The 66,443-nt window shown below is 57.9% G+C and overlaps 3 protein-coding genes across 3 annotated transcripts; 1 reads left to right on the top strand and 2 right to left on the bottom strand.

Moving 5' to 3' along the window:
• The first annotated feature begins 11,454 nt into the window (after positions 1-11,454).
• Positions 11,455-43,010, top strand: ADORA1 (adenosine A1 receptor). Its single transcript, XM_069459550.1, has 2 exons — positions 11,455-11,795; positions 42,371-43,010. Exons 1-2 carry the CDS (start codon positions 11,455-11,457, stop codon positions 43,008-43,010), a joined length of 981 nt encoding a protein of 326 aa, XP_069315651.1.
• A 25-nt stretch (positions 43,011-43,035) lies between these two features.
• MYBPH (myosin binding protein H) lies at positions 43,036-51,628 on the bottom strand. The gene is made up of 11 exons (XM_069459506.1): positions 51,409-51,628; positions 51,189-51,323; positions 50,315-50,482; positions 47,912-48,000; positions 47,286-47,481; positions 46,988-47,127; positions 46,247-46,406; positions 45,907-46,043; positions 45,579-45,765; positions 44,622-44,770; positions 43,036-43,311 (listed from the first exon to the last, which is right to left on the bottom strand). Exons 1-11 carry the CDS (start codon positions 51,626-51,628, stop codon positions 43,036-43,038), a joined length of 1,857 nt encoding a protein of 618 aa, XP_069315607.1.
• A 3,496-nt stretch (positions 51,629-55,124) lies between these two features.
• CHI3L1 (chitinase 3 like 1) lies at positions 55,125-62,561 on the bottom strand. The gene is made up of 10 exons (XM_069459310.1): positions 62,440-62,561; positions 62,165-62,194; positions 60,986-61,187; positions 60,405-60,461; positions 59,487-59,637; positions 58,580-58,701; positions 57,314-57,437; positions 56,631-56,813; positions 55,910-56,026; positions 55,125-55,712 (listed from the first exon to the last, which is right to left on the bottom strand). Exons 1-10 carry the CDS (start codon positions 62,462-62,464, stop codon positions 55,572-55,574), a joined length of 1,152 nt encoding a protein of 383 aa, XP_069315411.1. The 5' UTR covers positions 62,465-62,561; the 3' UTR covers positions 55,125-55,571.
• Positions 62,562-66,443: the final 3,882 nt, after the last annotated feature.

Raw genomic sequence — 66,443 nt, 5'->3', positions numbered from 1 at the left:
TGTAGGCGGGTGGCGTGCCCAGCTCAGGGGCAGTGACAGCTGGGCAGCCCGTGGGCGGCAGAGGGAGCAGGGGCCGGGGGAGGAAGAACTAGAGGGCAGCAGTCAAGGAAGGGAAAGGGGGGGACTTCTCCCAACCCCAGTCTGGCAGGAGCGAGGTCAGAGGTCCTAGGTTGAGCTGAAAGGCTTAGGAAGCGGCAAGGTGAGTGGACACAATGCGAGAGAAGGGTGCCCCTGTCCTGCCCCTACGTCCTTCTTCCCCCTCCCAGCTGTCCCCCACCTAGCCCTAAGCCCGAGGCATTTGGGCCATTCCAGCAGCTGTGCCAGTCTTTGGCTCGGTGGGGGCACGGGCAGAGGAGGAAGCAGCTGCCACCCCTCTCATTGAAGACAGGGGGTAGGAGCACAAGGAGGTGACCAGGTTGGAGAAGTCTCAAGCATGGGACAAGGACACTCCACAGTTTTCTGTCCAGAACTCTTACCTGCCTACCGTACCCCTCTCCGCATGTGTCTTTAGTTAAGTGTTAGGGGAGGAAAGGTAACCACGAAAATAGTAATTATTATTAACGTTTACCGAACACTCAGCATATGCAAGGCACAGCGCTACTGATCTTATAGTATGTCATTGGTTCCTCCCAACAGCCCACTAGGAAAGTATAATTTCTATTTTACAGGTGAGAAAACTAAGAAGGGACAGAAGTGAGATTTGATGCCACATTCGTTTGCCACTAGAGACCAAACTCATAACCTTTGAGGAGGATTGAATGAACGAGAGATCCAAGCTCAGCGGAGACCGCGCTCCCCCAGCCAGAGATCACGTCTGGGAACGGCGGAGGGGTCTAACCCAGCCCTCCCGTCCCCCAGGGTCAGGGGCTGCTAGACGTGGCGGGCTGGGAAGTAAAGGAGGCTGGAAAGTCCTTTTCTGTTTCTCCAGAGAGGAGGGATCTCATTTCTTTGGGCCGGTTTGGGAGATTTTGCTTGGAAACAAGAAAAGAGGCAGCGCTGTGGGAACACGGCCCTTGGGACCGGGCACCCGGGGACCGGAGTCTGTCCATTCCCGCCGGGTGGCCGGCTGCGGGGCATTGCTAGGCGCCGGCCCCCTCGGCCTCTCAGCTCTGCAGGTGTGTCCAGGTGCGTCCGGAGAGACGCGGGAAGGTGGAGAGCTGAGGCCGTCTCCCTCTGCTCCGGTCCCCTGTGCCAGGTGAAGCATGTCGCCTCAAACCTCGCGCCGTGCTCCGCCAGTCGCTCTGACCCTGAACCCAGACCCGGCTCCTCCGCGCTGCCAGGGCACCGTCACCGAGCGGCGGGGCGGGAGCTGGGGCGGCGGCAGTGGGGTCCGCGCGTCCCCGCTCCTCGCCCACGCGCGGCTTCCGGCCGGCAGGGGGACCCCGAGCCCCAGCGACGGCGCGGAGCTGGGCGGCCGCTTCGGCTCCGCGGATCCTGTTGCTAGGCGATGGCGAGCCCCGCCCCTCCGGCCCGGCCTCAGTTTCCTCCTCTGCGAACTGGGAAAGTGGTTACACGTACTCCGCCGGCAATGCTACGAGAGTTCTAAACGGTAAAGCGTTGTTAGAGCCGCTGCTTGTGCTCTCGTAGTATCTTATTCTGAACCTTCGACATTCGGTAAATGTCTCTCGAGCTCTAGGCACCAGGAGCTATTCTGAGCTCTGGATGAATTCCGTCTAACTCTTGGGCTAGGAATAGTGACCGAAATAAATAGAAAGACCAGTAGCTGCAGGGCTCCTTTGTGTCCTACCTGACCAGCCAGATGCAGTGAGTGGCTTTTAATACAGGATAGACACCTCTAGCACGCTGCCGTTTGTTCTTCTGCTCTGGAATTTAGGGCTCTGGGGCAGGCCCACAGGGGGGACAGGGAGCCCAGGCCACCGGCTGGCTCTCCGCCCTGACCTCAGGAGAAGGCACTTAGTGGCCCAGTGCTCTCTGGTGACAGGGCCCTGGGTCCGGGGAAGAGGGGAGGAGGCACATTTGAAGGGAATTACTCTGGACTAGCATTTAGAGTTCTGCTTGAGATCAGGGAATTAGGGCCAGGCTAAGACGGGGGCTGAGGGTCTGGGCCGAGCCAGGGTCTGTGGCCAAGCCTGTGACACCAGTTCGGATTCCTCAGCGTGACGGGCAAATGCCCAGCGTTGCCACGCCTGGCTTCCGGCCCTGCCCGGAGGGGCTTCAGCCAGAGAAATCACCGTGGAAATGTGTGCGTGGTGGGCTCTCCCACAGGCTCGTGGGGTCCCCCGGTACTGGATGGGGCAGGGGCCCTTCCATCCGAGTCAGCTTTCCACCCAGCCAGGTGAGCACCTACCTGTTCTTCCCAAGGAGCCTCTGGTGTCAGTCTAAGCCCTCGCACCCCGGGAGGTCCACCAAGCACCTCATTAGGGCTCCCGAGGGACGAGGTGATTGTTCATGTTGACCACGCTGGTTTTCGTTTCCTTCTGTTTCATTCCCTCGGTGGACTGCAAACTCCGGGAGAGGCTCGTTGGGGGTTCTAGAAAGGGCCCCGGCATGGGCCGGCCTGAGCTCACACTGCAGTGCCAGCACTCGGTGGTTCCAGACGGTCCTCGGAGCCTCAGTGTCTTACTCTGTTAAAGGGGATCATACCAGCTTCCCAGCCAGGCAGTGGTGACCGTGCTGGAGATAATGCACAAAAGGGCCGGGCACATGTTCCAGCTTTCTTTCTGTCTGTATCTATCCAAGAAAAATGAAAACATGTTCACACAAACACTTGTACATGAATGTCCCATAACAGCATTATTCACAATAGCCTGAAAGTGAAAACAAGCCAAATGCCCATCAACTGAAGAATGGATAAACCAAGTGTGCTACGTCGTAGGATGGAATGTTATTTAGCCATAAAAAGGAAGGCAGTGCTGACACATGCTGCCACTCGAGGGAACCTTAAAACCATCAGGCTAAGCGAAAGAAGCCAGTCACAAAGGACCATATATCATATAATTACATTTATAAGAAATGTCCTGATTAGGCGAATCCATGGAGACAGAAAGTAGATTAGTGGTTGCCCAGGGCTGGGGGAGGGAGGGTTGGGAAGTAACTGCTAATCGGTGCAAAGTTTTTTGGGGGGAGAGGTGATGAAAATGTTCTAAAATTAAATTATGGTGATGTTGCACAATTCTGTAAATAACTCTAAACCATTGAATTGTACACTTTAAAAGGGTGAACTTTACAATATGTAAATTATATCTCTATAAAGCTGTCTAAAATTTTAACTTGCTGTCCTGAATTTAATCTGGCAATTCTACTTCTGTCCTTTCTTCCTTCTTTCCCCAGTCTTGGGGAACAGTTCTTCTTACAGAAGGTATAGGGATATTTCTTTCTCAAGGGGCAAGGGTACGAACTGACGGGCGGGGAGGAATAGGGAAGGCATTGGGGAGTCCAGATACCAGCCCGCCTGGCTTCCAGCAGATGTCACACAATCTCCCTTGCCTCAGTTTCCCCTTCTGCCCAGTAAGAGGAGGAGAAGCAGAGGATCACCTGCTCTCACACCCTTGCAGGTGGTGGTGTTTGAGGAGTCCAGGAAGGTGGGGCGTCTGTGCTGGCTGGGATAGGGTGGGCAGGCAGGGTAGCGTGAGCTCTTATGAATCCATCATGGGGTGGGTCTTCCAGGTGGTGGCAGGGTGGCAGGTGGATTGCCTAGAGGCACCTCTTTGGCTGCAGGCAGGGCCAGAGAAGCCCAGACGTCCATGGCTGGCACCTCGTGGACTGGGGTCGGGGTGGGGGCTGGGCCATACCACCAGAGGAAAAGGAGCTGGTGCCAGGAGCAGTCTGATTCTTTAATTGTGCAAATGGCCGCAAACTGGTGGCACATGTGTCAGGTGGGGGAGTGCAGGAGCTTGCAGGGGATGGGTGGGACCCAGCACCTCCCCTCAGGACCCCGAGGGAGCAGGGGAGGGGCTTGGAGGTGGGGGAGAGCTAGATCCTTCCAGGTCTGTGAGCATCCAGGGCTCGGCGCCCAGCCGGCTGTCATTACCTGCCTAGGTCCTTGACAGGTGGCGTCTGTTCTCAGCCTCCTTCCCTCGGATTCATCTCTTCATTGCCACTGCGTCCCTCCCTCAGGTGTGAGCATGCTTAGATCTCCCTGTCTAAAACCAACCTCTTTTTGACCCCCTCTCCTGCAGCCAACCATCCATCCATCTTTTGTTCTCTTCCCTGCCACGCTCTTTCAAAGCCTAGTCTGCACCCACGGCCTCCACGTTCCTACCTGCTCCCGCGTTAACCCCTGAGAGGCGCTCCCACTCCCACCCCTCCCCTGAAGGTTCTCTGAGGTCTCCACTCCCTTCTTGTCACCAAATCCAGCCACTTCCCCCTCAGACCGGGCAGCCCTGAGCCACTCAGCAATCCTTCTTGAATCCCCTGCGAACCTGCCCCTCCCCTCCGCTGTTCCCCCTCCCGCTTACCGTGGGCACAGCCCAGCTTCTCCCCAACTTCTCCTCTGCACCCTCTCCCTGGGTGATCTCATCTCTCCCAGGGCCTGGACTGCCACCTCCATTGAGACCACCCAGCTCCGGCTCTGATCACTCACTGGCTGTTTCCAAGCCTGCCGCCCCTCCCGTGGGCACATCCCACCCACCCTGTCTAGGAATGGAATTCCTATCCTGCTCCTGTCCCCCGGCCAGCTCCCCCTTCACCATATCCCCCTGCTAGTCTTCAGCATTCCCCAGAACCCAGCTTGAAATCCAAGAGTCAGCTTGGCCTCTCCGGTGGCCCCCGGCTGCGGCACTCGGCTGGCCAATGAGCCCAGGAGTCCTCCTGGGCGACATCCTCTCATCTATCGCCTCTGTTCCCATGGCTTCCTCTTAGGCTTAGCTTTTTGCCGTCTCTGACCGAGACTGCTGCTGCTCTGACGTTTCCCCTGCCCTCACCCTCTCCTCCCGTCCCCTCTGCACAGTGTCACAGATGTCTTCCTAAAGCATCTTTCAGATCCTTCAGAAAATCCTCAAAACTCCTCAGAGCCTTCTCATTGCTGTAGAGCAGTCTCTGATAGCTGTTAGTGATTTACAGCCCAAGAGCACTTTCAAATAAGTAAAGGAGGTAACAGTATTCCTCTCTCACGGGTAATAACTGGGCTCGGGGGGATGCGGTGAGTGCTAAGGGTGCAGCCGGGACGGGACTGAGTCCTGCTGGCTTTACTTGGGTGCATTGCCCACTACAGTCCTCTCAAGCCCCCCTGGGGGGCCCCTAGCTGTCACCCTGCTGCCCAGCCGGAGGCCAGTGCTCAGCCGGGCCCTAGTCTTGCCCAGAACATGCTGAGCAGTTTCCCACGTCCTTGCTCAGGCCATGTGTTCTTTCATCTGCCCACAAAGTCCTCCTCCACGCCACCCGCCCTCTCCACAGGAACAGAGCATCCCACGCCTCCTCCAAGGACCAGGCTATGTGTTGCTTCCTCCAGGAACCTTCCCAGCCTGGGTCGGGCTGTGCGCCCTTCCCCCTTGTCTATGACGCCAGGAACACACCACCTGGAGCTCTAGCTAACTCCTAACTCCGAGTGGGCTTGACCCCAGCCATGCCTCCAGCCCCGTGTCTGGAGCTCTTAGAGGGCATCGCCAGAGTAGGTCTTCAGTAAACACCAAATAAACAAATGCACGGACGAGGCTGCTCCATTCTCCTCCTCCAGGAAGCCCTCTCAGACCACATGGCTCAGCAATTCCAGTCACCACCCAGGCCTCCCACGCTCTGTCATGAGTAACACACGTCACAGTGAGGTCAGGCCTGGGATGACCCGGGTTCCCGTCTCGGCTCTGCCATGTGGCTTCTTCATCTGTGATGAGGAGCTGTTACAACAACACCTGCTTTGCTACCTCCCAGGTGAGCAGTAAGTGGGATGCCGGCGGTGGGACTTTATTCCCGAACACGAAACTGCTGTGCACCTGATAGGGGCCTTTATTATTATGTAGACACGTGTCTGCCTGGAGCTGGTTCCCTCTAGGTGCGTGTGCAGCCTGCCTTCCTCCCCCGGGAGATGGGGAGTGTGCAAGCCCACAACCCTGGCTTCATCAATTCTGAGTGTGAAGGGCTGCTGCTCGAGGGATTCCCCGAGGGCCAGGCAGGACCAGGGCTCCGAGCCTCACTTGTTTCTGGGACCCTTCTCAGGCACCAGGCTTTGCCCCTGATTCCTGGGTGCGTTTGGACAAGTTTCTTCCCTCTCTGGGTCTCCGTTTCCTTACCTGGAGGAGTTGGGTTGAAGCTCAGATTTTCACTCTTTGTTTTAAAGCCACACAGCTAATAAAATCTTATGTTCAAAGAAAATCTTATGCCAGAGCTTTATATATGAAATAAATATATAAAATCAGGTTGGCTCCCTGAGTCCCAGGCCCTGACCTTTCTTCCCAGACTCAGAAGCCCTGAGGTTCATGTGCAGATCCCTAAGGGGTCCTCAGTGTGCTGAGACCCCCCAGGTTAGAGGCTGCCAGCTGTCCTTCCAGGTCTGGCACTAGGTCTTTGCCAGCCCTGCAGAAGTTCAGTTAGAAGGAGCACACGCTGGCGGAGGTAGGAAGGGCTGAGGTTAGACGTCGGAGGCATGTCCTGGTCCTTGCAGGAGGGGCCATGTATTGGGGTCATTTTGCCTATGTCCCTCCCTGACTGTGAAGGCTTTCTGGAGACTGCAGGGGAGACCACGGCTGCCTGACGTCTCTGTGCCCAGTGCTCAGCCCACTGTCTGGTACACAAAAGGGGCTGCGTGAGTGTTTGCGGGATGGAATAAATAAATGAATAATGAATGATGACGAAGCTAAGCAAGAATGGAAAGCAACAGCCTTGCTTTGGTTGAGGAGCAGCTCTGTGCTGACTGGAGGAACATGGGCTAAATGGCCTTGACCTCTCCCAGGCCTCCCACTCTCCTCACAGACACACAGGGGAACTCACAGCCTGTGCTCTTCCTACAGGGCCAGTATTTCCCCCGTAGGAGGCCCAACCTGAGAGAAGGAGCCAGAAGGAGGCGAGAGACCTAGATTGCAAATCTGAGGAGGAGGAGGGTGGCAGAAAAGGAGAGGGAGGGAACTTCCAGGAAGTCACTGCAGGGCCAGACAGCGCATGGTGATGGGCCCCTTGGGGGAAGGGCCAGGGGCTTCCCTGCCATCCAGAAATCTTTTGGTTCCAGTTGCCTGCTCTTACCCCACAATTCTCCTCTGTGTACACCCACTGCCCAGAGTAATGCTGAAAGAATGAGACAGGGACCAAAATATCCTCCTGCCTGCTGGAAAGGGACAGAGGAACATTCTAAAACCTTATCCACTCCCCCTACCCCCACTCCAGGGGCTGAGCCAAACCTTGACAGCCCCAGGCCTTGCCTTCCTTGCTGGGCTCCCGAGGGGTGTCCGGGGATGATGACTTTAGCCTCCCTGGGCAGCCCTTCCTGACCTGGGGGGTCTAGTGCAGTTTGGAGAGCTCCAGGAAGGAGCAGGCGCAGGGCTGCCGTGCAGGGTCACGCCCCAGGCATGCTTCCACTTCAGCCCTCCCTCTTCCCCATTCACCCCTGCCCACAGGGGAGAGGCTAGTGCAGAAACCCAGGACAGGGGCTTTGAAGGGACAGAAGTAGGACCAACAGGTAAAGGGGGAGTGGGAGTGGGGGTCTTTATACCTACTGTGGCATCATCTTGATTCCAGAGTCACATGCAGAATAAGAGCTTTGCATTGGGCATTGTTAAGGGCGCCTAAACCTGGTCCTGTGCTACCTTTAGTGTCACTGGCTACATAGAGCAGATTTCATAAGTTTGCAATCTCCTTCCCTCCCCCAAACCCCCAGGCCTAGGGCTGCCTACTTGCCTTTATTTTGTAGATACAGGGTCTTCCTATGTTGCCCAGGCTGGTCTTGAACTCCTGGCCTCACCTACTTGCCTAAAATGTCCGTGCTAGACACTCTCTATAAGTCAGCTCATTATGTTCTTATGACTATCATATGAGGTGGTAGGTATTCCTATGCCCATTTTGCAGATGAGGAAACCAAGGCTCACCTTTGGAGGCAGGGCAAAGCTTGGAGGGTCGCCTGGCTGCAGTGTATGAGGGGACTCTGGTGTGGGAAGGGTCATCTAGTTAGGGCGTTCTGGACACACTGTGAAAGCCAAAGAGTTTTTAGTTTAGGATAAATTCCAGACACCTTGGCTCTACCTGTTCTGCCTACACGCTCCCACATTGTCCTCTCCCCACCATAGACCTCTGACCTCCCCCCTTCCCCTACTTCCCTCCCCCACAAACCTCCCCTCCTCTCAGCCCTGGGATCTGCCCTGCATGGCGGAGCTGGGACTGAGAAGGTTTCCAGATGGGAGGACCGAGCTCCGTGGTCTCCGTCTCAGTCTGTCTCTCACACCACGGAAAGGACTTACCGGCTGCTGGAGCAGGAAAGGACAATAGACATCAGTTGACAGATGGGTAAACTGAGGCTGGGAGAGGAGAAGTGACTTGCCTGAGACCACACAGCCCGTGAGTGGCAGAGTAGGGCCTAGAAGGCAGCTTCCAGCGCTTCTGACACTCAGGCAGGTGCTCTTCTCACCACACCAAACGGCGCTGCAGCCCAGGAGACGGTGGCACGGACCCCGTCCCCGACTCCTGCCCCTGCAGAAGAGGACTCTGAAAAGCAGCTCTCTGGGCTGGACTTGCCTTGGCCAGTTTTGTTCTCAGATAGACCCGTCTAATCCCTCAGGAGGCCTGGCCTGGGAACAGGCAGGGGTGGAAGGAGGGAGGAGAGAAGGGAAGGTTTTGGTTCCTTTTGCCCAGAACTGAGGAAGAAATTACCTGTAGATATTATGCAAATGCATGTAGTAACACGTGAGCAACCCATGGCAAGAATGGGGGTGGCAGTGTGTGTGTGTGTGTGTGTCCCCACAGATGCTGCTGAGGTCAGGGAGCGTGACCCCAGGCTCCCACCCCTGCCCCAAGCTGGGCACGACTGGTCTTTGCAGGTTGCCCTGGCAGCTAGAAGAGTGACAGTTGGGAAGCCGAGTGCAAACTAAGAGAGAAAGGCCTGAGCCGAAACGGCTTACGTCAAGGGCAGGGGTGAGGGGCAGGGGTGGCACGGGGAGTGGGGGGGAGTGGGCGTGTTGACAAGACAGCGGGGGCAGTGGCATGAAACAGGAGGAAGGAGAGTTTACACTTCCCGGTTTCTCCACCTGGCCTCCAGGGAAGAATCGAAATTTTGTTTGAGGCACAGATTCCTTGCTGCCCCTGAAGGCAGAAATGGAAGTTCTGTTTCCCCACGTTGGGCTTCCTCCTCTTCTGCGGGGACTCGATGGCCCTTACCTCCCCCCTCCCGGCTACTCAGGGTCTGGCCCTCCCCACAGCCCCACTCCCCCCCGCACTGTGACTCAGCGCAGACCCCAGCAGACGCAGTGTGCTCACCCTCCTCTCCCAGAGCCCCTCTTTTGAGCGCCAAAGTGGGAGCAGTGCCCCCCAGAGGCCGGATCGTGGCTACATGGCACTGGGGGTCCCCCAGTCTGACTCTCTTTGCTCTCCCAGGGCCCTTTCCCAATACCCATGAACAAGAATTCTCAGTTTGGGGTCTCTGCGAGGCACCCATTTTTTCTGAGGGTCTGCCCGGGGGTCCTTAGCCAACACCAATGGGCTGGCTAACCTGAAACTGCCGGGAGGAGGCCGAGAGAGGGGTCAGGCACAGTGGAGAGAGTCGGGGGCCGGGTTTCTTACTCTGGTCCTGTTAGGATTTGCCCTGTGACCTCTTGAAAGTCCCTTCTTTCCCTGAGTCTGCTTACGTATGTGACATGAGGGGCTTGGACTGGACACCTCAGGGCATAGGACGTCCTGTGAAGAGGGAGAGGGAAGGAAGAAAAGGAGCGCAGAGCGAAGACACTGACAGAGACCTTGGGACGCTGGTCACGTCCCCCAGCCTCAGCATCCTCATCTGCAAAATGGAAATTGCTAATAGACTAAAAGGCAGCTCTTAAAGACGGATGAGAAGGGAATGTAATGACTCAGGCTGGAGCCTGCAGAGTGATGTGCGGGGACTGTGCGGGGATGGGTTTCACCGACAGCGCAGGGCTTCGCGTGGGGGGAGGTGCCAGGGCTACCACCTCACGCTGCGGGAGGCCTGAGGGTGGGCATTCTGGACCCCTGCAGGGGAGTCCCTGTGCTGTGACAGGTGAGGGTCCCCTGGAGGCCAGACCGGGGCTTCTGGGCACTCCGCATTTTGAAGGGAGAGAGTGGACACAGGGAGGTGGCGCCCCTGTCCAGCCCTGAGGCTGGGTACACACACCAGACCCTTCGAAAAAGCTCACATTTTTTCTAGCTTTTCTCACCCAGTATCACTTCCTTTGTTTAGAGGAGGGGGTGGGGGAGGAGACGGAGGATGAGGAGGGAGGGGCCCGCGGGTGCTGCCGCCGCCCCCGCCCCCTCCCGGTGTGCGGAGCCGGATTGTCACTCTGCTCCCTCGCCGCGCCGGGGGCGACGGAGGCGCCGGCGCCCGAGTCGAGTCCCAGCCAGCTACCGTCCCCCTGGACCTAACAGGCGGACCTTGGGTTGTCCAGGCTTCCCCGGAGCCAGCGGCTGCCGCAGGCGTCGAGGTGTGGGGGCACTGGGACAGAGCAGCTCAGGTGGCTGGGAGCTCTGCCAGCTCTGGTGACCTTGGGTAAGTCTGAGCCTCGGTTTGCCCTTAAGGCTTCCCGGTGGGGGTGCAGGAGAGATCTGAAAGAAGCGACTGTAATGCCCCCTTGGGGCAGGCGACCGGCAAGGGTCCCTGACAGAGCTGGAGCGGGACCAGGGGACGGCAGAGAGCCAGGCACCAGCGACATCTCCAGTGGGTGGGCGCAGGGCAGGTGTGCGCGCACGCTGGGGAATCAGGAGCCCGCGCCCCGGCCTGATCCTGAGCTCAGTCCCCCAGACCCACATCTGCCGCCCCAGTCCCAGGTGTGGAACAGGGGCGCTACCTCTTTAAAAGCGGCCGGGGCCGAGCCTCTGCCGCACCATGTGATTGCTTGAAAGGCCGGGCTGGGCGCGCTGCGGCGGGAGCCTGGGGGACTATGAGCCGCTGCTCGGCGCCCAGAGCCCAGCCCAGCCCGGCGACGCGGCCCGGAGCTCTGGGCGGCACCGGGTCCCGGGAAGTTTGGGCACTGGCTCTAGGACCGCCTGCCGGCCAGCGGGCAGGATGGTGAGCGCCCTGCACCCTGTTCTCAGGGCAGGGTGGGCGGAGGTGGGCATGGGAGACCCGTGCTGTGTGTGTGTGTGTGTGTGTGTGTGTGTGTGTGTGTGCTGGGAGCTGCCTCATACCTGATAAAAGAGCCAGTGGAAGACTGCTGCTATTTTAAGTTGCTGAATGGTACCTCTGGGGATGATAAGGGGAGGGACAAAGATTAGGCCAGGAAAGGGCTGGGGACCCCTGCCAGGGAGTTCCACCTCCCACGCAGGCCTCCCCATCCCAGTCTTCCCTGACCACAGGTGCCCGCCGCGTGCCCCTGGGCACCTGTCTGCTGATGTGCCCAGCCTGTGCCCGCCATGCCGCCCTCCATCTCGGCCTTCCAGGCCGCCTACATCAGCATCGAGGTGCTCATTGCCCTGGTCTCCGTGCCGGGGAACGTGCTGGTGATCTGGGCGGTGAAGGTGAACCAGGCACTGCGGGATGCCACCTTCTGCTTCATCGTGTCACTGGCGGTGGCTGATGTGGCAGTGGGTGCCCTGGTCATCCCACTTGCCATCCTCATCAACATTGGGCCGCAGACCTACTTCCACACCTGCCTCATGGTCGCCTGCCCGGTCCTCATCCTCACCCAGAGCTCCATCCTGGCCCTGCTGGCCATTGCCGTGGACCGCTACCTCCGTGTCAAGATCCCTCTCCGGTGAGTCCACAGCAGCCGAAGGTACTCGCAGCAGCCCAAGTGGGCTGGCTTGAGGGCCATTTAGAAAGGATAAAAGTAGAGCATAAGACCCCAGGTAAGCCGGGGCTTCTCTGGGCCATTGCGCCCCAGGCCTCACTCTGCCTTCCTGTCCTCTGCTCTGCAGTGGCAGAGAAGCAGGAGGGGGCTGGGTGGCTGGAGGAACGTGAACCTGGCAGTGCCCAGGACCCCAGAGCTGAAGCTGCTGCAGACAGGGAACCCCAGGCTTTCTGTCGGGCCTAGGGTGGAGGTGGGGAGTTTGGAGAGGCCACCAGGATGGGGTCACAGTGAGCTCTGGATGGGAATGAGCTGAGCTCCACTAGTCCCCGGGAAGAAGAAGGGTCAGAGCAGAGAGCTAGGGCCGGGCTGAGGACGTAGTGAGGGTGGCACACCAGGGCCAGGTGTGCTGCTTCTCCAACCAGCCCCACGCAGCTTCCCGAAGGCACTCTTTAGCTCGCCTGTGCTCCAGGTATCTCTGTGCCAGCCAGCTGCAGCCTCTGGGGTTGTCCTGCTGAACCCAATGGTCTGATTACCTCTGCCCAGCTCCCACTCAGGGGCTTCTGTTGCAGGCAGGAGGAGGGAAAAACGCTGGCACCTGCTCTTAATGTTCCTGTTCTGTTGCAAAACTGTGTGCGTCCCTGCTGTTCACAGTAGAGGTGCTTGTGCGGCTTCCAGGCAGCACTGGGGGGGATGGCCTGGTGGTGCAGTCCTCAGTGTGGGTGTCCAGTCCATGTTGGGGCTCCCTGCCCGGACCTGCCAGACCATAATATCATCACCAGGCAGTGCCTGGGCCACCAAGTGCCAATGAGTGCCTGGGCACACTGCCAGGGACTGGCCCTGCTGGGACACTTTTGTGAGGCGTGCTTGCTCCCTCTTTAAATTCTTGTCACCAGTAGAGTCCTTTCCTACTGGGGAACTCTGGGACATCTCCGGCACCTGCCATCCCTGCCTGGGTTGCAGGGCCTCTGGCTTCACTTGGCCCCTTGCCCGGGCAGGCCTAGGCACCCACGTTTCTCCCTTCGTGTTACATTTGTGCATATTTAACTTTCCAATGTCTTTTCTTTGATGCACAAGTTTTTCCTGTTGTTATTGTGCCCCTGTAAGGGAGGTGGAGCAGGAGCCATAAGGGGGAAACAGGTTCGGAGGGTCTCCCGAAGCTGGTCAGGGGCAAAGCCTTGATCCAATTGTCTGCCCTCCTTCTGAACTCCCCATTCCCAGCGCCCTGACGCTGGGCCCTCTGCCCTGTCCACCTCCTTCAGAGCCTGCAGATTTTCCAGCGAAGGGGGCCGGGAGGGGATGCGGCCAGAAGCCCCGCAGGCTCAGCCGCTGAGGGGCCTGCATGCGGCCCTCTGTCCAGGTTGCTGCTGGGCCATGCAGGTAACGCTGCTCTCAACCCAGGAGAAGGGCTGGGCCTCCCAGCCGGACCATTACAACCCAGTGCGGCCACACTGGAAACTCACACAGATGTGTATGTATAGGAGGCTGCTCCGGTTCTGTCTGCTGACTGGGTGCCAAGGCGAGCCAAAGGCCCCATCCCACTGTGACAGAGGTCCTGGCCGCAGAACGTGCCCCGCTTGCCCTGGGGCACTGTGGGAACTGCCAGCTTATTCCTTTAGGAGGCAGCTGCCGTTGCCTTGGAGCTGGGGTCTTGAGGAGCTGTCCTCTGAGGACCGGGGCAGGGGCCTGCACGGAGGCTCCCACAGGCCTAGGTTCAAATCCTTGCTTTGAATGTCTAGCTGTGTGACCTGGGGAAAGTCACTTATTTAATCTCTTTGAGCTTTAATTTCCTCATCTATAAAAGGGGACATTAATGGTAGTATCTACTTCCTACTGGAAGAACGTAAGGAACTTACACACGCAAAGTGCTTAGTATCATGCCTAACGTATCATATGCAAGCCGTAAGTGGTGGGTCTCTGTAGTTTTATCATCATTGCTAACATACTGCTCCAAGTGGGCCTGGGTGGGCAAGCCCTTCCCCCCTCCCCACGCTGGTGCTCCTATATGGCAACACACACACACACACACACACACACACACACACACACGTTTTCAAGGAGGTGTCAAAGCACTGTTAAGTTATATCTACATGCTTCTTCTCCTCGGGTGGATTGTCAGTGCCCCAAGGGCAGTGACCTGGGCAGTGACATCTTGTCTGTTTCTGCAGATTCTCCAGAATGCCCAGCTCAGTGTCTGGCACGTTGCAGATACGCAGTAAATGCTGATTGAATTGGCCAAGTTTCCAGAGCACACCCAGTTGAGCCTCAGGCAGGCCTCCCAGATGTCTAACCTCTAACTTTCTTGCTGCAGACTAGACCTGCCCACCTTCTACCTCAGGGTGCTGGCCACAGCTGCCCCCACCCGCTCAGCACGGCTCCTTCACAGCTACCACCAGCAGTGCCTGGGAGCGGAGCCCAGGAGAGGAGCCTTTGTCCTGAGTTAGGGAAGGGCTGCTGGGCCCAGGTCCTCAAGCACGGATCCTGGTCGAGGTATTGGGCCCCTCTGGGCCCTGTCACTGCCCAGGCCCCTGCAGGAAGAACAGCCCGCTCTGCTCCTCTCTGGGCAGCTGGGGTCAGCAGGCTGCTGGGGCTGTCGGAGGTCTCAGCCAGAGGTCCCCAGGTGCAGCTCGCTGCCCTGACACACCAGTCTAAGGTAGACGCAGCCCTGGGTACCTGGGAGTCGTGCTGAGCGAGCCTCGGTGAGGCGTGTCTGGGGCATCGGATGCAGGAGTCAGCCGGCCCCTCGCTGAGCGAGGCATGGCTTGGTCAGTCAAGCACGAACGTTATGTCTTCCCACTTGGCCGGAAGCCAAGAGAGAAAAGAGAGTCACACCATATAGTGTGATCCAGTTACCCATTTTTTTAAAAAAAAACTCAAATTGTTGATTCATCAATAACCTGTGGTCATTTACATGTAGTTTGCATGTTATTTGCATAGCACCTCCATATGCTTGGTAATTGATACCCTATTGCCCTCAGCTCCTAGTTCTAGGGAATCTCACCACCCCGTCACCCAAGGCTTTCTCGGTGGCACTCTGTGGTAATCCGGTGCCTATTCCAGGGGACTAGTTGCAGGAAGGAGGGCTAACGGGGGCTCCCTCACCAAAGCCCTCTGGGGGAAGGAGATCCTAGCGAGGGGCTGTCTGTGGCCAGACGGGTTAGAGTAGAACGAAAGGGTCATGGGTGTTTGTGAGTCAGATAGACCTGAGTTTGAACCTTGCTCTGCTACTAAATAGCTCTGCAACCTTAGCAAGTTTTCCAACCTCTCTGAGCCTTTGCTCCCTGGCATCTGTTAAATGCAGGGGTTGGATTTCAGGTCTCTGAGGTTCCTGTTGGCTCTGACTCTCTGTGGTTCTTCCTTATCCTGACTTCTGCCAGGGCTGCGTCCAGATCCTGGGCAGCTCTTACTGTGTTGTGTTTTTCAGCTCCTGGCGAGTGTGTGCTATGTGCAATGCTATGTTTTATACACACACACACATCTTATTTCATGTTCAGGGGCTCTCACTAGTGGAGATTATTGTTCTCCCCATTCTAGAGACAGTTCTTTAGATAAACTTTGGTCTGAGGCTTAGGGAGGTTCAGTAACTTGCCCAAGCAGCTTGTGTGGAGCAAAGGCAGGACTTGAACCCAGGCCTAACAGATGCAGTAAGCCCATGTGCATCTTGCGTCAGCCCGACGCTGTAGGGTTTATGGAGGAGTTTCCTCAGAGCTGTCAGTGGGGTGATTTTTCTCCTCTGATCTTTGCCAATGGCCCCTGCACTCAGCTCGGCCCACACTCGCCATCCCGCCCTCCCTCCCACCTTCACTCCAATGGGCAGCTGAGCCCCTGGCAGCCCTGCCTCTGTCCACAGCTGGAAGGTTGCCCAGCTGGGCTGCTGACCCAGGGTGGCACAGCAGGGAGGGCGAGGGGGCTGGGCTGGCTGGCATGCTAGGCTAGAGCTTGGGCAGCAAAGAAAATCTGGTAGACTAGGGCGTGTTAGCTTTGGGGCATCCACTTAGCCTTCCCACTCTGGCTGGCCTGGGCCCTTCATGACAACTGAAGTGCGTCGTGTGCTGTCGCCCCAGCAGGTGACCGTCTGTGGCCTCTGGGTCCCAGAACAGTTGCTCTCAGGCCGTGCCATCTGCTTTCGGGACAGGTAGGCCATCTCCAGACCCTCTGTCTGAGGACGGATGAGTCACAGGCCTGGAGTGTCTGAGAGGGAAGAGGAGTCCAAGGAAGCCCGGAGGCCCAGCCTCTCACACTTGTGGACTGGCGAGGAAACCGAGGCCCAGGGAGTAGGCAAGCTGGGTTTTTTCCTCCTCCCACTCTTGCTCCCCTGCCTCTGATGTGAACTGCTAGAGCAGAAGAGCTCTTAGCAGTCATCTGCTCCTCAAGGAACAGAAAGGAAAAACGCAGCCTCAAGGAGTGAAGTCAGCAAGTCCGTGGCAGGCTTGGGGGGGGGGGGTGATGTGCAGTGCAATCGCTTTGTGATTGAAAAGCTCATTTCCCTGAAGGGGGGTAGCCTTCAGGTGGGTCGTGCCAAGGACTGTGCCGTGCCAGGGGGACAGGGACTTTAGTTGAAGAGGCATCTGGATTCGTTTCGAGTGGGAAAGCTTCCCCCAGCTGGCGTTGGGATAGCCTCCCGGAAGTCGCCGAAAGCTTCCCCCAGCTGGCGTTGGGATGGCCTCCCGGAAGTCGCCGAGTGCTTGGGGGGGCAGCCTGCTGGGGTGTCCGAGCTGCTTGGGAGCAGGGGATGCCCGGTGCCTTCTGGAGACCCTGCAGCCCAGGGGTCCCGGGGTGCCGCTGTCGGGGCTGCACCCGGACATTCGGTATTTATTTCTGAGCATAAACGCAATCCATGTTGATTGTGATAAACATAAGAAAGAATAACGATGATAAAATCACCAGTAATTCTACCACCCACAGAGAACTACAGCTAACATTTTGGTGTTCCAGAAAATTTTTCCACTCGTACACACACATATATAGATATATTATTTTTACATATTGAGAACATCTATATATAATGGTTTTATATCCCATTTTATTCACTTAACGTTACATTGTGAGCATTTCCCTGCGTCAGCTGAAATTATTTTGTCAGGGTTTTTATGATGGTGTAATGTCATATTGTATCATGACTCATCTTTTAGGTCGCAGCTAAAACAGCCCCTCCCTAGGGGGGCCTTCCCGGAGCAGGTTATTTTCCTCTGTTGGGGGCTCAGGTGGGATCTACTTCTCCTTCCGCGTCCGTCACTCACGGCCCGGGTGGTTCCCTGTGCGATGTCCCTCTTTCTGGGCGTGGGAAGCGCCCACAGGGCAGGCCCACGCCTGGTGCAGGGCAGACGTGCAGAGCAGACAAGGTGTAAACATGTTTGAATAAATGAATATTTAGATATCATTTAATTATTCATTCTTACATGGTTGGCTATTTAGATTGTTACTGATTTTTTATTACTACAAAAAACCCTTTAATGATTCACATCGTAGGGTTGGAGCCAAGTCCGGAACCCTGGGTTGTGCCTCCTGGTAAACAGCACAGTGCCTACCTGTAAGGATTTTCTTGTGAGGTTAAATATTTCCCAGCTTCCTTTACTCGAACTCTCCCCTGCCCCTGCCCAGTTTCACCCGCCCTGCGAATCTCCAGCGGGTGTTTGGCCCATCCGCCCTTCTGGGCTAGGCAGGGCGGGGCTGTGTGGCCCCGGGTCTAGTTCTTACTGCCTGGTCTCCATTCCCTGAGGCTCGGGCATCCTGTTGCTTTGCCTCTTGGTGAGGAGAGCAGTCTCCAGGGTGGAGGTTTGGAGCGTGATGCTTCTTGGTTGGCCTCATTCGGCAGGTGGGCTGCCATGCACAGAGCAGAGAGGGAGGTGCAGAGAGACACACGGCTCCTTGGGCTGTGTAACTCCCTCCCGGAACCTCAGCTTCTCAGTCGAGCCCCGAGGAGGCTGCCAGCTGCTATGGTGCAAAGAAAAGGCTGGTCGGCGCTGGTGGGGTGGGAAGAGGAGGGGGAGGCAGGTGGGTGGGCCTTGGCATCCATGTCCCCTTGGAAAAACTGGCTTGAAGGTGGGTAGGGACATGGGGGCAGCTGGCAAGGGGCTTCCCTGACCCCAAATGAGGGGAGATGGGGACATCTTTTTCTGTTTTGCTCCTTACCCTGGCAGTTTATTCCCCAGCAGGACTACAGAGAGTGTGGAGTTGGGGGTGACATCCATTTATCTATTTCATAAACACGCATTGAGCACCTGCTACATGGCAGGCACTTTGCCAGGCCTGGGGACACAGAGATGGCAGGCTGCTCTCGTCTCTACTCTGTCTGGGGACTTTTAGTCATTCTGGAGATTACGGATTCCTACAGAGCAAGGTGGCCAAGGAGAAAGCCGCACCTGCCTGTGGCGAGTGGGCACGGCCGGAGACTGGCGCCGACTCCTCGCAGTGCTGGGCTGGGAGCTGCACCCCGTGCCCCACTCGCTCTGCAGCCTGCGGCGTGTGCAAGGGACCCTCAGGACTGTCCTCCTGCCACCGCCCGTAGGACTCTGCTCTTTGGGAGAGGAGGCCAGCTGGTCACCCTGGCTTGTCCCCACCCAGGGCCCTGATAGAGATAGATCTACTCATTCGTTCATTCATTCAACACATACTAATTGAGCGCCTCCTGCGAGCCAGGCTCTGTTGGAGATACTTGGAATATAGTCATTAACAAAACAGAGATCCTCGTGGAGCCTGAATTCTAATGAATTGGAGGACAGACGCTAACTAATGAACGCAATGCCTAAATTATGTAGCATGTTAGAAGGTGAAATGTATTATTGAAAAAAGAAGAAAAGAGCGGGGTAAATGGGACTGGAAATGGCAGGATGGGGCTGGGGAGAAAGGGTTGCGACTTTAAATGGGGTGGCCCGTGAGGCTTCATTGAGAAGGTGCCACTTGAGCAAAACCCTGGAGGTGAAGGAACATGCCACGTGGATGGGGGAGGGCACGCCATGTGGGGGAGAGACCTAGAGCAGAGGCCCTAGGGTAGGAATTTACTTGAAGTGTTTGAGGACTAGCAAGGAGGCCTGCAGGGCTGGGAGGGAGCCATAAAGGGGGAGAGTGGTCAGAGATAATGGGCCAGCGGCCACGTACGTATGGCCTTGGGAGGACACTGGTTTTTACTCTGAGGGAAATGGGGAGCCACAGCGGGGTTTAGAGCAGAGGTGATCCGACTTAGGCTTCAATGCATCACGCTGCCTGCTGAGGATGTGCTTTCAGGGCGGGATGCACTCAGGGGACTTGTTAGGGGCTATTGCAGTGATTCAAGTGAGAGAAGGAGGAGGTGGCTTGAATCTGAGCGACAGCAGAGGAGGCGATGAGGAGTGGTTCATTCTGGATGTGAATTTTTATATTTTAACTTTTTATGTCATTTTTATTGAGGTAAAAGTTTTGTACAATACAATGCATAAATCTTAAGTGTATGGCTCAATACCTTTTTGCATGTGTATATACCACCACCCAAATCAGTATTTAGGACATTCTCAGCATCCCACGAGGCGTCCCATGTGCCCTTCTGGGCAATGTCCTACGAATGGTACCCACTATCTTGACCTTCATCCCTATAGATTGGTTCTGCTTGTTCTTGGACTTTTATAAATGGATTCAAGCTCTTTGTACCTTTGTGTCTGGCTTCTGAAGCCCAAAGCTATGGCTGAGTTTCATCGCTGTTTATTGAGTAGGTTTTTCCCCCTCATTGTTGATAAAATTCCATTGTATGAATGTACCATGCTTCGTTTAAATTCATGATATATTTTGGAGAAAGAGCCAAAGAATTTGCTTATGGGTTGGATGTGGGAATTTTCCTATAGGTTGGATGTGAGAAAGAGGAGTCAATTATGACCAAACTTTTAGTCCTAAGTGGCTGGGGGGATGGGGTTGGCACATCGGAGGCTGAAAGGCTGCGGGTGGTACAGGCTGCAGAAGCCACAGAAGGAGTTCGGATTCAGACATGCTGACTGGGGCGTGTCTGACAGATGCCTCCGTGGGACGTGGGTATGCGCGGATGGAGTTCAGGGGAGAGGCCTGGGCTGGGGAGGGAAACGTAAGAGCCGTGGTATGTAGGTGGGCTTACATCCATGGGCTGGATGAGGTCCCCAAGAGTGACAGAACAGATAAAGAAGAGAAGAGGACCAAGGATGGAGCGCTGAGAAGCGGGGAGAGGAGGAGGCCCCAGCACAGGAGACGGAAGGAACCCCAGATGTGGGAAGAAAACTCAGAGCCCAGAGTGTGGCGTCCTGGAAGCCAAGGGCAGAAAATCTATCACGGAGGGTCAAGAGATGGGCTGTTTCAAATGCTGCCAATGGGTGACTTGCGATGACTGAGAATTGCCGCTGGGTTTAGCAAGGCCATGGTGGCCTTGGCAAGGGCCCTGTGGACGGAGTGGGCGGGGTGGGGCAGAAAGTCTGGCTGGAGAAGGCTCAGGAGAGAAGAGGAATGGGATTGGAGGCAGCCGGCGTAGGGTGCGCTTGAGGAATTTTGTTGCAGAGAGAGCCCAGTAATGGGGAGCTAGCTGTCAGGAGCAGCGGGACAAGGCATTTTGCTTTGTGTTGTTTTCCCAGCCAGGAGGGGTTAGCACGTTTGTGCGCTGACTGAAACGATCCCGTAGAGAGCAAACCGCTCGCGGTGGAACAGAGGAGAGAATTTCTGGAGTGATCTCCTTGTTCAGGCAAGCGAGGCCTCAGTGGAGGGTTGGCTGAGACGGGATCCTGGGGTTGCTTCCACGGTAACAGGCGGAGTCTGTGGGGGCAGAGGCTGGGAGGCGACGTTCTCCTCTGATTGTTTCGATTTCCTTCGTGGAGGGGGAGGCAAGGTCAGAGCTGAGCGTGAGGATGCAGGGGGAGGTGCTGGGAGAGTAGCAGGTGCGAAACGTTTTCTAGCAGGTGGGAGGGTGGCCAGACTCGGGAAGTCTAGTGTCCCTGCCGGCAGCAGGAAGGGCCCCCCTGACGTTCACGGTGATGAATTTGAAGTGAGACCCGGCAGCGTGGCTGTGAGTTTGTCCCCAGCCACGTTCAGCTACACGGGCACAGGCATGGAGGAGGAAGAGAGTTCACTCCTTCATTAATCCAGAAGCACCAGATTCCCGATAAGGTGAAGTATCTTATCTCATCACGGTCAAGGAGTTGGCCCTGGTCCTGCCCTCGTGGGACTGAGACCAGCAGGGAGAGGGAGCTGGTAGACATGTGGACAAGCAGGTAGCTACAACTAATTTGAGAAGGACTGGAGGAACGGAGCCATCCTGGGATGCTCTATGACAGGCCCTAGTTGGCTTCTCCAAAGCCCCGTGTTTTGTCCAGAGAGACCCACAAGGGCCCGAGGACGTAGGTAAGGCCGCGTGGGCTTGTGGTTCCTGGCTGAGAGTTTGCATCTTATTCTCAGTGCACGATGAAGCTCTGATTGGTTTAAGCAGGCAATGACATAATTCAAATTACATTTTTAAAAGGTCAAAAGTCCTTAACAAAATATAATATTAGCAAATCAAATCCAGGGATATAAAAAGGATAATATATCATCACCAAAAAGGATTTATTCCATGTATGCAAGGGTGGTTTAACATTTGTAAAAAGTCAATCATTGTACTTTGCCGCATTGGCACAAGAAGGCCACTGCGCCTGCCGCCTGGAGGACGCGTTAGAGCAGCGAGGACGGGGACCCTGTCAGGATGGGGCAGGCGGGGGGCACGGGCAGAACTGGGAAGATCTCCGGCGGGTCAGAGTCAGAGCCAGCTGGAAATGCGCTGGACACACAGTGTGGGAGAAGGAATCAGGTGTGACTCTCCAGGGCCACTGGGAGGACGGTGGGGCTGTTTCTGGAGATTGGGAAGGGCGGGGGAGGAAGACGAAATCGGGCTGTGGTTTGGGTCCTTTTAGGTACTCAGGTAGCAGTGCTGTGGGCCCCTTCTTGCCTGGCACAGCCTGGGGAAGGGGCTCGAGCATCCAGGGACCCAGACATTCCCGGCGCCTCCAGCTACAGCCTCTGCTCTTTTCCCACCTTCCTTCTCGGGAGGCTATTGGCTTTCTAGGCTGAGACCACAGCGGTAAGAACATGCGGCTCCGGCTCCCCTAAATCTTCCAGAGGGGACAGCGGAGTTGGGGTTCTTCTCTTTGGCCAGGCTCCATTCAGAATGGGACACGGGGCTTCTGGGACAGCTAAGTCCCCCCGCTCCTACCCCAGGTCTCTGCCCATCCTCGGTAACCGTGGGGGGGGGGGTCCTGTCCCTGGATACTATGTGCCCTCCAGGGCCTCCTTTCTCACCGCCATTGCGGGACCCTCCCCAGTGGTCTCTGTCATGGGCGTGTTGACCTCTGCACAGCATTTGTCCTCATCGAGCCCCCAACAATCAGGGTCCTCTCACGGCTGCTGTAGGCACCGAGTGGCCCGTCTCAGCGGAAGCAGAGAGGATGGTTGGTCTGTATGCAGGCCGTCACAGTGCCAGCGCCAGCCCAGCCCTGATGGCAGAGCAGGCAGGCTGGGCGCCCTGAGGCTGGCATGGGGGCATGCTGTGTCCCGGTCACCCCGGCCTACTCACGGCAGTCTCATCGGCTCTTCCATGCAGAAACCGTCTCCTTCTGCGGCGTGCAGCGGGGAACGCTGTGCACTGCGGTTGGCAGGGTTGGCGTGGGCGCGGGAGCCAGCCCGCCGCTCTCCCGTGCAGCCTGCTCTCCAGTTCTCAGCTCCCCAGCCCGGGGAGCACAGGCAGGAGCTGGGTCTCAGTCCTTGTTTTTCCTGTACCAACAGAACCAAGGGCTGCGATGCACACCCACCCTGCTGGAACGGCAACTCCCCAGCGACTCTCTCGGGGGCAGGAGCGGGGAAGGTCTGTTTGAGAAAAACTCCTCTAATCCATGTTTTTAAGGAACCTCCTCTCTGAAGGGCATCTCCCTCCCCACCCTTTACAGAGATACACGGGTGAGATGCAGGGTAAGAGCTGTCTCCCTAGGCAGACAGACTTGCATAAAAATCCCAGCTCATGCCTTAGAGCTGTGTTATCTTGGATAAACTGCTTAACCTTTCTGAGCTTCCATTTCCTCTTCTGTAAATCAGGCTTCTTAATACCTCCTTCCTAGGATTGTTGTGAGGCTTAGACATAATGTATGTAAAGGGGCTGGCACACAGTAGGCACTCTGTAAATGAGGGTTCTTACTATTATATAATCCAAAGCTTGTTTTCCTTTTACCGCTTGATGTCATGTGAGCGCTGTGATCGCTGCGGGTTCAGGTCAGCGTCCGTGAGTTGCGCTACGAGGGCGGGGCATGGTTCTACCCGACGGTCTGGCTCACTGTGGCCAGCACCTAACATGTGCCTGGTTGGCGCTTAGTAGGTGGCTTAATCAGCGTGTGTGGAGTGAAGGAATGCGGGAGTGCTCACATGGAGGAAGGAAACCCTAGTGGGGAAGGTTGAGTACCAGGCTGGGAGGGAGCCATTCGGATATGCCAGGTTCACCTGCGGACGGCGAGGGCAGGTAATGGAGAACGGAGCGTTGCTTAATTAAACATTCCCGAGATCCAGAGGGTGGTGGCACCGAGAGGTGCAGGGCTCACCCGAGCTTGCCCGGCAAGCTAAGAGGTGAGCATCCCGGTCTCCTGACTCTCAGCTCCGCTCCCCGCTGTCCCCACGCTGCCTATTCGTGTGAGGGGAAGGGCGCCGACGACGCCTCCGCTTCCAGGCTGAGAATAGCTCATGCCGAGCCCTGTCCTCCTGCGGGCCTCGTCCCGCGCAGCTCCTGGTGCGGAGCTGGCATCCGGGGGAGCTGAAGCTAGGGCTCCCCTGGGGGCCGGCGGCTCCGAGAACTGTCTCTGGGGAGGAAACCATGCAGTGTGTTTGGGGACTCAGCAGACTGTGCGAGCAGACACACCTGCCGCCTGCCCCGTCCGCTGTGAACACCCCCCACCCCCACGTTCTGGTCTCCCGGGGCCGTGACTGGGAGGGCTGACAGGGCTGCCTCGATGACAACGATGCAAACCACATGCAGAGCGGCCGTGTCAGGCCCCAGGGGCTGGGGACAGCCTAGAATGAGGGTGTTGTCCTAGTCCAGCTTCTGCTGCTATAACGGAATACGAGAGACGGGGTAATTTATAAAGAAAAAAGGTTTATTTAGCTCACGGCTCTGGAGGCTGGGAAGTCCAAGAGCACGGCACTGGCACGTGGTGAGGGCCTTCCTGCTGCGCCATGACTTGGTGGAGGGCATGGCACGGCCAGCGGGCAATAGCAAGTCAGCTCGGGTGGCTCTTCCTCTTCTTATAAAGCCACCAGTGCCATCATGGGGACCCCACCTTGATGACCTCATCTAATCCTAACTACCTCCCAAAGGCCCTACCTCCAAACACCATCAACATACGAATTTGGGGATTAAGTTTCCAACACATGAAATTTAGGGGACATATTCAAACCATAGCAGGTATGAAGGCATGAAGTTCCCCCCCTTTTAATCATGACAGGAGGCCACAGTGGCTTCAGGTTCTTTGTGGGTTGTGTGTATTCACACATGCATACGTGTGTGTGTGTGTGTGTGTGTGTGTGTGTGTAGGGGGTTATAGCTTTTTATTTTTAAGTCAAACCATAATATTCTGGGCTTCCAGACCTTTCATTCTACTCTACTTGGTGACTTCTGTGCCCTCCCCCATCTCAGTCCCTCGTTCTCCGTGGTCCAGACGAAGGTTCCAGCCGCGCTGATCCGTTTCCTGTTTGTGTCCTTTCCAGCCATCACCCCGCCGCCCCCCACTCATTAATCCTCCTTGACGTAGAACATAGTCCCGTAGCCCCATAGATGGGGCTCAGCCCCAACCCGCCTTCCACCTTACCCAAGTCTCACTGTCCTTGTTTGTCTCCCACCAGTCACTTCTTAATCTGTCTAGGCCTCGGGGTTGTGGAGAATGATAAAAGAAAGGGACTTGACATTGAGACCACCTCCCACACACCCACCCACCCAGAAAGCTGTTCCCTTCTCTTGTCTCATTCCTATTCATTTTTGGTTTTTTTGAGACAGAGTCTTACTCTGTTGCCCTGGGTAGAGTGCCCTGGCATGGGCCTCGCTCACAGCAACCTCAAACTCCTGGGCTCAAGTGATCCTCCTGCCTCAGCCTCCCGAGTAGCTGGTATGTGCCACCACGCCTGGCTAATTTTTCTATTTTTAGTAGAGACAGGGGCTTGCTCTTGCTCAGGCTGGTCTTGAACTCCTGACCTCAAGCTATCTTCCACTTTGGCCTCCTAGAGTGCTAGGATTATAGGCATGAGCCACTGTGCCCGGCCTCCTACTCATTCTTTATCACTAGGCTCAGATGACACCTCCTCCAGGAAGCCCCCTTTGGTTTGCCCACATGTTCCCACAGCTCCCTGTGCTCCCAATTAACATAGCCCTTGTCAGTTTGGACTGGCCTGTGCGCAGTGTGCTGGTGGGGCGCAAGCCCATTTGTCTCTATGTCCACGGCAGTGGGTAGCTTCTGCCTGTTTTTGGTATCCAATGAATCACTGAATGATTAGTAACAGGAATGACTCTGAGCACCGGGGTTGCCGGGCCCTGTGCTACGCACTTTATATGGAAAATCTTATGTAAATCCTTGCACAGTTTCGAGGATAGGCACTAAGAGGGTTTCATACGAATGGTACACTCTATCCCCGCTTCCCACGTGAGGAAGCTGAGGCTCCGAGAGATCAAACAACCTGCTAACAGTCGCACAGCTGCTGAGTGGACCCGGAACTGCGGAATGGATAATTGAGGGGCTGAGTGAAAAGACCTTGCTTGAGTCTTGCCTCCAACACTGACTGCGGGGTGACCCTGAGTAAATCACTGGCCTCTTGGGGTCTCAGTCTCCACATTGGTAGAACAGGCATCAATCCCGTCTCTCCCGCACAGAGCTGTCTGGGAGGCTCTTGGATGGGGACGGGGAACGGCTTCACTGTTCGGGGGTGAGCTGGCTCTGGGGGTGCGTGTTGGGGGGGGCCCGGCAGGAGGAGTGGGGCCTAGAGGACAGCCACTCCCTGCCTGTGCGGCCTCGGCTGTGGGAGGAGACACAAGTCACACTCAACTCCTGTGCAGGGGCCCTGGCACTGCCGCTGTCCTCGGGGCGGCCGGGAGAGGACTGATCCCCCCGGTCTGCCCAGCACAGAGGGAGGCCCGGGGCTGGGGAGCAGCAGGCCCGAGCTCCGGCTGGGGCTGCCACGTGCCCCCTACCCGCTCTGACCCGCGTCCTCCCAGGGGTCCCCGCCTGACTTGTCAGGGCTGCTGCCTGCAATGGTCAGTGAGTGCTGTGTGCGGGGTCTGACGGACACGGGGGTGCCAAGAGGCACGGAGCACGAGGGCCGGACACAGCCTGGGCTTTGGAGCCAGGCTGGCCGAGCTGGGCTCCCTGTCCCGGCTCTGCCACGTGCTTGCTCTGTGCCCTTGGCTGTTCCCTCCGAGCCTGTTTCTACATCTGTGAAATGGAGATAACAATCCCTACCTCACGCGAGAATTGCACGTGAAAACAGAGGTGTGACCCGACATGCCTCTCCAATATCATGGGGCTCATTCCTCTTTCCTGCTGTTTGGAGCGGGGGTGGAGGATGGCTGGATAGTGGCGTGCGTGTCTGTCTGCTGCGGTTGCGGTGGACGGTGTGGCTCGAGGACTTTCTTTATGAGCATGCCACGGCCTGGAGCTGGCGAGCCTGGCCTTGGGGAGGTGGCTGTGGCAGGGCTGGGAGGCGTATGAGGGCCACGCACAGGTGAGGGTATGTTCTGCCGCAGTTCTGGGCACAGCACCTGGGGCAGGTGCCTCTGAAATGTCGGCTGTGCGCCTCCCCTCCTGCTCGAGCTCCTCTAGGAGCCCAGGGGGCTGCCTGGCACCAGGAGGTCCCGGGGAAGGAAGACTCGCAGTCCGGTGGGGACGGGGTGCCTGCAGGTTGAATATCTCCTCACTGTCAGCGGCGGCATTGGGTGACTTCCGTGGTAGCATATTTAATTTTATTTGGTCCTGCAAGGCTGGTATCAACCCCACTTTACAGATACATAGAGAACAGAGAAGTTAGGTATCTTGAAAGTTGTTACCCAGCTAGCGAGCAGCAAAACTGGGATTTGGATATGTGTCTGCCAGATACCAAAGTGAATGCTCTTTGTGACATAGTCCATTCTCCTTGCCACTGTCCTCTGGGATTTTCAGAGTGAAGAATCACAGCTCCTGTCCTCAGGGAGCTTCTAGGCTGAGGGGGAGACATACTACAAGATCTTGCAGATAAGAGAACCCAGCGCCAGCCGAGCTGAGAGGGCTGAGGTTTCTGGGATGGAGAGAGCCGGTGGGCTCCGGCCTGGGTTCTCAGGCCCCGCCTGCCTCTCTGCAGCCCAGAGCCTGCGTGTGCTCATGTGCGTGGCTGCCTCAGTCACAAGCGCAGGGAAGCTAAATCCGGAGGTGTTGCTAGCATCACGGTAGCAGAAATAATCCCACGTGGTCCACGGAGGTGACAGTGGTGGAGGTGGGCTGGAGATGCAGTCCAGCAGGCCCTGCTGGGGCGGGGTGCTGCAAGGGGCCCAGAAAGACCCTCTCTGCCACAGTTCCCACAGGTGGAGTGCTTCCTGCGAAGAGCACTGGGCCCAGAAGCAGAGGAGACTAGGTTCAGTCTCAGGTCAAACACTAACTTGCCACACTGTAGCTTTGGGCACTCACTGAACTTCCCTGGGCCTCGGTTTTCCCACCTGTAAAGTGGCAACAACAGAACCTGCTCTTCCTGGTTCGCAGGCTGCTGTGTGCATCGAATAGGATCACTGGTTTGCAAGGGCTTTGCCAGGGGTGCTGCGACACGCCACCATTGTTTTGCTGACCTAGGGAGCCTCTTGCCCCTCTCTTCTCACATCCTGGTCCCTGGCCTTTTCTCTCCCCATGGGCGGGAGGTGGCTACCTATTAAGAGAAACTGGTCACACTGGTGGATCTGTGATTGAACGCAGGGCTTTGCGCTCTGTTTCCTGCATGATCCAAGACAAAGCCTTTCTTTCTCTGGGCTTCCTCAGGCAACCTCTTCCCCAAACAAGAGTGGGGAGAGCTACTTTTGTGCCAGATATCGGGCTGAGTGCCAGTGGGCCTTGCGACTCAAAGCCAGCCTAGTGAGGGACCTGCAGCCTTGGCATCTCTGGGAACTGGCCAGACATGCAGGGTCTCAGGCCCACCCCAGACTTGCTGACTCATCACCTGTGTTTTAAACGGACGCCAGGTGATTCATGCACTTTACGGTTTGAGAAGCTCAGACAGGAAGGGATGCTGGGGCAGGTAAGTCCTCAAATTCCTCACAGCCTCCTGGGGAAGTCAGTGCAGGAAACACAAAACACCAGCTTTAAAATCCACCCTCTCATAAAAAACAAAAACAAAATAAACAGAAAAAAAATCCACCCTCTCAGCAATTCTGAAAGCTGGATTTGCTCATTCCACAATATATACATGGTATCGTAGCATCGCATTGTATTCCATAAGTTTACACAATTATTATTTGTCAATGAAAATAAAATAAATATTTTTTTAAATCCCAGGAAACAAATAAAAAAGCAAACAAAATACCAGCTCTGGAGGAGCCGGCCTGGGTTGCAATTCCAATTCCAGTCACTAGCTGTGTGACCTTGGGCAAGTCACCCAGGCTCACCTGTGCAGGTGGACATGGTCCTCCTAGGATGATAGTGACAGACGCATAGGAGAGACTGTATGTGAAGCTCAGTGCCAAATGGTAACCCTGGAATCCCTGGAAGGTGGGCTGGGCAGATGTCAGCTCCACGGCACAGATGAAGAGACTAAGGTTCCGAGCGGTAACGTGACTCACTAACACGGCAGGTCTGAGTCTGATTCGAATCCAGCCCTCTAATCCCTGTCAAAAGCCTGGTTTTTTGCCCTGAGCCTGGCCTCCCAGCCAACCAGTGTGCTCTGCTGGAGACGGCGGCTGGAGCCAGCTGTGGAGGTCGGGAGGGGAGGGAGAGTTGTGGGTGGTCCAGCCTTGGTAGGACTTGCAAGTCGGAGGCTCTCGGTTGGACCTTCCGAATGGCCCAGATTGTGAGTGTTTCTATCAGCTGGGGGAGGGAAGCCCCCCACCCCATGTGTCCCTGCTGCTACTGCTCTTGTGTCTGCCCCCCAAAGGGGCTGCGTTGTGCGTCCTACCTGATTCTCGCGTGGTCGAGTTCCCCAAGACCCATTGCTGCTGGCTGTCTGCATTTTCTTTTTCCAGCTCTGAGCACAGCACTTCGAAGTTTTCGTGAATGGTGGATGGCAAAAAAAAAAGGCTTTGATTGAATAAGCTTCTTCCTCCCCCACACACATCATAATGCGAGTTTCCCCATCCAGGGTCGTGGCTGATGGGAGTGATTTATAGGGCCTTGCAGAAGTGGAAGAAGTGACTGAAAATGAGTTTATTGATCAACCCTCTAAGAAGCTGCCTGCCAGGCCCCTGCCCTGGGACGTTGCCAGCAGCTACGTGCTGCTCCATTCTCCTTGTGCAAATGACAGGGGCACAGGCCAGCTCCTGGAGGAGAACAGGCTGTCCTCCACCTCCGCCCAGGCCTGGCAGTGAGGACAGGGGCTGGCCTTGCAGCAGGAGGAAGTGTGGCTCGACTCTTGCTAGAACCACCTAATTAAGTGGCCTGAGATACTGGGACTGGGTGATTGAGGCAGGACCTTCAAGTGGAAACCTTGAGTGTTCTCCAGAAGGCCAGTCCCTCGTGCGTGGGGGCTGGGCACGGGGCCCGGCTGCCTGCCGGGACGGATGTTGGGGAAATGAGCGCGAGGCCCCAGACTGGCTTCCTCCAACCATCCTCCTGCCGCGTTCACATTTACCGCGAGTATCGATACAGTAGCCTGAATATCTGCCACAATTGTCACTGTTTTCTATCCATCGTATTTGTTCTTTGTTTCTTTTTCCTCCTCTTTTTCTGCCTCCCTGGTTTTAATGGAGCATTTTATATGATTCCATGTCTTTCCCCAATATTATCGGGTGCCTACTGTGTGCCAAGTATTAACACTGTGGTGGGTGCTTGGAAGATCACTTTGAACTAGACTTGGTCCCCGTCCTCAGGGTACTTGCAGTTATATGGTTATGGAGGGAAACAGAATTGTTGTGATTGTCCAACATGGGGAGGAGGAGGGAGTCCAGGAGGCCTCACAACTGCCCGCTGCTGCGCGCTGCTCTGGGGAGGTGGATGTACATCTTACCTGCATGCACCTGGGTGGGCCTGGGTGCCTCCCTCTTCCACTGCATCTGTGCGTCTGGGCCCCTCCGCCACCCAGCCCATCCCTGCAGCTGAGGCAGAAGTGCGGGGCGGTGACCTTGAGCAAATGCCGGGGAGTGGGGGGGTGGTGAGGAGATGGGCTCAGGGTCACAGCTGTTGCTAAACCCTTCCCTGTACTGCAGCCTTGGCCTGAGTGTCCGCTGGCTGGGAAGGGCTGGTTCCTGGATTGGGCCAGGCCTGTGACTTCCTGCAAACTCCCCTGCACACTGTGGGGCTTGGTGAACACGCATGTGGTGGGACAGGGGGCAAAGGAAGAATCAGGAGACACCAACAATGGACAGCTGTTGGGGGCTGGGTCATAACTGGTGGGGGTGGGGCCCTTACTGCTGTTGTTTGAGCTCCACACCCCACTCACCTGGATGCGAGGTGGGGAGAAAAACCAGAGCCTGGGACAATGTGATGACGCTTCTTCCAGGTCCCAAGAGCTGTGTCTCCTTGGGTTCTGGTGCATCGGGAGAGACTGCAGTTAGACTCTGGGAAGGACTTTCTGATGTAGAAGTACAAGCTATGGAAGGCAGAGCTGAGGGCAGGGGTGGACTCTTTCTCTGGAAAGATTTCGAAGGTGGAGAGCTGTCCTCTGTCCTCCTCCCACATCCTGCCAGCTGTTGAATCTCTTCCGGAGCAGGGGGCTAGATGCTGGGAGCTTTAGGGAGCCCGGAGGCCCAGGTAGTAAGAGCAGAGAAAGAGCCAGGTCCGGTGAGAACAGCACCCCTATCTCCCCTGCCAGGATGGTCTGGGACCTCCTCTTGTGACTCCAGGCTCTCTGCAGGCATCTGACCCGCTGGGTCCCAACCCCAGCCGCGGCCTTTGGGGTGATCTGGAGTCTGCATGGGGTCTCCGCAGCGGCGTCGGGTTACAGTCCCTTGGTGGACAGGCTTTCAGCAGATGCCCCCTGCCCCGTGGTTCTAGACGTGGAAGGGAGGTGGGAGAAAAGGTGTGGGTGCCCCCTGGGTCCACCTCCCCCACCCCCAGTACCCAAGCAGGCCACTTCCTCACGGGAGCTTTCCTGGGTCACCAGGTGGTGGCTTCTCCAGGACCTTGTGCAGGGCTTGGTGCTGGGCTGAGCAGGTTCCCAAACCCAACCCACTCCCCAGCCCAGACTCAGACACTGGAGTCACACAGACCAGGGAACACAGAGCCGTTCTGCACCAAGGTGGCGTAGGTGGGAGAGGCTGCACACTAGCAAGGAAGGAAAGCCGCGTGACCGGCTTTCTGAAGCGCAACAGAAGTAACTTTTTGTTTGTCGATGTCCCTGCAACTGTATTTCCTCCAGGGCTGACTTTTTTCCAATAGAACTGGGTGTCCTGCTGGTGACAGGAACGGGCACCCATGCTGCTGTTGCCCAAATGCCCAGGTAGCGTGCCAGCCTCCCCCGCAGGGAGCCTGCTACGCCCGCGTCATCGGCTCACTGTGTCCAGCACAAAACCGAGGCTCCAGGCTGGTTACTCGCTCAAGGCCACAGGCTGTAGCCGGTGGAGCCGCGGTTTGAACTGAGATCTTACTCTACTGCACACCTGTTCCCCTCATTCATTCATTCCCTCTTCCCCTCATTCATTCATTCCCTCTTCCCCTCATTCGCTCATTCCCTCTTCCCCTCATTCACTCATTCCCTCTTCCCCTCATTCATTCATTCCCCCTTCCTCTCATTCATTCATTAGTTTGTTCATCCAGCAAATGTTTCCCTTTACATCTGTCTTGCTCCCCATCTTCCTCTCTGGGGGGCACAGAGCTAGAGCGTGGAATCCTTAAAGGGGGGCTGCCTTCTGGGGAGCTGCGTGCGCCCCTCCATCCTCGCCCTGCGGCTTCTCCCTCCCTTGTCAGCGTTCCTCCCTCCCTTCTGCTGACGCTGAGCTCAGCTCTCCGTGGAGGATGATCTGGCCCATTCCAGAGGCAGGGAACCATGACCTTCCAGAGCTTGCAAAGTATCTCACTGAATCCCTTATCATCCAGACGAGGACACGGATGCCCCAGGAGGGGGAGGGTCTCATCCAAGGCCAGCTCGCTCCTGGCAGAGGCTGCACCAGAACCGGGGTCTCCTGATTCCACCACAACGAGGTGTCCCATGGGAGTGCTGGCCTCGTTTGGGGGTCCACATGGGCTCCCTGTGCTCTTCCAGCCTGGGGAATTCTGCGGCTTTCTGGCTCCCTGCTGCCCTGGCCCTCCCCATGTGCCAGGGGGCTGCAGGATGGTCTGCTGCCTCTCGTAAGTGACCACGGTCTGCAGAGAAGCCGATGGGAACCCGAATGGGCACATCAGCTCCCTTCCCCCATGACGTCAGGCCTTTCCACCCCGCTGGAAGAGGAATTTTGCCCCCTTTGCCGTGGGCATCCCAGTGAGGCCTCACTGCACCAGCTACTCACAGGTCATTAAGTCCGATGCAGATGGGATGGTTTTTTCCTTTCCCACCGGATGAGTCAGAAACAGTCACCCACAGCAGGTGGGGCCGATCAGCCTTGGTCCTTTTGCCACCCCGGCCTTGCCCTGAGAGCTGGAGAGAATCAAACCTCAGAGCAGACAGTAGCTGGGAATGCTGAGGCCTGCGTACAGTTTCCTGAGTTTACTGTCCGGCTCAGACATCCTCCCCCTCAAGGACCACCCCTCACTGCAATGTGGGGGCTGTACCTGGCCTTGGGGTGGGGGGAGGTGGCTGAGGGCCAGCTGTCATCTGTGCAGGAAATTTCTGATACACCCCGGACTGGGGGGAAGGGATGGGGACTGTGGGCAAATACACTTTGAAAATATTCTTCCCCCTAATCAAAGACCCTCCCCCTACACCCCACCCCCTGCCCCCACCCCTGCCGCCGCCTCTGGATCAGAAGCACCGAGCAAATGCCACCCAGAGGGGAGTTGCTTCACCCTGAGGAACGTGGGTCTGCGCCAGAGCTTGTGACGTCTGTCGTCGAGTGACCTTTGCGTCTGGGGTTTACCGGGAACTCTGCCCTGTATGTGACAGCAAGGGCTGCTCCCTCATCAGACTGGGGGCGTTTGCTTGGGGGCTGGGCCTCACAGAGGGTTCCTTAGCACAGGAGCCGCATCTCTGCTCACACCCAGTGCCCGGGGAGGGGCCCTGCATCTGCAGGAGGGACAGACGGTGGGGGGGGGGGGTTGCTCAGAATGGGGGTGTGACTGAGTCACACACGAACCTAATTGTCTTCCCACCAGGCTGAGTTATTTGTCCTCAGCAAGTGACCAGGAGCTATTTCCAAGGCCCATTACGCTAATGACCTAATCAATTTATCCAGCTCTTTGCTGTCGAGGTGCTCAGAGCGAGAGCCCCTCCTCTCTGCAGCCCTGCAGGCTGGCCCTGGGGGTGTCGGCCTGAGCCCGATTTTGGTGACTGGTGGACCCTGATGTTCCAGGTGGCAGGTGACCCCACAGAGCCCAAGGGAGCAGGACTCAAGGCAGGATTCTTAGGCCCCAGACACCCTGCCCCCTCCCCAGCCCCGTCCAGACTCCCCCGGGGCCATGTTACTGCTAAGTATTTGGCCCCTGGAGTGTGCCCAGCGCCTCTGATTGTATCTGGTTTCCTGCTCTCCTCTGGGAGGAAGAATCTCTCTGCAGGAAGTAGTTTAATAGTCTGAGAGCCCTACTTCCCTGGTCTTGAGATCCAAGTTTCCAGTTTCAAGTGCCTGAGATCTTTGATAAGAAGGGAAGCAGGAAGGAGGGGACCAAAACTACGAAATGTCACTCCTCAGCCAAGGGGAGGGCCTGGAGGATGGAGGACTCGACCACTCAAACTGCAGAACTGCAGAAAGACGTTGACCCTCCGGCCCCACAGCCCTGCCCGGCACCTCGGTGACAGCAGGTGATGAGAGACGGGGACACCAGGCCAGAGGACCCTGCCCCAGTCTCAGCAGTTGACAGGATACTTTGTCAACATGTGTTTAAGAGTCTGGTCAGTTTGCTAGACCTCGGCAGGGAGTTCCTTGGGGTGAATACACTCGATTCTTCCTGCTGCGACTTCCTGGTTCTGCTCAGGAACACAGAAATCTTTGTAGGTGTTTACAACTGTGATCCTTCGGTGCCAGGAATTGGTGATGAAACAGCTGAGACACCAAACAGGGGAGAGCGAGGTCACCCAGAGATTAGCAAAACAGGAAGCCACCCCGAGGCTGAAGGGCGAAGGGCGAAGATGGTGGTCCCAGAGCCCAGGGGCTGCAGGTGGCTGGGGCAAGCGGGGCCATGTGGGCATGTCTGGTGGAAGGCAGAGCCAAGGAGGAGAGAGACTGACCACGGCCTGAGGCCGGCTGGGATGGGTATGTGGACAGCTCTCTCCCTCTCTCCCATCCCTCTAGCGCTTCAGTATTGCCCATGGAGCCGACTGACCCAGGAGCTGGGGAAATGCCGTCTGCAGGGCCAGCCCCACGGTGCAGCCGGGCAGGGCAGTGCGGGAAGGGGAAGCGGAGGACAGGCAGGGACCGCACGCTCCGGTCCTGTCCACGGAGGGACGGAGCGGTTGTTCTGCGCCATCCTGTTTGACCATTCCTGGTTCACCAAAGAATTCCTTAGTGCCCTGTGCCCGCCCCTCCCCCTTCTCTTCTCTTTGTCATGTGTCTTTGCCTGCCTGGGTCCCCTGGTGCGGTCATCATCCGATGGCATTCTGAGCTTCTCCTGTTCGAAGGAGGCTTATTGTTCATGTTCTTAGTGTCGGCCTAAAAATCAGTCCCCAGTGGTGTCCAGGAAGAGCCTTCCTCTGGGGCTGTAGGGAGGGAGAGGCCGCCCCTCTGTGCACAGTTGGCCCTCCAGCTGGAAGTGATCTCATCCATGAAAGGGGACCGTTCACGAGGCAAAGGACCAATGAGGAGCTCGGGTGCTCTCAGGACTCCTGCTGGGAGTTGGTACGAGAAGGAGACACCCTTCTCCGGGCTGCAGGCTGGAAGATTCCGGGCAGGCCACGCTGGCCAGGGGGGCCTCTGTGGGCCTCACGGTATGCGGGGCACCGCTGGGGCTTGGCACGGCCGTGGACATGTTGCTGGCTGGCTGGGGGCCCGGCGGCACTTGCTCATACCTTTCCTGAGAGGCCATTGTCATAGCAGCCTATGACACAGGACCCAAGCAGGGGACCAGCAGTTGTCTGATTCAGCGGCAGGTCCCCGACAGCTACCAGCACAGTGGGCAGTGGGCCAAGGAGTGACTTTCCTCAGGCAGGGCGCTGTGATTGCCTCCCGTCTAGGGCCAGGCCTTTCTAACCAGACCTCCCCGATTGAACACCTGCCCTTCAATCCCTGCTCCAGCTCCCTGGGACGTCCTTCTATGGTAGGTCCTCAATTAGTCATTTCTGAATAAATGGATACGTGAATTTGTGAATCCTTTTTTACATATATTTATTCATTTACTCAACAAGTAGTCATTGAGCACTGTCTTAGGGACTGGGGATACAGTGGTGAGCATGCAAAGTAAAGACTCTGGCCTGACGGAGCTTACATGGTACTGCAGAGAAACAGATAATACATCAATAAACATACAGAGAGAGACAGCGCGGGGGGGAGAGAAAGGTCAGGAAGCGATAGAGCTCTCTCAGGGTTACTAAACGTGGCAAGAGCGTACGGATCGATGGAGACTGTTTTCGCAGGGTGGTCAGGAGTCTTCTCTGAGGAGCCGCCATCTGAGCTGAGGCCTGGGTGGGGGAATGAGCCTTCCCAGGCATTTCAGGAGATGAACAGGAAGTGCAAAGGCCCCGAGGTGGGAGAGGCCCCGGACGTGCACACAGAGGCGTGGCATGATGTGGAGTTCACGGGCGAGTGGTGTGGGGCTCGGGGTAAGGGGACGGGCCCTTCAGAGAGACAGGTGTCAAGGAGACTCAGGGAAGGGCACCGCCTCTGCCCAGTGGTCAGGAGAAACACCTGGGAGTCATCTTGACGACGCTTTCTCTTACCTGGACATTCGTCTCAGTCCGTTTGTGCTGCTGTAACACAGGACCAGAGACCGGGTGATTGACAATGAATGGAAATGTATTTGGCTCACAGTTCCGGAGGCGGGGACGTCCAGGATTGAGGGGCCACATCTGGTGAGGGCCTTCTTGCTGTGTCACTGCACAGTGGAAGGACCCCGTGGCGAGGGAGAGAGGAGAGGGGGGTGAACCCGTCCTCTCTAAGGACCCCGCTCCCGTGATAACGGCATTAACCCCTTCTTGAGGACAGAGCCACGTGACCTAATCACCTCTTCAAGGTCCCACCTCTCAACACTGTTGCGTTGGGGATTAAGTTTGCAACACATGAGCTCCGGGGGACACATTCAGACCATAGCAACATCCAAACTTAGCAGCGGGTCCTGCTGGCCCTGTTCCCAAATGCATCTCAAAGCCATATGCTTCTCCTCAATTCCACTGCCACCAACTACAGAGCCCCCCGCCCCCCATCTCCCGCCTGGATGGCTGAAACAGCCTCCGGCTGCTGTTCTTGCCGCCCTCATTCCCTGCTGCAACACCTTCTCCACGCAGCAGCCGGAGCTATCTTTTAAAAACAGAAATTGGATGATATTTTTCCTTTGCTTAAAATGGCTTCCCCCCTGCACTTAGAAGAAACCCCGGAACGTTTACAGTCGCCCTCTCTGCCCTAGGGGACCATCCCTGGCCAGGTCTCAGACCGAGCTGGCCTCTCTCTTGCCCGCACTCCTCCGCACCTGCCCTCTCTCTGTTCCTTAGAGCCACTCCGGCCTCAGCGCCTTTCCCTGGTGGTACCTTCTACCTGGAAGGCTCTTCCCCGGGTCTTCGCCTCTCGGGCTCTTTGGTGACGATTTGGCTCTCAGCCCATCGTCTCGTCCTCAGAGAGGCCACCCTGCCCAGTCACTCGCTCTCATGGTGTCCTGCTGATTTCATTTGATAGATCTTTTCATTCTCCGAAGCGATCAGGTTTATTTGTTTGCATATCTACTGCCTGCCTCTCTGCCTATAGAATGTACTTTCATGACAGCCTGTTCTCTTCTATATTCCCGAACCTGGCACCGGAAAAGTGCCCAGTGAATATCTGTTTAATAAACGAAAGGGAGAGTCTCAACTGCCTGGTTGCCCCCAGTAGGAGCAGGACAGCCAACTAGATCCTGGGTGGCACATCACATGAACAGGTCATTCTGGTGGCTCACAGAGAGGCCAGACTTCGGGGGAGGAGTGAGGCTCCCAGGCAAGGCCTGACGGCACCCTCAGTACTGCTTGGTCCGGGGAGATCTCCCGGAGCAGGTGATCTGGGCCAGGCCACAGCCCCCTGCTTCTCCTCCAGGCTTCTCCCACCCCAACCTCCCGCATCCTCCCTCTCCCAGAGTGGCAGAGCTGGGACCAGTATGGGCTTTGGACTTGGACATATTTCAGTCTTAGGAATTCTGTAGCTGCCTTTTCCTGGCTGAGTGGCCTTGAGTATGCGTGTTGATTTCTCTGAGTCTCAGTTACTGCAAACAGGAGACGGGAATAATAATACAGGGGGAGTATCCCTTATCCAGAATTCTGCTTGGGACCAGAAATGTTTCAGATTTTGGATTTTTTCACATTTTGGAATATTTGCATTATACGTGACAGTTGGGCCATTCCTAATCCAAAAATCTGGAATCTGGAATGCTCCAGTGAGCGTTTCCTTTGAGCATCATGTTGGTGCTCAAAGAGGTTCAGGTTTTGGAGCATTTCGAATTTTGGATTTTAGGATTAGCGATGCTCAGCTTGTAGCACTGAACTCATGGGCTGTGCTGAAGCGTCAGTGGAATCGTGTCTGTGAGGTCAGCGCCCAGCACGCAGAAGTCAACGCTAGCTCTTAGCATCGCCAGTGTTATCATCACCCATCAGTTAACTCCAGTTTTTGAGCTCCCGCCTCACTTAGCTCCCAGAACCTCCCTCCCTTCATGTGGCAGCCCTGCCAGGGTGTCATGGGAGGAAGAATGGCTTCCTCTGCCCTGCCCCATTTGGACGCGGGATTTGTAGACCTCCTTCCCGCATGTCCATGTCTGAACCACACTGACGTGCTCTGCAGCAGCCTCGGCCAGGCCGGCTCTCAGCAACACGGAGAGGATCAGCGTAACACCCCTCCCCAAGTGATCCCTTTTCCTCCCGGGGCCTCTGCCGCCCCGTGGCTCCAGGTTCCCAGCCTTTCCATGTCATCCTCATCAGTAAGAAGATGCTACCAACAAACTAACTCATACTGTGGAGTCTGTGTTATCTTCTTGGCTTTTCAAGACAACACACAGAGAGGGCAACTCTTCACCCAAAGGAACGTCTCCCTAGTGGTGGGTTTTGTGCCCCATGAGGAGGCACCGGAGGTGTGGGGCTCCCCGAGCCTCCATCAGTCATATCTTTAAGGAGCTGTGAGCCCTGCTTGCCTGTGGACAGGGCCCCACTTGGTGTTTTAACGTCCCCATTCGGTTGGTCCCTCTCCATGTCTGTCCAAGACTACACGCTCCTGGGAGCAGCCATCTCTGGCCAGCTCCCAGCACAGCCGCTGGCGATGGTGAGGCCTTGGGAGGGACATTCCACACACCCCCACCGATGTGCGCCCCAGGACTCGCAGCCTCGGCTTCCCTTTCCCATGTATGAGGAGAGGTGAGCTTCTCCCCTGGCCTGGGAGGCAGCCCTTCCTGTGAGAGCCTGCCCCACCTCAGCCGAGGTCCTGGGTCCAGCCCTTTCCCACCAGGGAGAAAATAGCAAGAAAAACAGATGGGAGCTGATACCCTACGCTGCAGGGTCTGCTGGGACTGGGTCCTGGAGGAGCCCCAGGAAAGCTTTAACCCCGGGGCTCCAGGCAGTCCAAAAGGACGAGGGGAGGAGGGGGAGGGAAGCAGCTCTCCAGCTAGAAGCTGCCTCCTCTCTCTCCCACCTGCGGCCCTCGGTGGGTCATTATTGCCCAGATCTGCGTCCTGGGCTAGGGCCCCCAATCCTCAGGCTGGATGGCGGCGCCAGAGGTCACCCCACTGACTCCAGGTGATACCCTCCTTGAACAGCGCCCACACATTCCTATTTTAAGGCTCCGAAGCAAGGGATGTTCTCAATCTGCCAGTCTCCCCATCTAAATGACCCACCGTCAGCCTGGTGCCCTGCAGGAGAGCTGGGCTTGGAGTCAGGCGACCTGGGCGAGTGACGTTCCCAATCTGTGCTATGGGGGTCCCGTTACCTGCTGCGTTCACCGCACAGGTGGTGACAGGGATTACCTGACACATGACCTAGAAAGGGCTTTGTAAACGGTAAACGTGATGGGCGGGGGGGCGGCAGGACGCGGGCATGGGGGGGCAGGACGCAGGCATGGGGGGGCAGGACGCGGGCATGGGGGGGCAGGACGCAGGCACGGGGAGCGGGGGGGGGCAGGACGCAGGCACGGGGAGCGGGGGGGGGCAGGACGCAGGCACGGGGAGCGGGGGGGGGCAGGACGCGGGCATGGGGGGGGCAGGACGCGGGCATGGGGGGCGGGGGGGGGCAGGACGCGGGCATGGGGGGGGCAGGACGCGGGCATGGGGGGGGCAGGACGCGGGCATGGGGGGGGCAGGACGCGGGCATGGGGGGGCAGGACGCGGGCATGGGGGGGCAGGACGCGGGCATGGGGGGGGCAGGACGCGGGCATGGGGGGGCAGGACGCAGGCACGGGGAGTGGGGGGGGGCAGGACGCGGGCATGGGGGGGCAGGACGCAGGCACGGGGAGTGGGGGGGGGCAGGACGCGGGCATGGGGGGGCAGGACGCGGGCATGGGGGGGGCAGGACGCGGGCATGGGGGGGCAGGACGCAGGCACGGGGAGTGGGGGGGGGCAGGACGCGGGCATGGGGGGGCAGGACGCAGGCATGGGGGGGGCAGGACGCAGGCATGGGGGGGCAGGACGCTGGCATGGGGGGCGGGGGGGCAGGACGCGGGCATGGGGGGGCAGGACGCGGGCATGGGGGGGGCAGGACGCGGGCATGGGGGGGGCAGGACGCGGGCATGGGGGGGCAGGACGCAGGCACGGGGAGCGGGGGGGGGCAGGACGCGGGCATGGGGGGGCAGGACGCTGGCATGGGGGGCGGGGGGGCAGGACGCGGGCATGGGGGGGCAGGACGCAGGCACGGGGAGCGGGGGGGGGGCAGGATGCTGGCCCGTCCTCCCTTCTGCCGCTGCAGCCTCTTCGCCCCGCCGAGGCTCTCCTGGGGACAGGCCCCACCTTCCACCTTGCGCCCGGACACGTCTCTCCGCCACCTTCTTTCTGGAAAGAATGCCCTACGTTCCTGTGGTCTTTCCGCACAGTCTCACGCCCAGAACTTCTTCCACCGTATCTGAGAGGGCCGGGGAGCACTTAGAGATCATCAGGAAGGAGCCCTGAGCGGGACGCTCTGTTAGTCCTTAGGCTGTGTTTGCTCAGCTTCCAGGGATGCTGGAGTTCCCCCAGGTGTGCGTTTGTCTAGGAGATTGGAGGGATAAGAGCTCAGGCAAAGGAATGCAGGTGGGGTGTTTACAGAGCATTGCAACGCATATATCTGACTTCATCCTCATCCTCGCCCTCTGAGGTAGGTCTCAGTTCACAGAGGAGGAATTAATTAGCAAGTCACAGACTGGGAGCCCAGATTTGGGTCCTCTGACTTCCGGTGGAGGCCCCAGGCCTGGCTATTCTGCTGAGGACACGGGGGAGGGAATGGGCTTCGCACACAGCATGAGAATGAGGATTCTGTCTAAGAAAACTAAAGTGAGGCACGAGTGAACTGGCAGCTCTCAAGGCGCCTGGTGGTTTGGGGCACCAGGGTCCTACGGTCCCAGGGCAGGGAGGGGGCGCTGCTCCGAAGGGGTTGGAGACATCCATAGTCCTTGGGGTTTTCAGTGGAATGGTGAAGAGATGGGGAATGAGGTTGCCAAGTTCCCTTCTAGTGCTTGCCTTCTAGATGGGGCAGGGTGGGGGGCATCTGGTTTCTCCCACCCTCCAAGCTGTCCCCCTCCCATCCTTATAGCCTCCACAGAGCAGGTGGGCTTCGACGATGCCAAGGGGTCTAGAAGTGTTGTCCAGGGCAAGAGGGACTTTAAGCCTCATCGCCATCCAGGAGAGCACCGCAGATTCTGCAGGTCTGGGACAGGAGAAAACAGTCAACAGCCCCCCCTCCCCCCCGCCGGGTCTCGGGCGCTGTCTGTGTGCTCAGGAGGGCACTGCGTCCGTCCGTCTCAGAAGCAGCACTGGAAAATAACAACTGGGCAGACCCGGCCCTTGGCACTCGCTCCAAGGCCGGTGTGTGGGCAGAAGACACCATGGCTGCCGGCGAGATTGGTTTAAAGGGAGGTGGGACGCCCAGAGGTTAAAATCTCCCCCTCGGTGAGGGGGAGGGGCTGTCACCTGTGGCCCCAATGTTTTCGTTGTCTTTGTGAGTCACGGGTGTGAAAAAAGGGTGGAAAGAGGGCTCTGTCCCTTGACATCATCCTATTTATTTCCTTTGAGGGCCATATCGTGATCTGCAGTTGTCTTGTTTATTTTCCTTTGTGTTATGTCTGTTCAGCCAAAACGTGAGCTATGCAGAGGCAAGGATACGTAGAGGCGAGGACCTTTTATCTTACCCTCGGGGCAGGGAGCCCCATGCCTAGCACAGGAGGGCGAGAACGCCCGCGCAGTGAGCAAGCGGGGTGGCCCAGCCGTGCTAGCAGCTCAGTGACCTTGGCTTGCTTTGCTGAGACTCGCTCGCAGTTAGCGAGGGGTGCAGAGCTGCTTTTGAGACCCCGCTTAGAGGGTGAGCACTGCACAGCAATGGGAGGGGGATGGGAGGTAAAGATGGAGGTGGGAGATGGGCCCTGGCAGGGGAGTGGGGAACAGGGGCCAAACGAAGGGGGGTCGTGGGAAGGATTTTTTAATGACAGCGTGTGGACCTGCCCTAGGGAAGAGGTGGTTTGTTCATCACCTGGCCGTGTTGGTCACTGTGGACGTGTGGCGCTGCCACCTTCTGTGTGGCCTTGGGCTGACCACAAGACTCCTCTGAACCTCAGTTTCCTCATCTGTCAAAGGGGCAGTCTTCGGGCTTGCCAGCGTTTTCCTACTCCGTGGGGGCTGTCGTGAGGCATCGGGGAGATAACCGGGGTTGGGGGTGGGGGGGTGTGCTGAGCACTGGTAAGCAGCTTTTACTTTGGTTACTTTCTTGAAACACCTAAAGGAAGTCCTTTGCTATTTTCTGTTGTTACTTTTTATCTTTAATCAGGATTTCCTTCCTCTGCAGGAGAATGAGCCCGTGCATTGCAAGCTCTGCCCTAAATCTTAGCTCACGAAGACTCGGCCCTTGAATAAAAGACACGCACCTCCCCGCTCACTGGGCCCTGGATGGGGAGGGTGCCTCCGAGAGACCCCCAGGGGCCCTGCACGGCGGCTGGGCGGCAGCTCCTCACCCCCTGCCCTCCTCTCCCTCAGGTACAAGACGGTGGTGACCCCGCGGAGGGCGGCGGTGGCCATCGCCGGCTGCTGGATCCTCTCCTTCGTGGTGGGGCTCACACCCATGTTCGGCTGGAACAACCTGAGCGAGGTGCAGCGGGCCTGGGCGGCCAACGGCAGCGTGGGCGAGCCCGAGATCAAGTGCGAGTTCGAGAAGGTCATCAGCATGGAGTATATGGTCTACTTCAACTTCTTCGTCTGGGTGCTGCCGCCACTGCTCCTCATGGTCCTCATCTACCTGGAAGTCTTCTACCTGATCCGCAAGCAGCTCAACAAGAAGGTGTCGGCCTCCTCCGGCGACCCGCAGAAGTACTACGGGAAGGAGCTGAAGATCGCCAAGTCGCTGGCCCTCATCCTCTTCCTCTTTGCCCTCAGCTGGCTGCCCCTGCACATCCTGAACTGCATCACCCTCTTCTGCCCCTCCTGCCACAAGCCCAGCATCCTCATCTACATCGCCATCTTCCTCACGCACGGCAACTCCGCCATGAACCCCATCGTCTACGCCTTCCGCATCCAGAAGTTCCGGGTCACCTTCCTCAAGATTTGGAACGACCACTTCCGCTGCCAGCCCGCGCCCCCTGTCGACGAGGATCTCCCCGAAGAGAGGCCCGATGACTAGACTCTGCCGTCTGCCCGCACCAGCCTCACCTGCCCGCTGCCCCGCTGGCGCCGCCGAGCCTGCGCGGCCGGGCTGTGGGCCGGGGGAGGCTCTGGAGGGAGGGGTGCCCAGGGGGCGGGGGCCTCTGCACAGGAGCTAGTTCCCTGCACCGGTGGGTCCTGCAGGGGCGTAGGCGGCAGCCGTGGGGACGGAAGCGGGTGCCCTGCGGTGAGAGGTGTCTTGAGCCCCCACCGGCCCGGCCATCCTGTGGGTAGTCCAGAGCTTCCGGGGAGGCCGAGCCTGGGAGCAGGTGCTTGGGCTCCTGCAGGGCGGGGAGTCTGCTTGTCTCAGGTGTTGCCCTGGGACCAAGCTGGGGGAGAGGAGAGGATCCCCTCTGAGATGGAGGGAGGAGGGAAGCAGGGCCTGTCTTGCCTTCTCTCCTGTTCTGTAGGAGACGGTGGCCAGAAGCAGCTAAGGGGCAGCAATCAAGGAGCCTTAGTCCCCACTGCTGAGGACTCTGTGCCCCAGGCCATACTGGGTGCCAGGGTGCTTGCTCTCCCTGCCCCGGGCAGCCCGGGATCGTATTTGGGAGAGGTAGGAAGGGAGAGCCCAGAAATCGTTTCTGACGTTTGCTTTATTCTCCATCAGCCCTTGGGCCCCCGGGTCGGGGCTCTGAGCCCTGGGAAGCGAGCGTGGCGCGGCAGGTGCTGGTCTCAGCCACCAGGCGGCAGCACTGAGCCCTCCTGGGCCTGAGCTTTCTGAGGAGCCTGGAGTGGAATTTCCTGTCATCTGGGCTACTAGCCCTGGTGACAGGCCTGGACTCTCCTAGGTGACACCACCTCTGCTGCTTCTGGGCCCCGTGGAGAGGAGAACCCCAGACACTGCAGCTCTTGGGAGAGTTCTGCCTGTCTGGGAGGGCGAGGACAGGGGCAGGGGCCCGAGAGGATAGTCGGTTGTTTTCAGGGCCTCGGAAGCTCTGTTGCAGACGGAGTCTAGGCCTTTAGGGGTCTGGGGAGGGACCAGCCCTCTTCCTGCCGAGCCGGGAGCCGCTTTGGAGAGGGGCGGGTGGGGCCGGGGAGGCGGTCGTCAAACTGACCGGTTCCAGGTGTGAATGTTGACGCCAGGCCCTTCCCTGTGTTGGAGGTGGGTGTCCCTGGCTCCCAAGGGAGGCCCACGTGACGAATAAAAGACTGTGAACCCTTGTGGAGAGCACACTGCTGACCACCCGCCCGCAGCAGAAGAGAAACAGTGGGGGGGAGGGGAGAAGCAGTAGGGGGGGAGGGGAGAAGCTGGGGGGGAGGGGAGACCTTCCAGCAAGGAGGGGTCCAGAGAGGGTGTGTCTGTTTCTATAGTTACACACTTGGAGCCACAAACTCTGAGTCAGGAGGCAACATTTTGAAAATTCACATGTCCAGAAACCCCCCTTGACATCTTGAGACTCCTCCTGCTGGCACCTTCCTCATGGTGACATATCTGGAGACCCCGCATGGTGACACCACACCTCCCCCCAGGCGGTGACGCTCACTGTCACAGAGACCCCCACACAGTAACACCACACATCTTTATTTGTGTGCCTCTCGCCCCGTGCACACTCTGTGGGTGCTCCCCTCTCTGCAGCCCTGCCAGGCCCACTCCTGAGTTCTGGACTCCAGCCCCTGGGGGTGGGGGCCAGTAGGCACCAGGGGCAGGTCCATCAGCTGTTGCTATGGAAACAGCAGTCTTGGGCACTCGTGGAGTTGGATTCTGGGCCTGGGGCACCTGACCCCTCAGGCCTGCAGCACCTGGCAGAGAACACGCTTCGTGAGCCTCTGGGGTGAGGCGGAGCTGGACATGCCAGGGGGATGTGGACGGGCAGGGGAAGCGGCCCCCTCTTCCCCTACTAGGCCCCTCCCTCAGGCCCCCACCCTGGTCTGAGCTCCTCTCACTGAGGTTCTGACACCTGCTCACCCTGCCAGAGCCTCAGAACCAGCAGGGGAGGGCAGGCGGGGCAGGGGTTGCTGCTGAGGAAACCTGTCCAAGGGGAACGCCCCTGCCTGAGGCCGCTCGGAGCCAGGACTGGACTTGCATCCTGTGACCGACCGTCCACTGAATCACCCCCCTTCCAGGCCCCACCAGCATCGCCAGCCCTGTGATGGCCCCGCCTGTCTCTGGACGTGCGTGCTGCCTGCCTGTGGCTGCAGACCAGTACCCAGAGCCGACTGCCGCCTTCCCTTCTCACCCCACCCCTGCTCCCAGCCTCCTCTTTGCTTCCCTGCCGCCCCCAGAGGTAGCAGAGAGAGCCGTCCGGCCATTTACCTGTGTCCTCATCCCAGCCTCCTCCCAGGGCTCTTCAGTGAGTGGCCGAGGCTGGAAGAGATCTCGCAGGTTAGAGCTGGGGGAGGGGAGGGGTGCGGGGGGCTCCCAGTTACATGCCCTCCCCACGCTGGGCCACCCTCCCGCTTGAAAGCCATTCCCACAGCCTGACCTCAGTCGTCTCGGCCCCGCCTCTCCTGCCTGGCTGGCCCCCCCGTCCCGCTGCAACCAGGGGGCTTCTGCTCCTCGCCCAGCCACGGGAGGGTCCCTAAGGAGCGACCCTCCTCAAGCCCTCACCTTTGACCTCCAGCCGGCAGTCCACGGATGCCTCCCCCAGCACGTTGACGGCCTTGCAGGTGTAGACGCCGGAATCAAAGGGGCTGGGTTTCCGGATCTCCAGGGTGCAGATGCCTTGATCAGAGAGGGTGCGGTACCTGGGGTCGCCCTGGATCTCCATGTTGTTTTTCATCCAGATGATCTTGGGCTGGAGGCATGGTCGGAGGAGAGCTGGGATGGGGTCGCTGAGGCCATCTTCAGGCTCAGGGGGGGATGCCTGGAGGATCCCTCAACCCAGCTGCCCCCAGTGGCCCCCGCCAGCCCAGGCACAGCGGGGCCTGGCCCTCACCTTGGGCGAGGCTCGGACACTGCAGAACAGCTGCGTGCTGTAGCCGGGGGTGGAGGTGTGGTCCGCCAGGGGCTGGGTGAACGAGGGGGCTTCTGAGAAGTCTCGCTCGGTAAACCCTTTAGGTTTGGCAGCAATATCTGCGTTCAGGGGAGAAAGCGGGGTGAATTTGAGGAGCAAAGGAGACCTGTTAGGACTGACCTAATCCAGGATTTGTGGGAACTCAGAGATACAAGGAGTCAAAGCCCAGAGAGAGGGATGCTCAGGCGCTGAGGAAGAGACGAGGGCAGGGTGAGAGAGCACGGCCAGCCCTGCCTTGGCTCCCATCCGGGCCCAAACCCACCTGCCTTCTGGATGTGGGCGAGCTCCTTGGTGACGGCGGCCGAGGTGCTGAGTCCACACAGGTTTTCTGAGAAGACCCGGAAGGAGTACGAGTTGCCGACGATGAGGTCGGAGACGGTGCAGGTGGTCGAGTGGAAGCGCTCCAGCACCGTGAACCATTGCTGCAGGGACACCGGCCTGTCACCCTCACCAGTCACCCCTGCCCTCGCCCTCCCTGCCTACCCTGTGGCCCCTTCCTTAGAGGGGCTCATTCCATGTCCCCAACCCCGGGAGGCCAAACCATCCAGCTTTGCATCCAAGGGACTTTGAATTGGAGAAGGGGCTCCTGGGTCACTCAGGTGACCTCTGTGGGGTCTTCAGAGAAATCTAGAACCTTCTTACTCAAACTGTGGCCTGTAGATGTGCAACCTCAGCATCACCTGGAAACTTCTTAGAAATAGGGGATCTTGGCCCGCACCCTGGACCTACTGAATCAGAACCTGGCCTCAGGTGATGCACATTAAGATTTGAGCACTCGGCTCCAGAGCTCGAAAGTGCTCAGAAGGCCCAGTCCCGTGCCCCCTGCAGACTCCAGGAGGAAACTGAGGCCCAGAGGGGGAAAGAGTCTTGCCAAGGGCCACAGAAGGAGTCAGGCCAGTGGCAGTTAGACTAGAACCCGGTCCCCAGACTCTCAGTGGGATGGGCCTTCCCGGCCGCCTCAGCCGCTTCCCACCCCGGCCCCACTCTGCCCCGCCGGCCTCACCCCTGTCTTCTTGTCCGCCTTCTGCACCGTGTAGCCCAGGAGCTCTGTGTTGCCCGTATCCGTGGGCGGCGTCCACTCCAGGGCAGCGTTGCAGCCCCACACGTCCAGGAGCCTGATGCTGCTGGGGGCTCCAGGTTTCTCTGCAGGACCAGAGTGTGAGGGCCAGGCCTGCCGCAAAGTCCCCACCCCAACATTTGGCTCCAGCCACACTCCCTGGGCCTGCTCCCGGCAGCCATCGGCTCTGGGGTAGAAGGTGGGGGCTCTGGGTGAGGCAGCCCTGTCTCCCTTGGTCTCCTACCAATCACTAGGATGTCAATGGCTGCCTTGGCCTCCAGGCCTTCCAGCTGCACCGTGAGCTCGTAGCGGCCCGAGTCAGAGCGCTGGGCCGAGCGGATGAAGAGGATGGAGTCCTGGTCCCCAGTGAGCACGCTCACCCGCTGGCTGTCCAGGGCGTGGCCATTGTGGGTCCATGAAGCCTGAGGCTTGGGCTTCCCCTGCCAGGGAGGAGCCCACAGGTGAGTGCAGGGAGTTGCCGGCACCCGCACCCCCCCACCCCCCACCCCCACCCCCACCCCCACCCCGCCCCACTGCAGCCTGCCCCCCGCCGGCCCTTCTCAGCAGGCACAGCGGAGGCTGGAGCCGCAGGTGCTGCCCAGAGCCACATCCCCGGGTGTCCAGCCTGCACTGGTGGCCCACCCGCCTGCCTGCAGCTGGAGACTCACAACCATCCTGTGCACAATTGGGGGAGGATGAGGCCGTCTCCAGGGGTCCCAGCCAGACCCCCGTGGGGACCCTGACATTTCCTAGGCTGCCCTGACACACCTCAGATGGGGGCCTGGTTTCCACCCAGTCCCTTACCTCCGTGGAGGCAGACCCCCCTGGAAGGTGGAGGTGAGCCCACCCGGAAGGTGGAAGCAAACCCACCTGGAAGGGGATTTGCAGGTTGACCGCCTCTCCCACCTGGCGGATGTAGGTCTGACGAAGGTGGCGAGGGACACGGATCTTGGGGGCCTCTGCGTCAAAGCAAGAGTCCAGGCTTAGCACCAGCGGGGCAGTAGGCAGGGGGCTGCCGAGGCAGGGTGGGGACGGCTGGGGAGGGCTGCTGGCCGGGCAGCAGGGCTGCGGGTGTGCTCTGGCTGCCGTGGGCTGCCTGCATGTGGGAAGGGCGAAGTCTCCCTCCCCAGGTCTAGGAGCCCAAATCCCTTAAGGCCGCGGGGTCAGGGCCTCCGTGGTGTGAACTGGTAAGCATCCCGGGCACTCCCCTGGCACCTCCGCTCTGCCAGGCTGGGATTTGCCCGCAGCCCAGGCATCCAAGCGCCAGATGGGCCCCGGCTGACTCTCTGTCTCCCCCTGGCGGGGAGCAGGTGCTGCACCTGTCGACGGTACTCGAGGAAGAGGCAGCGCCGCCTCCCTGCTGCTCCCGCGCCCCGCCCTCCCCCAGCCCGGGGCTGTCAGAGACGCCCTTATGGAACCCTGTTTGTCCGGTTCCCTGTCTCGAGGCCCTGTTGGGAAGATTAGGATCTTTCCCTTCCTAAATGAGGCCAGGGCAGGTATACCGCCTTCCTCCTCTGTCACCCCCTGCCCCCGCAGTCACAGTTGGGAAGTCCTTCCCGAAGTCCTGTTTCAGCCCCTCTCTGCCAGGGAGCCACGTTCTGACCATCATCTCGTCAGGTGCCACCGCTGAAGCCATGGACATTCCAAGGCTGCTGTCCCACCCCTTGGGTGGGTGCTGGGGTCAGGACTGAGACTCCTCGGCAGCAAACAGGTGGCAGCAGCTGGCTGGTGGCACGCAGGGCAGAGGAGGACGAGACAGTGAGAAGGAACACTGTGTCTCCAAGGATTAGCTGAGCAGGCACTTGGCTCTAGGAGCCTCGGGTGTGGAATGCTCTAGGGACAGCTGCAGGGGGCCAGGAATGCTTGGCAGCTCCAGGTGGCTGAGGAGGGACAGCTGAGCAGCCAAGGATCCCGGACAGGCCCCACCCTGCCCTGCCTATGACAAGCCTGGCTGTCCCCCATGTGTTCACGGCCTCCTCCCCTCTTCTCTCCAGGAAATCCCCTGCTCCCCACCAGAGGAATTTTAAGAAGTGGGTGCTGAGTCTGGGTGGCTCCTTCAACGCTGGGCCAGGACCCTCCCAGCCAGGAGGGCTTCCTGGCACCTCCAGGCTGGAGTTAGCAGGTTTACACTGCAGCCGCCAGGCGGGGCCAGTCTCACCCAGACTCCGAGGCTGGGCGTGTCCTTGGGTTCTGAACACCGGCCAGAAGATGCCCTGCAGTGCGGTGGGGCACCAATGGTCCTGTGTGGGCGTCAGACTGGGACTGCTACTAAAAAGCCGGGTGACCTCGGGGGAGTCCCTGGGCTCCTTGGTATGTGCTTGGCCGGGATGCACCAGCCGTGACTGTCTACGGTTCTCAGCTCCCTAACCCCGTGGTTCCTGTATCTTCAGGCCTCAGAGTTGAGTCTCCTGAATCCAGACGTGACCCCTCCCATGGACACCTCCTCCTGGAGGCCTTGTCCAGACCTGTGGGGTCCGCCCCAGCCTCGCCAGGAGCCGTCCATCCTCCTGGTGGAGGAACAAGAAGGAAGGTGCCGGAGGCCTCGGACCACCTGCTTGCCCACATCTCTCCTCACCCTGGGGCACTCTGCTGTCCCCAGAGACCTCGGCTCAGACCAAATGACTCACTGCCATTAACAGACTGAAACCCGATCGGCTCTGGGAGGGGAGCGAGGGAGGACTGAGGTTAATGCACCCTGCAAATAGAAATATTAGCAATGGGGACAGCAGCTGGCCTCCAGGTCCCCCGTGAGGCGCTGCCCTCTGGGATGGAGAAATCTTCACGGGCCTTTCGCAGGCTCTCTTTCTGCCCACTAGGGCCGTGGTGGGACAAGGGGCCAGCAGGGCCTTCTCTCTGTTCCAGAACCTGGGGGTGGATCTGGAACCCTGGTCATAGGAAATGGGCAGAAAATGAGCTTCCGTGGTCACCGGAGGGATTAAGGTCAGATCAGAGGAAAAACAGGTGGATTCTCGGCACCTGGGATAGGTGACCCAGGGAATCTGAGTTTTCATTTCTGGGGTCAGGAAGCCCCTTCCCCTATGCTTGGGGGATGGACCACGCGGGGAAATGGCTTCTTTGATCTCCAGAGGCCCCTTGCTGCTGAGGAACCTGGAACTTTCTTAAGGCAAGATGGTGACAGCGTGTGGCTTGTGCATGTGAGTGTGGGGTGGGGGAGTGACTGCCGGGCTCCCTCTGCCCACTGGGCTCAATTTCTCCGGTAGAAAGGGTGCCTGGGGGCGTTGCTGGGGAGCGGAAGGCCAGGACGGGCTTTACCAATGCTCTCTTGGATGTGGACGGGCTGGTCCAGCGTGGCCGGGGGGCCGGCCCCCGCGGAGCTCACGGCAGCCACACGCAGGAAGAACTTGTCTCCCAGAGCCAGGTTCCGCACAGTCTGCTGGGTCACCATCATGGGCCGGGCGTTGACGGGCACCCATTCCGAGGCTGAGGGGAGCGGTGGGAGTGTGAGGTCTTGGCAGTGTGGCCACGGGCACCCCCTCTATGGGGCTTCCCTTCCTGCTGGTGATCTGGGGAAGAGACCTCCCTCTCTGGGCCTTATTTCCCCCTTGTCCCCTTCTCTGACTTCTTGTCAAATGGTGTTAAAGACACCTGATGTTAGAGCCCTCAAATTGTGGCCAGAGTTGGGGTTGCTGAAGCCCAGAGAGAGTTGGACACGTTTGCAAAGTCACACAGCAAGGTAGGGGCAGAGGCAGAGGCCAGGCTGAACTTGGGCCCTGGAGGGGGACAGTGGCAGCAGGGATGTGGCCAGAGCAGCCCCATCCCCCTCTCTCCTCACTGTCTCTTACTCTAACACCCCCTCTCCGCTCCTGCAGCGCCCTCCCCAAGCAGGGTTCTCTGAGATCCTCCCTCCTCATCGGAGCAGGGCCCAGTGTCCCCCACCCTTCTTTTATCCAGAGGCTCCTCGGAGCTGAGGCCGGAGGGGCTCCTGAGGTCACTGGCGTATCCCCCCCGCCTTCAGAGTTCCCTGGTGGAGCAGGAAGTGGTCAGTGGGTGGGTCGGGGAGCCACCGCTTGCAGTCCCTCCTTCCGGGTCTAACCCACAGTGACCCCCTGCGGGGCCTGGGCGCTTGTGCCTGCTGCCCTCCACGCCCCCCTCCCTGGGCCTATGCAGGACTCAGCTCAGCACTCACCTCCCTCTCGGCAGAGCTCCAGCACGTAGCCCTGGAGGCCCAGCCTCCCAAGCCTCTCCGGGGGCTCCCAGCTCACGGTCACGGAGCTGTGGCTCACATCCTCCAGGGTCAGCAGCAGGGGGGCACTGGGGATGTCTGGGGAGAAGCCAGGGCGAGATGAAGGGGTTCATGGCCAAGAGCTCCCCTCTGCCTCCCCTCCACCTGCCCCACCTCTGTGCACCTTCACTTGTGGGTTCAGGCTGAGTGGCTGTGGGGGCCGCGGGGGCCGAGGGGGCCGCGGGGGCCAGTGAGGCAGGCTCCTGTGGCTTGGATGTCTGCTCTTCCCCGGGGGACTCTGATGCTGCCACTTCTCCGGGAGGCTCCGTGGCGGGCACCTTGGCAGCCTCAGACGCAGTCTCCTCTGGACCACAGGCAGGGGCCTCGGAGGCGGTTTTCTCCATCACTGCTGGATTGGCTGGGGGTCAGGCTGGACTCGCAGGGGTCAGCAGTGGAGGGGCTGGACCTCCAGGGTGCCGGGGACACCTAGGTCCAGGCTTATATAGCCAGGGGCTGCCCCACCCCCAGCAAACGATTCCCAGCTGTGGGGTCAGGTCAGACAGGAGATGGGGGGGCGGGGGGGGGGGAGGCACCCAGGCTAGGAATAGCTCTCGGGGAGGGACCACAGGCCCCTTGCGGAGCGTGCTATCTTGTCCATCACCCTGATGGGCCCTCGACAGCCAAGGTGCCGCTGCCCAGACAGGGGGAGGGCGCAGATGGGTGAGATGGACATGGATGGGGGCTTGTGCCAGGCGTCAGGGCCGTGGGAGAAAGAGCGTCTATCTGGAGACCAAACCCAGCCCAGGCTCTGTGTGTCTGGCCTCTGCAGGGCCACTTGTGCTCAGAGTGGGTGCTGGGGCCCAGACAGCCCGGGACAGCCTTCACCGTGGGCGGGCCCAGCTCTGGCCCTGGGGCCCACGCTCCCCTGGCCCCACAGTCCCTGAGGACTCTCACCTATGCAGTAGGAGGCTCAGGGCCCTACAGGGGGAGGGAGTTGAGGTGTCCAAGGTGGGGCTGGCGGGAGGGAGGCCCTGTGTGTCGGGGAGGCTGCTGGGCATCTGGTCTCCCAGTGCCTGCTCCGGGCCTCAGGTTTCCCTCTACTCCAGGGGACCATAGCCCTTGGGGGTGGGGTACAGTTATAGGCAGATCTTGAAGAGACCCTGCTGGAGAACAGCACTTGGAAACTTCTAGACTCTTCAAAGCAGGCTGTGGGCATGGGCATTCCCAGTGTACGAAATGAGGCAGGTATGATGAAATTTCTAGCCATTGATTCATTCATTCAGTAAAACGTCAAGACTGGTGATAATTTAAAAGATAGACGAGCCCATGTGTCAGGGAGGAGGGGGAGCGAGAAGAGCTTTCACTGCTGGCGGGAGTGTGGATTGGAGCAGTCACCCTCGACAAGGTGAGACGGCGCCTGGTGAAATGGATGCTGTGCCCACGCCGCCACCCGGCAGGTCCACTCCTAGGAGAGCCCGCACGCACACCCAGGAGGCACGAGGAGAGTATTGGGCAGTATTGTTTGCAATTGCCGAAACCTGGGGGGAAACAGGTGTGTCTCAACAGTGGGCTGGATAAAGGCCTGTGGAGTGTTCATGCAACTGTAAAGCAAAATATGGAATGAAGTGAGCAAACTTCAGCTGCAAACAATAACCCGGATGCTCTCACAGACCCGACGGTGAACAGAAGGAGTGAGGCACACAGAAATTCCACATTAAATTCAAACACAGGCAACGCCAAGCTCTCGTCTTTGAGGTGCAGCTGTGGGTGGTGAGGCGGTAAAGGAAGGCAGCGCCAAGGTTAGCGCAGAAGTCAGGATGGTGGTCACACAGGTTTTCACTACATGATAATTCTTTAAATTAAACAAATACATTGTATGTACACTACAGCCAGTGTGATAATCCCAATATTTAACACATCGACTGCCACACTAGAAAACATATTTTTTCCTTGGGACCATGGTGTTTTATTATGAAAATAGAATAAAAATTTTGAAAACAAAACGATTCTTTCTAATTTAATGAAAAATGTGTTATTTTTTATTGTTTTCTGTACATGAGTCATATGCAATTAAAGTGTCAATATTAATTGTAACAATAAGAACATCAAGTAAGATTTTCTCAAATGAACTGCAGGGTTTTTTCCCCGGGGGGCCACAGCATGGCGGTGTGAGTCGCCTGCGCACCACGCGGCTCCCGAGGTAGAGAGACGCGTGAGTTACATATGCTTCAGGAGGGCCCTGGCTCAAAACTGTCGCGAGTTAAATACAACTCACATGGCAGTTAATGTGTTATAAATAAATAAACACGTAATTTATTCAAGGCCCTCAGCAGCACACACGCTCTCTCCCTTCCTGGGGACGGGGGATACAGGAGTGTGGCCACCTCTCAACCCCGGCTGTCCTTGCTGCGGAGTGGCAGTGGAGGGCCTGGGAGCCTCCAGCTCTGGCCCTGCCTGGGTGCCCTTGTCCTCAGCCAGGTGACTCAGTGTCCTGCCGGGGAGGGAGCAGGTCCTGGAGACCCGATCTCCATCCTTGGCCTGTGACTCTGCAGCTATAAGTGAATGTGACTAACTCTGCAGGACCCTGAGTCAGCCTTGGAGAGCCTGTCCCGGGCGGGGGAAGGGCAGCCCCAGGGGAGGGGGCTGGCTGCCCAGGAGGGCCCACAGCTCTGGGGCTTCAAAGACCCTTGTGTGGTGGGGAAGCAGTGGCAAGGACTGGGGAATACTCCGCGCCCCACTGGCCAGCAGGGAAATGCCAGGTACACTCCCCTCCCCACCCTCAGGCTCTGGCCAAGTTCTTGCTTTGCTTTGCCTTTAGCAGGGCGGTGACCTTGGGACCAGTTGCATCTGCCCAGCTCCAGCTGGTTTGAATTTCAGATCTTTCCTTCCCTCCGTCTCAAACTAGAATCACAAGCCATCAGGCCCACACGTGATTATCCCAAATCACAGATAATCCAAACATCAAGGAATCCACAAATAAATTCTCTTTACTTTTGGAGTGTGCACCTGGACTCTCTGAGTGAAGCCGTGCCCAGGGCCCTGGGAATTCACGGCAGCCTGGTGGCAGCATCTCCACCTCCACCTCGGCAAGGCTGGAAACAGGCTGGAGTTCTGAGCGCATCCATCCCATCCTCCCCCACCCAGTGTCTCGCCAGCCTGAGCAGAGGTGCTTTGATCTCTCCTTGGGTTAAGGGATGAGTAGGAGGGCAGGGGCGAGCAGGACGGAGGCCTAAGCTCAGCGTTAGGACCTGGGGTGGGGACAGGTTTCAGCCCAGCAACGGAATGGGCTGCCTTCAAGGGAAAGAGTCCCCCCCGCCCCCCGCTGGGATTATGGGGGAGGGTGTAGGCCATCTCTCAAGAGCTCTGCAGAGACTCTAGCCCTGGGAGGCCGGGAGGGTGTATGAGATGACGTCTGCCTTCCCCTCTGGCACTGAGGGGCCGGGGCTCAGGGCTATCTAAACGGGTCCTGTGGTCACCTCCCCCCACCCTCCTGTGGTCAGCTCCCCCCACCCTCCTGTGGTCAGCTCCCCCCACCCTCCTGTGGTCAGCTCCCCCCACCCTCCTGTGGTCAGCTCCCCCCACCCTCCTGCGGGGCACAAGTGTTGAAGTGCTGGGATTACAGGGCTCCTTTCCCAGTGCCTGTCTGCCTTCAGGAAACAGAAAGGGTTTCTTTCAACAGGAATGTAATTCAGAGGTCTGGATGGCAGTGACTTTAATATCGTGAATCTGAGGATGCTGCCTCCCATCGGGGCTCCACAGGGCCTCACGTCTGCAAGCCTGGGGCTCCCGACCTCAGAGAAAGGGATCCAGAAGAGATGGGGGCGGGGAGGCCCACGGGTCCAGTGGGCCCACAGAGAGACTAAAGCAAGTGCCAACACACGGCTAAGCTCTCGTCTTTATTGAGCAGCTGTGGAATTAGGAGAGGGAAGTAGGATAGGAGACGCGATTAGGTTCCTAAGTGAAGGTTTCAGGCTGGGCTTTGCAGAGGGTATAATTAGTATGGTCACTGTGTCTTGTAGGATGCCTGCTACTTGGCGGTAGAGCTTGCCAAAATGGTGTCCTTTGATAAGGAGAACCTGGGGAGAGGGAGTGGCAGAGACTCCCTTGTGCCGGCTCGGGGCCTGTGAGCAATTCCGTTCATCAACAGGTGTGTGCTGACCCTGCGTCTCACGCTGTGCTGGTCCCCAGGCCCTCCCGTCCCCACAGCCCCACCCCCCTCCCTGTCCACCAGGGCTGAGCTCAATCTCAGGGCTGTGGCCCTCTGCACGGGTCCCGAGGGAGGGGGACTCAGCAGGGCAGGTGATCAGGCTCCCGGCCAGCTGGCCCCACTGTGTGCGGGACAGAGGGCTAGGTCGCAGCCAGCGCATCCTTGATGGCATTGGTCAGAGGGAAGCGCAGATTCTGGCCGCAGAAGGAGCCGCGGAAGTCATCCAGGTCCAGGGCCCACACCACGGCGCCCGCCAGCTGCCTGTCCTTCAGGTACTGCACCTGGCAGGGAAGGCCCAGAGGGGCAGGGCTGGGTTCCCTGGGCCAGGGCGTGTGTGGGGGGAAAGGTGCTCTGTGGTCCTGAGACCCACACGCGGGTGGCCCAGCCCGGCCCTCAGCGCAGGGGCCAGACGCTGGCTGCTTGGAGCAGGGCCCTCTTCTTCCTCTTTACCCTGAGGCGTGGCCTTGGGGACGCCTACCTTGCTTTTGACGCTCTCCTGGTCGTCGTATCCCACCCACTGGTTGCCCTTGGTGGCATAGGGGACCTGCTGGCCGAGGAGTCTGCGGACTGTGGCTCCGTGGAGGAAGTCACAGATCTGAGCAGAGAACAGGGCAGGGTTAGTGCGGGAAGCTGTGCTGAGACTCGGCAGGTCACCAGGAGAGGTCACTCCCCAAACCTCTTTCAGCCCCTGCTTCATCCTGCAGCCTGGCTCTCCTGGGTCTGCAGGCTGCAGGCCTCATGCAAATTTATGTAAAACAGACAAGAAAGTCCCAGAATCTGTGGTTGCCTTAGGTGAGTACTCTACAGGGGGTTCTGGTCGGCTTCCTCCATTTACACAGGGACGTGGGAGATGGGGCTGAGGACAGGCCCTAGGCCACAGAGCCGCAGAGGCGAGGCCCAGACAAAAATTCTGCCTCTTGGCCATTGATTGCTCTTTCCCGGGCTGGAAGGAAGAGCCAGCTGCGAGGCCAGAGGGCCACCCTGGGAGCTTGGCGGTGCAGACCTGTGTGCCTGCATCTGCCGGGGACATTTATCAGCGAAAGGCCTAACCTCTCCCTTCCTCTTCCTCAAGGATACCAGGTCAACTGAACATTTTTTTAATTCCCAAAGCAGGAAAACCGAGGATAGGGCGGGGGTCACCTTCCCCAGGGCTGCTGGCGGTGTTGGGGGAATCCTACCTTCTCCCCCGACTGCATTACCTCATAGTAGGCGAGGGTCCCCGCCTCCTTGGTGTATCGGCCTGGGATTCCTGGCCCCGAGATTGGGGCTCCGACACCCGTCTCAGAAGAGGCCAGAGTGAAGCTCTTCCCAAAGGTGGGGATGCCCATCACCAGCTTGCTGGCAGGAGCCCCCAGCCTCAACACGTACCCCACAGCGTAGTCCTGGGCGGGTGGGGGGGGACAGACACGCGGTTAGCTGGGGCGTGTGGATGCGAGTGGCTGCTGCCTCGACAGGAGTCACATGGTGCATCTGGGACTCCCCGTCCCTCTGGGAACTGACACTGTCAGTTTCAAATGAATTTATAGCTTCATTCTCAAAAACATCCTCTTAGACAGAGGAAGGGGTTATTGCTATTTGACAGCTGTAGAAATCAGATAATCGGCAGTGGTCGTGCACCCAGCGAATAGCAGGCTGAGGCCAGACTCCCCCTCCTCAGCCCCCCGCCCCTCCCCACGCTGCTCCTGCCTTCCCTCAGTCCCCCCTGCAGGCCACCTTCCCAGAGCCGTGGGGAATGAGCAGACTTTGGGCCTCAGTTTCCTCATCTGTGAAATGGGACCCATAAGCCCCCTCTTGCAGGGCTGTACTGAGGAGTGGAGGGGTGGTGTGTGGGCTCTGGCAGGCGGGAGGTCTCTGCGGACCCCCTCTCCTTCCAGGTGCTCACAGCGTTGCTGAATCTGTCAGGACTCGCATCCTGCTGGCCTCGGAACAGAGGGCTGTGATGTCCCGTGGTCCGGCGCCAGACTCCATGAAAATCATAGGTCAGGATGCTGATGAAATCCAGGTGTCTGGGGAGGAAGGGGATGGAGGGCGAGGCCGGAAATTAGAAAATCTCTCGGCCTCACGTGCCAGGCCCCAGCAGGATACGGGCAAGTGCTGCTGTGGCCGGCAGCCGCCAGGCAGCCGCTAACGCAAACCCCGGCCGTTACCGGTGACCGCGGTCCTGGCCCCGGCCTGCCTCCCCTGTGCCGTGCCGGGTGTGGGCTCAGGGCCCCACAAGGGCACTTCAGGCAAGAATGGGGCCTTCTTTCACGCCCGGCACACGTTTGGGAGCTGGCCTCCGTCCCACCTGACGCCCTCCACGCCCGCCATTCGCCTTGCTGAAGGCAGATTAAAAGTGGCATCCACGTCAGCCTAGAGGCGGAGAGGGCAGCACAGAGGGCCACCTGAAGCTGAGGTGCACGCAGGGGAGGAGGTTTTCCACACGCACGCTGGGGAGGGGACGCAGGTAGATCGCACGAATGTGCGCTTCGGACAGTTGGGCCAATGGCTGAGGGCCACGTCTTTCCCACCCTCTAACGGCTCGATTTAACGAAGCTCTGGATCCGCACCTCTCTACGATCCTAAACAAGATTCCTACGTCCTTTCATAGAGTCTTTGTTCCTTACTCCCGGGCTCCCCAAGATCCAGCCCCCGCCCTACCGAAGATGAGGTGCCCGGCTGGTGGCTGCGCCTGCTCACATGCGCGACGGCAGGGTGAGGAGCAGGCCCCCGGGGAACAGGAAAGGGGGTTCCCCGTGGTGTGAGAGCACCTTGAGCGTCCCCCAGCATTCTAGAAACCACAGGTATTCCTGGGGCTGTGTTGCCTCCCCAGGGACGAGCACTCTGCTGGCCCGGCACGGAGAAATACCCCATAGTGGCAGGTGGGTTTGTATGGCTTTTCCTGCTTCCTTTTCCAAAATGCCTTCATAGCAATTCTCTCAACTGGTTAATAGCACCCCATGTGGAAAAGGCAGGGCAGGGATTATCATGCCCCGCTTGACAGATAGGGAAACTGAGGCACGGGGTGGGTAAGTGACTTGCTGAAGTCACACGTTGAAGTTTTGGAAGAAGTGGGACTAGAAGCGCAGTCTCCTGAGTCTACACCGAGTGCTGGGGCAGGTGGGGAAGGAGGAGTGTCAGCAGAGGCCGCTGGGGACAGGAGACTCACTGCGATATCTGGGGGATGTCATAGCCACTGTCAATGGTGACCTTCCCTGAAGACACTGCTGCGCTGAGCAGGAGCTGCTTTCTCCCTGGCTGAGCTTCCTTTGCAAATTCGGCCTTCATTTCCTAGGTGGGAGACAGGCAGGTGAGTGACGGGGACCCAGAGAGAGACTTGTTGGGAGAGGCCGAGGTCCCTGGGCACCTCATTGGCCATCCGCGTCTGCCGTGGTCCCCAACCTGGCTGGGGCTCCATGGAGAGGATAAAATGGCCCATCAGTGGTCCCATCCTCAGGGCCACCCATCCCTTTCCTAAAAAACTGCTGAGATCAATCGCATCCCCACGCCCCAAGCACACCCACCAGCACTCAAGTACTGCCTGTCCTGGGGGCCCGTCGGGACGGTGGGGGTCCCAACGGGCCCACGGACCATGTTGGAAGACACCTGCCTTTCGGTCTGTGCTTTGTTCGGCTGGTGTGTGAAATCACAGAGTTAAAGTGATTCTCATTGGCTTTGCGGACGTTTGTTCAGACTGTCCCTGTGCCCTGGGTAACAGGCGAGGCTTGGGCTGCCCCGGCTGCAGCTAAGGGCCCCTGAGCACAGTGCTTGCTGGGTGGCAGGTGGCACCAGGTTGGGAGTGACTGGACAGTGGACAGCCCACTAGGTGGGCAGCGAGGAGTGGGAGCTCTGCCCAGTTGCTGCCGTCTGCCTCGTAGAACCCGCCCCCACCTCCCACCGTGGTCACAAGGCACCTTCCTTGCTGTGAAGGATCTCCAGAGCACAGGGGACCCTGCAGCGAGAAGGCTCAAGTCCCTCTTTGCCTGTCCTCAGGAGGACATCAGCTGAAGACGGCCTCTGACCCACCCCCGCTGACGCCTGCCCGCCTCCCTGTCCTTTCCCGCCCTGACCGGTACCTTGATCAGGGTGGTGAAATACCGCTTGTCTCTCCGTCCGGGGTAGAGCCAGGCCAGGTCCAGCCCGTCAAAGCCATGGGCCCGCAGAAACGGTGGCACCGACCTGATGAACGTCCTGCGACTCTGGCTGTTGGAGGCTATTTGGGAAAATCTAGGACCGAAATCACCCCCGTAGATTTTGGAAAATGTAGGATTGAAGTCACTGCCACTGATATGCTAGGTGCCTCGGCCCTCTGGTGGGGGGGTGTCCGGGGCCTGGGGAGCTGGCAGCCTGAATCCACACAGCTCTGGGAGGGCACGGCTGGGACGGGACCCACCTCTGGGCATCTTGGACAGAGCACGTGCTTTGGAGCCAGACAGTCCTGGTTTCCAAGCTCAGCCCCATCACTCACTAGCCAGCCACGCTGGTCAGGTGATAACCTGAGTCTCATTTTCCTCGTCTGTAAAATGGGGACAATTATAATGGCTCACAGTGCTGCTGCGAGGACAGCGTGGGACAATGGTGGAAAGGTGCCAGACTCAGTAAGTGGGGGCCGTGTTGGCCACACTCACCCCCTTTTTAAGCCCTGCTTCAACCCTGTCTAAGGATTTCTCCCCGGGTCTCTACACCCCCAATTTCCCCATTGGTTTTCATCCCTCTCCTTCCAGCCCTGTGGCAGGGGCCCCAGAAAGTGCTCTGCTTTTGGGCCTGAGAGGTAGCAAACAGCGTCGTCGGCAGGGACTCAGATCTGCTGTTGACTTGCCTTGTGACAAATTCCCCTCCCTCTCTGGCTTCTTGGCTGCACGTGAGGCTGGCCCCCGACAACCAGGTGGGGCCGTGCGCTTAGCCAGCCCGGGGCCCCTGCAGCCTCCACACGGCAGCCTCCTCCCTCCTGTTCCCTCATCCCCTCTGCTCCTTCCCCTGGGGAATGGTCCTACCTTTCAGAGCCAAAGTTCCATCCCCCAACAGACAGGAGGGTCTTCAGGTTGGGGTTCCTGCGGGGCACAGGAAGGAGGGAAGGGCAGGAGTTGAATCAGTTTGTTGTGACACTGGGTGGCCCCGTGACTGGGAGGCCACCGTAGGTTTCTAGCTTTGGGTGAGAGGCTGGACCAGGCCTCTGAGGTCCTCCCAACCCTGAGATCTGGCATTCTGAGAGGCCGTGGACTTTGTGGCAGTTACTCTGAGATGTGCTGCCCATTTTTTCCCCTCCCCGTGGGGAAGCCAGAGTATGGCAGAGTAGAACCATGCTCCCTGAGGGGGCAGCCTTAGAGGGAGGAGAGGGCTCCCTTTTCCTAGGGGAGCTCAGCCGTGTCTCCTGCAGTCTGCCTCCATCGTCACCCCAAATGCTGCCCAGCACCTGCCTTCATCGCCTCCTCCGGCTTAAGCCAGGCCCTCCAGTTCTCCACCCAGAGATGGGAACTGTGGGCCCTCGCCCATCCCCCGGGCAGGGCTGTCCTGCCCTGGGACCAGCCCAGCTAACCCTCAGCCTTTCTCCTGTGCAGCCAGCCCGTGGCCCAACCTGTTCTTGAGTGCGTTCAGCGTGTCATAGAGCGTCACATCATTCCACTCCCAGGTGTCGATCTGATTGTTGCTTATGTTGGCAAAACTGTAGATGATGTGGGTACAGAGGGAATGGTCGATGGCGTCCGGGAAGCAGCTCCCGTCTCCTTCCCGGTACTGGGACCAGCTGGTGTAGTAGCAGACCAGTTTGTATGCAGAACCTGAAGGAGAAGTCTGGGCTTCGGCCTGGGTCAGGATTCGGCAAGAGATCTCTGGCTGAGCCTGGAGCTGAGCACCAGTGGGGTGTAGGGGTGGGGTGGGAGGAGTGGGGGGCAGGGTTGTGAGAGATGTCAGACTTCTCAAATGAAAGAAGCTGACTCAGGTCTCCCTGCCTCTGCGGAGTTCCCTGTGTGATGGAAATAAGGACTATTCTGGAAATGCTTAGAAAATATCAAATGCAGGGCGTGAGCATCCACCGCAGACTAAAACGGGGCATCGTGTGGGGTGAGGGTAGGAGCTGATGAATACAGGTGAAATGGGACTTGTGCAGGAATGGCAGGCTTCCTGGAGGCAGTGGCTCTGAGGGAGAGGAAGGACCCAGACCAGGACAGCCAGTGTCAGAAGATGGCCCTGGCCTTCAGGCTGGAGCCTTTTGGGACTTGCAGTGGAGTCCTTGATGGAGAGGGACTCTGGTCCACCTCTTCTCTGCCTCCTGGTGGGAGTGCCCCTAACTTGTGACCCGCCCAGAGGGCAGTCCCACATGCCCCAAGCCTGGGCACAATATCACAATGGACCAGGAAGTTCTTCTTCTCCTCCAATTCTAATTTCTCCTGCTGCAAATTAAATGTCTTTTCTGGCCTCTTGCTTGTGGAGGGAGAGCAGTGGACATCACTCATCTGAGCGGCTACTGGGCTTGCGTTAGTGGTTCCCACGGGCTGTCAGTCAAAGCCTTCACTGAACCTGAACCTTTTAAAGCTTGTTATTTTGAAAAATTTTCAAATATACAGAAGAGTAGAGACAGTATAATAAACATCCATATACCCATCACTGCAGTTTAACAAATGTGACTATTTTGGAGCCATTTGAATCACAGAAGAAACTGGAAAAGTGTTCCCCTGGTGCCAATACCTCCTCCAAACACCCGGCGCCCCTCACGCGTCTCCCAGACTGGAAGTGGGGGGGAGGGGGGATTACTTACAGCACTGGAGCAGCACCAGGACTGCAAAGCCTGCAGGGAAGTCCAGGGTCAGACCCCTGCAAGTGCCTCCTGCCCTTCCTGCTGCTCCCTCCCTCCCTCCCTCTGCACCCCTGGTTGCAGCCTCAGTCCTCCCCCTGGCTCTGCTTCCCCTCCCCTGCCCCCTCCGCCTTTCTCCCCCACAGCCGGTAGGGCAGGGTGGCCGGGCCACTGTGCAGCGGCTCTCTGGGCCATCCGAAAACCCACGACCCTGATCTGGCCCCGGCCAGCCCAGAGACCTGTTCCAGCGGCCCTCAGCCCCATGCTGGCTGCAGAGGAGCGGTAGGGTGCCACCAGCTTCCGGTGCCAGCCACCTAGACAGGGCCTCTTCCCCAGGCCCTGCGCTTCCTTTTTATACCTGCCCCACTCCACTCCCCGTCGCCCCAAACGCCCTTTTATGGGAACTAAGCTGTGTGTCAGCGAGGGAACCAGGAGGCTGGCGGTGGAGGCGGGGACTACTGCAGGCCACCAGGGCAGGATTGGGAAACCTCAGAGTTTTGAAAATCTGGGGCCAGGTCTTCATGAGGCACCTGCCAGCAGAGGAGCCACCAGGGTGACGGGGAGGCTGCGGGGGCTGTGACTCAGCCGCATTGCCAAAGGCCTCCCTCCCGTTCCTCCTGCACGCCCACCGCCCGCTCTTCTTGCCAGCAGTTTCCTGGATTTTCTGGCAGCCTCTACCTTTGCGTCTCCAGCCCTCAGCCCAGGCCCTTGGCCAGGGTGAAACTGGGCACAATTGAGTTACATAAGCCACGGCGCCCCAAACAAGGCTGTTATTTTCTCCCCAGCCTAGGTCGGGAAGGAAAGCCAAGAGCCCTGAGCTGAGTGCTCCCTTTTGGGGTCATGCCTCCTCCTTTCACAGTTAAATGCTGATTATTTAAAGGGAAAGCCAGGAAAAGAGAGGGAAAGTCCCGAGAATGTTTTGAGCCCTGAGGCTTTTGGCTTCGGTTTTGAAATGCCAGTAAGGATGGGTGAGAATGGATCTGTTGCAAGCCCAGGGCTGCAGTGAGCACTATAGAAGAAATACAGGCCATTCGAGATTTTTCCCGGAGAGCAGCTGCACAGAGCATCTCAGAAGCCGAGCCTAACGAAGCGGCCCCTCTCTAGATCTTTCAGTGGCTCCCTAGCGCTCCCAGGATAAGAACAGAACTTCTCAACAGGCTCTGCCTGGTTTGGCCCCTGCTTGTGGGCACTTTTTTTGGCCAAAGATCCGGGACAACTCCATTCTTTGTAAGCTACAAATTAATTAGTAGGCAATGAATGAGAAGTTCAGAACTCCAAGAGCCAGAATGGGTCAGAGGGCTTTTCAACAAAGTCTTTCAATTTTTACAATTATGTTAAGTAATAATCAGATTTGATCCATGCTGGTTTTGTGGCCCTTTCCTGGTGAGGTCTCTCTCCTCTCTCCCTTTCTCTTCCTATAAAGCTCAAACAATCCCGCCTTTTCACTGTAAGAGGAGTGGGCCAAAAGTGATTTGTCCGGAGTCATACCCTGTGTACTGAACCACTTCTCCCTTTTAAGGTGACAGATTCTTTTTGTATCCAAGATGATCGACAGCAATGACAGTCAGCGATAACTTTTTTCTTGTTCGTTTGGGGAACTGAGAGGAGGACTTCTTCTTTTTTCTAATAGAGATATTACAAGGCACCATATGCATGCAAGAATTTCCATACAGAGTGCAGGATGTTAAGAAAATACCTCCTATTAATATTTTCATTCTCTTCCTTTGTTAAAACTTATATCATGGGCTCAGATTGTCCTAAGCCTTGTTATCCTGTGCTCCCTCAGGCTCAGTTTATCAATTCCGAATGTTCTGCATGAGGGCGACCTTGTCACAACAAATGGCCAAGACACCCCGAGGACCTGCCTCGGCAGGATGTGCCAAAGGGCCACGGCTTCATCTCACACCGCGCTGCCCTGGCTTCCCACATCGCACCCATGCATGTCTGCTCCAGGAACCTCGCTCTGCTCTCTCCCCCGACAGGGCCTTTGCACGTGCTGTCTACTGGCCTGGTGGTAACACCGAAGGGCCTGAGATTTTACGCTACCTGCAAGTTAATGAGGGAGACAGCCACAGTTTCATGGATGCTGGCAGAGGGCGTGAGACTTCCAGGTCAGAGACAAAAGACGTTTTCTACGTATGGCGCAGCAATCAGCGCGAACTTCATGTGCTCGTCAGTCCCCTCGGCCCCCAGGTCCCACAGGGGTGATGCTGGAGGAACCCAGGTAGGTGCCATGCATGCACTGGGTTACGTCACAGCAGAGGAATCCTAGCTTAAGGAACCAAAATCTTTTATGATCAGCAGTACTCCTGCCTCGTCTCAGCGAGCCCAAGGGGAAGGAGACATTAGCTTTATTCCTGGACAGTGAGCAGCCCTGCCCTTTGCTCTGGAGGGAGACATTATTTCTGTCTTCCAAGGCTGTTTGCTTCACAAACGTCATTGAAAAGATAGCCTAGAACAAAGGCAGCCATAAAATGCTCATGAAATGCCCAGGAAATGTAGGAGCCCCGTGGAGATTCACCACCCACACCGCCCTTCTTCAGGTTTAATCCTGTTCAGCCTTCAGATTGCGGCTCAGTCGGCAGAACTTCTGCAGAAAGGACACTCTCCCAGGTGATGGAAAACCCCTACTGGGGCTGCCAGAGCATTTTGTATGTCTCTTCCTAATACCTGACTGTTACAATTTTACATTTGGTGCGTGGGTGTGGATGTTTTATTAATGTCTGCCTCCCTCTCTGGACTATAAACTCAGAAAGACGAGGACTGGGGCATTTTATCCACCTTCGTATCTATCTCCAGTGCTTGACACATAGTAGGTGCTTAGTAAAGTACTCTTTGAATGGCTGAATAAATGATCTCAAAATGGCATATAACTCCAAACTCTTATGTTTTGAGTTTAGAACCTGATGTTCTTAAAATTTCATCTCATCCAATAGTTTTTGTCACTGTGTGAATAACTGACGCTGGAGGTACCATAAAACTGCAAAACAAATATCCTGACTTAATTTCCCTGATCAGATATTCCTAGGCCCCCACGCTGCACTGGTGCCAGTTGCCTTGCACGGTGGCGGGTGGTAGAGAGAGACAGCGAGTGGCCGCGGAGAGGTAGTCCCTGTCCTCGTGAAGCACACAGTGTGGCAGAGAAGAGGGACATTAAACAAAGACCAACAAGTCATTTATGACACTTGTGAGAAGTTCACCAAGGCAATGGCGAGGGTTAGGAGACTCCATAACAGGGTGTGGGTGGTCAGGGACGGCTTCTCTAGGAAATGACGTTTAAGCTGCTGTGGGAAGGAGGGTAGATGTTAGACTGACCAAAAAAAAAAAAAAAAAAAAAAAAAAAAAGTGTGTGAGGCAGGAGAAATTGCAAAAACCCTGGATGGGAAGAGGTTGCTGTGTTCCAGGAACTGGAAAAATTTAAGAGCAGCTGAGGCATGGAACTGGGCGGAGGGAGCCTGGGGGCCAAGATGAGGCTGGATCAGGAGCCTGAAGGTGGACATGACCACCCCTCAGAGAACAAGTCCCTACGCCCCCTGGGCTGGCCTCTGGGGCAGAACTGTTTTGAAGATCCCTCCCTTTTGCATGGGGTCTTAGAGCAAACAGAGGTGGTGTTAATGCCCCGTCAGATACCGGAGGAGACATTCTCCTTTTCACAGGCAGGTCTCTATCTCCAGGTGGTGAACCTCTGCCAGGCAGGAGTTCAAAATCCTTTCCAACCCCTCAGCTCGGTGTTGCTGTCGCCCGCGGTAGATGCCGTCAAAGACCCAGAGGCAGAGACATTTAGAGAAAAACCAATTACTTGTGAAAAGGGAACGGGAGCCAGACCTCGGGGAGACTGGCTCATCAAATACAAAACACAGTATGTGGAGGAGAAAAAAGACCAAGGTCACCACGTTCATGGTAGAAATCAGCAGCTTTCTCACGTGTTCATCATTTTCACAACACATCGTCACTCATCAGCATAGCAAAAATCGGGGATAAAATTGTTTTTGTCAGGGAGTCCGTGCTTATGGGAAATAGTCAAGGCTTGTTATTTTGGCGTCCAAAGCAGCCAACATATCCTGTTACTTTTGGTTTATCTCCAGATGCAGATGGTCCACACCTCCACCCCACAGGGGTACTTAGTCACCAATGAAGCCAGCAGAGCAAAGAAAGTGTCAGGTTTTGCTTCTACGGTTTTCCTTCCTTGTGGGCAAGTTCTTGCCATTGAGGCGTGGATTTGACCCTGTATGTTGCTTAATAA

Source organism: Eulemur rufifrons, chromosome 27 (assembly GCF_041146395.1).
Source record: "Eulemur rufifrons isolate Redbay chromosome 27, OSU_ERuf_1, whole genome shotgun sequence".
Classification (NCBI taxonomy): domain Eukaryota; kingdom Metazoa; phylum Chordata; class Mammalia; order Primates; family Lemuridae; genus Eulemur; species Eulemur rufifrons.
Note: the sequence above shows the minus strand (reverse complement) of the source record. Positions and strands in the feature narration are given on the sequence as shown.

What these genes read in the sequence shown, in the direction of transcription:
- CHI3L1 (XM_069459310.1), bottom strand. Translation starts at nt 62,464, where the DNA reads ATGGGGCTGAGGGCCGCTGGAACAG. An exon ending in GCTGAGGGCCGCTGGAACAG is followed by an intron (nt 62,195 to 62,439) that starts GTCTCTGGGCTG and finishes ACTTCCCTGCAG; the next exon opens with GCTTTGCAGTCCTGGTGCTG. An exon ending in CCTGGTGCTGCTCCAGTGCT is followed by an intron (nt 61,188 to 62,164) that starts GTAAGTAATCCC and finishes CTTCTCCTTCAG; the next exon opens with GTTCTGCATACAAACTGGTC.
- ADORA1 (XM_069459550.1), top strand. Translation starts at nt 11,455, where the DNA reads ATGCCGCCCTCCATCTCGGCCTTCCAGGCCGCCTACATCAGCATCGAG. An exon ending in CGTGTCAAGATCCCTCTCCG is followed by an intron (nt 11,796 to 42,370) that starts GTGAGTCCACAG and finishes CCTCTCCCTCAG; the next exon opens with GTACAAGACGGTGGTGACCC.
- MYBPH (XM_069459506.1), bottom strand. Translation starts at nt 51,628, where the DNA reads ATGGAGAAAACCGCCTCCGAGGCCCCTGCCTGTGGTCCAGAGGAGACT. An exon ending in CGCCCACATCCAGAAGGCAG is followed by an intron (nt 46,044 to 46,246) that starts GTGGGTTTGGGC and finishes CCCTGAACGCAG; the next exon opens with ATATTGCTGCCAAACCTAAA. An exon ending in CTGCCGGCTGGAGGTCAAAG is followed by an intron (nt 44,771 to 45,578) that starts GTGAGGGCTTGA and finishes GTTCTCTGCCAG; the next exon opens with GTGCTGCAGGCCTGAGGGGT.